General features: G+C 43.1%; 1 protein-coding gene across 1 annotated transcript; it reads left to right on the forward strand.

Moving 5' to 3' along the window:
- Nucleotides 1-55,140: 55,140 nt before the first annotated feature.
- LOC122920621 (PSME3-interacting protein-like) lies at nt 55,141-59,345 on the forward strand. Its single transcript, XM_044270270.1, has 3 exons — nt 55,141-56,072; nt 57,138-57,199; nt 58,080-59,345. The coding sequence occupies exons 1-3, from the start codon at nt 55,921-55,923 to the stop codon at nt 58,292-58,294; spliced, it is 429 nt and encodes a 142-aa protein (XP_044126205.1). The 5' UTR covers nt 55,141-55,920; the 3' UTR covers nt 58,295-59,345.
- Nucleotides 59,346-72,089: the final 12,744 nt, after the last annotated feature.

Consider the following 72,089-nt stretch of genomic DNA (forward strand, 5'->3'; position numbering starts at 1 on the left):
AAATTTATGAAAATTGACTCTTACAGTGGTGGGTGACGTGAAGCCTGATTCTCTGCTATGATATGAAGACTGATTCTCTGCTGACATGAAGCCAGATTGTCTGTTACGGGACCTTTCTCCTCTGCCTGGGTTCTGGGCCTAAATTTATGAAAATTGACTCTTACAGTGGTGGGTGACGTGAAGCCTGATTCTCTGCTATGATATGAAGACTGATTCTCTGCTGACATGAAGCCAGATTGTCTGTTACGGGACCTTTCTCCTCTGCCTGGGTTCTGGGCCTAAATTTATGAAAATTGACTCTTACAGTGGTGGGTGACGTGAAGCCTGATTCTCTGCTATGATATGAAGACTGATTCTCTGCTGACATGAAGCCAGATTGTCTGTTACGGGACCTTTCTCCTCTGCCTGGGTTCTGGGCCTAAATTTATGAAAATTGACTCTTACAGTGGTGGGTGACGTGAAGCCTGATTCTCTGCTATGATATGAAGACTGATTCTCTGCTGACATGAAGCCAGATTGTCTGTTACGGGACCTTTCTCCTCTGCCTGGGTTCTGGGCCTAAATTTATGAAAATTGACTCTTACAGTGGTGGGTGACGTGAAGCCTGATTCTCTGCTATGATATGAAGACTGATTCTCTGCTGACATGAAGCCAGATTCTCTGTTACGGGACCTCTCTCCTCTGCCTGGGTGCTGGGCCTAAATTTATGACAATGGACTGTTGCAGTGGTGGCTGACGTGAAGCCTGATTCTCTGCTATGACATGCAGACTGATTCTCTGCTGACATGAAGCCAGATTCTCTGTTACGGGACCTCTCTCCTCTGCCTGTGTGTGTGCTGGGCCTAAATATATGCCAATGGACTGTTGCAGTGGTGGCTGACGTGAAGCCTCATTCTCTGCTATGACATGCAGACTAATTCTCTGCTGACATGAAGACAGATTCTCTGTTACGGGACCTCTCTCCTCTGCCTGGGTGCCGGGGCCTAAATATCTGAGAATGGACTGTTCCAGTGGTGGGTGACGGGAAGCCAGATTCTCTGCTATGGAACCTCTCTCCAATTGATTTTGGTTAATTTTTATTTATTTAATTTTTATTTTAATTCATTTCCCTATCCACATTTGTTTGCAGGGGATTTACCTACATGTTGCTGCCTTTTGCAGCCCTCTAGCTCTTTCCTGGGCTGTTTTACAGCCTTTTTAGTGCCGAAAAGTTCGGGTCCCCATTGACTTCAATGGGGTTCGGGTTCGGGACGAAGTTCGGATCGGGTTCGGATCCCGAACCCGAACATTTCCGGGATGTTCGGCCGAACTTCTCGAACCCGAACATCCAGGTGTTCGCTCAACTCTAGAGTTGACATCATTTCCAGAATTCAGGAAGTTGCTTTGGAGGACTCATATGCATCATATGAGCTGTAGCTCATTTTTTTGTGGATCTCTTGTGCATAATGGAAGTTCCATAAGAAGAATCAACTTGTAACATATCTGCAAATTGTTCCTGCATCTGTGTAGCAGTAGAGGCGAAGCATTGTCCTCTGGTATTCATCTTTCAGATTTGCATACGTTCTAAGAATAGCAAAATATAGGCTGTGATACTAACCATCACTTACGAATTTAATCCAGAAAAAAATTCTGGATATTTTTTGTTATATTTCAGCCTCTCTGTATATATAATTTCCCTGCCCCGTTACATATGAAGGCTATGTGCACTTTTTCAATAAGCAGCTATTTAATGATAATAGGAATAGATGAGCGAATTAAAGGGGTTGTGCAGGGATTTTATATTGATGACCTATCCTCAGGAAAGCAGTAAAACATAGGTGGAAGCAGCACCACACGGTCCTTGGTCGATGTATCACACGATGCAACAGCCTCACCAGTGACCCACGATCCAGCAGGCCATGAAGATAGGCGAAAAACTAATTGGCACCGGCAGCATCTCACATCATCCGAATTTTTATTGCGACCTCAAGACATGCAGCAACGTTTCGGCTGATACTCAGCCTTTGTCAAGCCTGGTTTGACAAAGGCTGAGTATCAGCCGGAACGTTGCTGCATTTTTGTACTATGTCTTGAGGTCGCAATAAAAATTCGGATGATGTGAGATGCTGCCGGTGCCAATTTGTTTTTCGCCTATCCTCAGGAAAGGTCATCAATATCTGATCGTCATGGGTTCAACACCCGGGACCCCCACGATCAGCTGTTTGAAGAGGAAGCGGCACTCCATGCGAGCACCTACTTCCTCTTTATTACACTGCCCATCGGCTCAGAAGCGAGTGTAGTTACAAGTAATCATTCTATTCACTTGGAGCAAGTACTTTTAATTACACTACGCTGCCGCTGCAAGGGATACAACGCATAGTGTAATGAAGAGAAAGCTAGCATGAAGCGCCGCCTCCTTTTCAAACAGCTAATTGGCATGGGTCCCAGGTGTCAGACTCAATCGATCTAATACTGATGATCTATCCTGAGGATAGGTCATCAGTATAAATCCCCTTTAATTCTAAATGTATCAGATTCAACCTGAATTTTTCTTTTTATTCGAGACTGATCCGAATCCAAATTTTTGGTGATCCAATTTAGGCAAATTTTGGAGAGAGAAAGAGAAAAATTAATAAAAAATTTGAAAAACAAGAGAGTCCTAGAAGACCTCAGAGTGTCATACACATATTTTCAGGCCAATTGGAGCCTTTTTGATTCAGATAGATTCGATTCAAGCCAGAATCTAATCATTTGACACATTTGGCCAAATAAACCCAAATAGAAATTTGAGCAACTCTCTTATATATAATAATGGCTATTGATCTTCTCCTTAATTCTACTGTGTGACAATACTACAAACCATTTCTATTAAATTAAAAAGATGAAAAAAAGCAACTTTTTGTGCATACAGCTCTTGTACTGACCATTGTGTCTCCATTGAGTACAAACACGTTTTCTTTGTAGTCAGACCCGGCAACCATGTGTTGTTACAGTATATCTGCCTCCTCTTGTACTGTATGTAAGTTAACAAGAAGCCAGAGGAAGAGACACTGGAGTAATAAATGACTGCAGGATCAGACTACATGCAAGGTTCCTTGTAGTCTGTTACCATGGAGACACATAGGTATACATAAGAGTTGTATCAACCAAGCTATCATTTCTGATCAAGAATTTTTGCAAAGTTACTAACCTTAATGCCGTTATACTGAACGGAATTCAGATTGTAATGATCTACAGTATGTTTTGTTCAATGTACCAGCTGGGTATGGATATTGAGGCCATGGTATATAGTAGATCCTTAAAAGCAACCCTATTACTGTCATTTGAAACTAGCCTATATTGTATACGCTCTTTTATGACCATTTCAAAATGTAGAATGTTTGCATCTATTTGGCTCCGTTATCTATTGCAAAACTAAACTATAGGAATTTTACTTTGAATCTGTTACAAGGCAACAGAAGTAGGATGACATCAGCGAATGTAGATCAACAGCAACTCTGTCTATGGGACATTGAAAAGCAATATAAAAAGCAAATACATTTGTTTGTTTTTTTCGACCAGTCTCAGTTTTTCATGATGACTTAGAAGTTCGAAGCAATAGGTTTTTTGTCTTATTAAATATGTTAACTTCAGCTGAATTGCTATTGATTCATCATTCTCTCTAAAAGCTGTTGTTAATTTGCATGTTTTAAGCAGCAAGCAATCTGCTCAAATATTTCATTGACTTCTAAAAGGTAAGCAAATAGAAACAGATCTTCTTAATTGCTTCTAATGCAAGCTGCAAAACTCTCTATAATTGTTATTTGTAATTATCACTGGGATGGTTCTGGGTAATTGGCGTAAAGGATGAAATGCAATTACGTTGCGGAAGGATTGATGGCACAATTCTATTTACAGAATACAATAAATATTTTACATCATTTGCAAGGTGATTTGCTGGAGTGGGCAATTAACCCTTTAACTATCGCAAAGGATTTGTGCAAAAGAATGTTTGTGTCTTTACCCCTGCCCCCTTTTCACTTTCACCCCATCCTCACTCCTATATCTTTTTCCTCCCTAAAAATTATAAACCTCTTACTGATGACCCATACACTCAGCTGTTAAGGGATTTTTTTCTGCAGTGCCATAAAACACAAAGCTGCAGAACAGTGACAGGTCGGGTGCACTGCTGTCAGAGGAAGCCTGGTACCCAATGGAGACTGCTTCTTTCTCATTCTCCGCATACACAGTGTTTAATGACTCAAAGAGTCTGTGGCAGCACCCTTTGGTTCTGCTGATTGCGTGATTGGTGAGACAACATATCTACTGGGTGTATTTCAACCCTGCATAGCCATGATTTATTGTCAATGCAAACCTAGTTACAGTTGAGTTGCTTGGTCTTGTTTCCACTCAACTATACACAAATACATAGGAACTGGGGTGCAAAAAATGGCAGCAGGGGCTCTGCACAGATGAGTCAAAATATTAAATATTTGGCTGTAGCATAGGGCTGGAGAGCATTACAATAATGAGGGTCTGCAGGCAACATTGAAACATGGTCAGGGACGCATTACTTTTAAGCCCATTTCTTTGTATGTAGCAGGCACAATGATGGGGAACAGCGAGCGTGCCATCATTGAATCCCTCAGATGCCCTGTTCATAGCTGATTGTGGCATGAAGAGACACGAAGAGACCGACGGATCTGAACAAGCCTACATCCATATAAGATCTGTCACACTTCGGTGTGGGAGGGAAACGCCACACCGAGCATAGGAGGGAAGGGGTGAACAGGGAATCAGGCCTGAGAACTGAGGAAGGGAAATGGACACCTCCTAGTGAAAACCCTAACCAAAATCCTGACTATCAGTATGAACAGACCCCAAAGGTAGGTGAGTTTATACGCAGGAATACCTAGAATCCTATCCAGCCCTATAGGACCCTAGTACTAATGGAAAGGACGAGACTACCTGTTCCTCGAAAAGGAAGGACGAACAAGAGTCTCCTTCAGGTCTAATACAAACAATAGGGAAATGCAACACACAGAACTCAAACAAAATACAAAAGGGAAAGGAAAGACTTAACTTCAAAGGAGCAATGGAAGCACCAGGAACTCCGCCGAGATCCAACCACAATCTATCCAAAAGGTCCAAACAGAAGATATAAACAGCACAGCATTGTGGTAGAAGCAACTATAAATAGAGAAGGTTAAATGACCCTAGTAGCCACACCTGGGGAAAGAAGATGTAGCAAGCACCAGAAAAAAACACAGACGTCATTTGATCCAAACGGAAAACATGTCAGATCACGTGCTGCCAGTCTCACCAATCTCCTGCCACCTGTCGCAGGAACGTGTGTGACAAGATCTGTGGTTAGTTCTCCAAGATGCTTGGAACAACTTCCCTGCAGAAATCCTTCAAAATCTGTGTGCAAGTGTACTTAGATGAAGTGATAATGTTTTGAAGGCACAAAATATTGATTGGATTTAGATTTTTCTTTTGTTCATTAATTTAGCATTTTGTTAATTGATAGAAATAAACTATAAAAACACTATTTTTGAAAGCTTTCTTACTATGCAGTATTTTTTACACACCTGCCTAAAACCTTCACAGAGTACTGTACAGCAGCCCATAATACTGTGTGTAGTCTTGAGCGAAACAAAGTTAAGCAAATTGACAACAATATGAATTTCAGAAAAAAATTATTCGCTGCGAAGCCGAATTTCCTCATGCTTCATTATAACAAATCAATTTTCCCTGAAATGGCATTAACACCTCATCCATTTGCACGCGAAGAGCCATCGTGATTGAAGATATCACGAAATCACCGCGCCTGGCCTCGATGCGAGCAAATGTATAAGGTGAGTATTTATTTTTTATTATTATTTTTACCATGATTAACCCCTGAAAGGCCTAAATGGTAGCCTCAGATGCCGCAATCAGCGATGAACATCTGAGGGATTCAACGATGGCGCGATCGTCGTTCCTTGTCATTGTGCCCGCTACATACAAAGAAATGGGCTTTGTGACAAAGTAATGCATGTCTTTGTTAAATTCGGCTAAGCAGCCCAATAAAAATTTTCATAACTTTGCTCATCTCTAACGGCTGTTTCACACGAGCGGATGCCGTGCGTGGCATCCGCTCCGTGAAAGAGTGCCAAGACCCGATGCAGACTGCAGAGGCACGGAGCAGTAACATGACTGTTAATGCTCCGTGCCTCTTTGTGATCTCTTTACTACGAAATCATAGTGACAACTGTGATTTCGTAGTAAAGAGATCACAGAGAGGCACGGAGCATTAACAGTCATGTTACTGCTCCGTGCCTCTGCAGTCTGCATCCGGTCTTGGCACTCTTTCACAGAGCGGATGCCACGCACGGCATCCGCTCGTGTGAAACAGCCCTAAATGTGTGAAATATGGAACCTCACTATTGCAGGCTGCTTAGCTGTAGGGTCCCAAGTCACAAACTTGATTTTTTCCCTAAAAAAATCTGAAAAAGCTTTGTCCAATATAGAGAATCTGATTGAACATGGCACAGTTTTGTTTGGTGACTATCTCCATGTTTTTTTACTGTAACAGCATGATCCGATTGAAATGCATTAGTACCATATTCAGGATCCATGCGATGTAGAGCTCATATACAGTTTTGTGCATTAGACCATAGTAGAATTTGAAACAATCTGAATTGCTACTATGATTCTTTGCAGACCGATCCCTCTCTATAAAGCATATTTATTTGTATATCATTAATGTGTAGATAAATACGGGCAATCTAATTGGGTCATGATGAATATAGATGTTTTATAAACTTGTCAGTACCTGACATACTACATATTACTAGAGTGAAAACCGCTTGCCTAAACACATTGATTTTATAGCTCCCCGAACCGATTACATTAATATCTGTGCATAATTAGTTTACACATTACTAAATTACTGACAGATTAAACGTGAAATAGTGCAGTTCATACTCAGCCATATAACTGCCAGAAAGGAAATTAATATGGATTCAAATGGTCCTTCGAGACTTACATTGAAATAGCAGAAATCTATAAAGGCTGCTTGCATTAGGAAATTTCTATCACTGCCATGTCTGCGGTTAATACTTTGCAAACTTTGCTAATTTGATGGAGTAATACGACTGAAAAAAAAGAAGTAACTTAAGAAAACTAGGAGCTGCAAATCCACATAATGTCTAACTGGAGAAAAAATTATTGCAAATGCTTAAATGTTCTGTAAGGGATAGCTCTCTCACAAGGGTCGCAATCACAGATTTTTCCTCTGACAACGGGGCTCAAGTCCAAATGGTGCTTTATTCTGGCACTTCAGCACCATCACAAACATAAACCAAAATAAACACCTGCCCGTCTGGGCTCTAGCTAATACAGAGGTCTTCTCCCTGGCTCACCTCAACAAAACGCCGTTTACACACAGGGTCTCCGGCTCCAACCATCTCTGTAGGGTCACTTCCTCCCCCCAGTCATACACAGAGGGTTGTCTTATCCCTCCTTGATTATAGCCCAGCTGACCTCACCTGTGATCTCTTCAGCTAAAGGCAATATCTGTAGTGGACTAGGGGTGCGGACTGAGAGACTCCCACTACCAACCTGTCTCCCAGTCCAAAGAAATCCAGCCCATACAACTTTAAACAATCTCCAGCAAGCTATGCCTTGCTGAAGCAGCACTATTTCTGGATCTCACCCAGCTGAACTGAACCTTCAGGTGAAATACACACGGCCACCATACCTCTACCGTGCACTTTATCACAGTTCTCACACTTTGTGTATGTACAGTCGTGGCCAAAAGTTTTGAGAATGACACAAATATTAGTTTTCACAAAGTTTGCTGCTAAACTGCTTTTAGATCTTTGTTTCAGTTGTTTCTGTGATGTAGTGAAATATAATTATACGCACTTCATACGTTTCAAAGGCTTTTATCGACAATTACATGACATTTATGCAAAGAGTCAATATTTGCAGTGATGGCCCTTATTTTTCAGGACCTCTGCAATTCGACTGGGCATTCTCTCAATCAACTTTTGGGCCAATTCCTGACTGATAGCAACCCATTCATTTATAATCACTTCTTGGAGTTTGTCAGAATTAGTGGGTTTTTGTTTGTCCACCCGCCTGTTGAGGATTGACCACAAGTTCTCAATGGGATTAATATCTGGGGAGTTTCCAGGCCATGGACCCAAAATGTCAACGTTTTGGTCCCCGAGCCACTTAGTTATCACTTTTGCCTTATGGCACGGTGCTCCATCATGCTGGAAAATGCATTGTTCTTCACCAAACTGTTGTTGGATTGTTGGAAGAAGTTGCTGTTGGAGGGTGTTTTGGTACCATTCTCTATTCATGGCTGTGTTTTGGGGAAAAATTGTGAGTGATACCCACTCCCTTGGATGAGAAGCAACCCCACACATGAATGGTCTCAGGATGCTTTACTGTTGGCATGACACAGGACTGATGGTAGCGCTCACCTTTTCTTCTCCGGACAAGCCTTTTTCTTGATGCCCCAAACAATCGGAAAGAGGCTTCATCGGAGAATATGACTTTGCCCCAGTTCTCAGCAGTCCATTCACCATATTTTCTGCAGAAGATCAATCTGTCCCTGATGTTTTTTTGGGAGAGAAGTGGCTTCTTTGCTGCCCTTCTTGACACCAGGCCATCTTCCAAAATCCGATCCCGCAGATGAATCCTCTTTAGGAGACGATCCTGGCACTTGCTGGACTTTCTTGGACGCCCTGAAGCCTTCTTAACAAGAATTGAACCTCTTTCCTTGAAGTTCTTGATGATCCTATAAATTGTTGATTGAGGTGCAATCTTAGTAGCCACAATATCCTTGCCTGTGAAGCCATTTCTATGCAACGCAATGATGGCTGCACGCATTTCTTTGCAGGTCACCATGGTTAACAATGGAAGAACAATGATTTCAAGCATCACCCTCCTCTTAACAGGTCAAGTCTGCCATTTTAACCCAATCAGCCTGACATAATAATCTCCAGCCTTGTTCTCGTCAACATTCTCACCTGAGTTAACAAGACGATTACTGAAATGATCTCAGCAGGTCCTTTAATGACAGGAATAAAATGCAGTGGAAAGTTTTTTTTGGGATTAAGTTAATTTTCATGGCAAAGAAGGACTATGCAATTCATCTGATCACTCTTCATAACATTCTGGAGTATATGCAAATTGCTATTATAAAAACTCAAGCAGCAACTTTTCCAATTTCCAATATTTATGTAATTCTCTAAACTTTTGGCAACAACTGTACTGTATAAATGGAGCTATCTGCAAGTTCATAAAATGTCTGCATATCTGCTTCCTAAACGTTTTCTGACCCTTATTAACTCACTGGAATCAGCGACTAGATACTGAGCACAGTTTTATAAACGTTTTTCTTTTTTTTTACGTATTCAAGTACAGCTCTTGCACTTTCCTGGTTCAAGGCCCCATGCACATGAATGTATCTGTTTTGCAAATTACGGATGTGGTCCGTGTTGCATTCACTTTATTTGCAGACCCCATTTTGCAGAAAAATATAGGACACGTTCCATTTTTTTGTGATACGGACATACAGATCATCTGTGTGCGTTCTGCATCTGTATGTCCTTTCCGCAAAAAGACTATGGGGGTCATTTATTAAGCAGAAATATTCCACAATCTGCTCATGCCAGGTCTAAAAAATTGAGCATGGTGTGGCAGGGGACTGGCTGGCAGGCCCGTCTCATTTATTATGTTCTACGCCTGTTTTAGGCATAGAAAATGATCTAAATGTAAGACAGCTAGGAAGCTGTATTACATTTAGAAGCTGCGATGGATGCGCATAAGTTATGTAGAGGCTGGCGCCTCTTCATAACTTTGGCTGATCCACCATCAGTGCAGGGTTATATTAAGACTGGCATCTAAAACTTTGGTCTTAATAAATGTGCCCCTATGTCTGCAAAATGGAGATCGCAGACCCATTGAAAACAACAGGTCTACAAAGAAAAAGTGGACGGCACACGGACGACATCCATATTTTGCAGAACCGTGTCAATGGGGCTTAAAATATAAAGTATATAAAAAAAAACTTCGGCAAAAGTGACAAAAATAATAATTGTTAAAGTGCCACTAAGTTTTCTGCAACCTTTGATATGTCACAGAGACATTAGGCTTTGTTCACATCTCCAGTGGCAGATCTGTCAGGCTGTTTTGGCAGAGGGCAGCCAGACAGATTTTGCCGTATCTGGTATTGCCAGATTCTATAGTTCACTGACGGATCCCCATGGACTGTAATGAGGTCCAGCAGTGATCCTTCCGCTTTTCAGCATAAATTCTAGTATTCTGTCTGACAAAATACGTTTTTTGGTCCAGCCAGCTTCCACCATTTGTGCTGAATCAGGCAGCTGGATCAGATGTAAACAGTGGCCTAACAAAAAGTTTTGAAAGGTAGAGGTCTGAGTGTTAATACCCCCACCAATCTCGAAAACCATGAGAGAGAAGCATTCACATATTGCGGTCTCTCTCCTCACTGTAGGGGACGGAATAGAAACAGGCTCATAGAGTTTTTCTCTCCAGCGAGGAAAGAGAGCATGATATGAAGGCACTTCCCTCTCCTTGTTCTAGCGATCTGTGGGGGGTCTCAGCACTTAGACCCCACCCATCAACATTTATAGGTGACATATCAACAGTTTGCTTGAAACTCAGTGACTCTTTAAAGAGGTTGTCTGACCTCCAAAAATAAATTGTCAGGAAACTGTTTTAAAAAAAAGATCTTTTGAAAGCTGGTTCTTTCCAGCACAGAGCCTCCTGTACCCACTGGTTGTGGCATCCTGTGGACTGGAAGTGATGATATCCAATCCATGGTGATGTGTGTGAGCACCATTTAACAATATAATTTTTCTATCTTTAAAAGTAGTCACACAGTCAGGTTTCCGGATGCAGTTTTGGAAGCCAAAACCAGAATGGACTTCAAAAACAGAGGAGACGTCATATCTGTCTTTATACTTTTTCTCCTTTTATCATCCACTTCTGATTTTGGCTTCCAAACCTGCATCCAGAAACCTGACTGTGCGACGTACTCCTTTACCCTAATATCAACCAAAAAGAGAGCTGCCAATAAATATAACTGGTCAAACTGCACCAAACAGACAATATCATTAAACAAAAGGTACTAGATAACATTATTATTTTATTATGGTCTCTTGGCTCTAGTACCTTTTGCTCGGTGATGTTGTCCTGTACCTTAATTTCTTGTCTGTCACTATTTTTTATTTTATTTTTGGAAGGGGGGAGACCTTTCAGCAATCTTGACATATCTATTATACTAAATACTTGCCTTCACTATGAACTAATAATTCCAGAGCTACATGTACCTTTCTTAGACATCTGAATTGAGCAGTTTCTCTGTTATTCCCCTTGAAATATATGAATATCATGGCAACTGGACTACCATTCGATTTGCCACTATCAATTGTGTTGACAGTGCCAGATTGTGTGGGGACCTGCCCCTTTGAAATTGAGAATGATTATGCCCTATTTGATATTTCCAGGAAAAATAGCAGTCAAATGCCAGAACATATAACTGGTTTAATATGAATAAACAATAAATAAAATAAACATGAGCTTATTGATTCACAGACTAATACAGAAAGAGAAATGTCCAAAGGGTTTACAATCTACATGGTAAATATAAGAGTAGAATCTTCTAATTCGGTATTGTCCAATTGTCCAATTCTTATAGATTAAAATGAGCTTTTCTAAAGATTTTTAGATTGTTTTTGAAAGTATGGATGATGAGATAGTCTAATGTGTTGGGGAAGTGAATTCCAGATTATGGGGAATGTACAGAAGAAATCTTGCAGATGATAATTGGAGTAGAGATGAGGACATTTCCTAAGATTAGATTTGGTCTGATACGTTAGAATATCCCAAGAAATTTCATTCGGACATGAATTTATTCTACTTGAATCTATCTCTTTCTCAAAATACTCCCAAAAGGAATCTTAAGAGATTTAGATTCTAATGAATCAGAATGTTTTGGAAAATGTGGGTCGAATTTCGATTCTATAGAATCGATTTGCTCATCTCTAGAGAAAAAGGAGAGATTGAGGACAGGCTTGCAGAAAGTGGAAGGGGACCTGTTACCCTTTCTTCACAAGTCTGATTAGTAACTACTTGCATTCCCCATGTAATAACAATTCCGGAGTATGTAATCTAATGACTCTATTTTGTGCAATTCCTTTATTATTCCTGATAGAATGTATGAATAAATTACTAGCAGTCTGCAATAATGGTCCAGCTGAGTGTTACTAGTTGGCAGCATATTTCCACACAGTCTGGCATTATCCAATCAGTGCTGCCAGTATCAGAATGTGCAAGGACACCCACCCCAAGTGGTAACACCCATCTCAACTTTCATTTCAAATCGAGATGAGTGAACCAGTCGAGATTTATTTGAGGTACAAGCATTTTTTTGAAAAACTTTGTTTTGGACCTGAATCGATTCAGGCCAAACCAAAGTTGCTCCAATTGCCCTGAAAGTTGGTATATAATCTCATCTAGCCTCCTACAACTCAAAATTTTTAGCAAAATGCGTTCTCTTTTCATTTATTTTTTATTCTAGTGCTCTCCCCTAACATGTTCACTAAAATCCACTTTAGTGGATTAGTCCAAAAAGAACTTGGAAAGATTCAGGTTCGTCTACTAAACAAGCAAAGTTTGAACCAAACTCCAGATGCAGAACTGTTATTACATGTGGAATGCAAGTAGTTATTGAAAGAGACATGTCCACTAGAAATTAGCAAATTTTTAAAAAATTAAATTCGGACAGTTCACCGAATTTTACAAAAAATTTTGGTTCGATCCAAATTTATTTGTGGCGAATCGCATTCAAAAACTTCTATTTCCTGGCTGCAGAGAGCCTGTATAGTGGTGTAGAACACTGTGCCTTGCAGTAACACGCATAGGGAGTCTGCTGTGGTAGTGAAACAATACTGTCAGTCAGTATGACATGCAGATGACAGGCGTCACTCTTAGAATCACTGCACACTTCACTTATTTGGGCAGTTACGGGGCGAAAACTGACCAAATTACTCAGGTGTGAACTCAGCCTTACAGGTCAATGTTCGCGTCAAGAAGATGCGCACCCCTTTTACACAGTCGGCAGCTGATTCCACATAGATGTCTACAGAACCTGTTCTATTAAATGCTTATACAAGTAGAGCCCCCCCCCCCCGACAGAGTGGAGAGTGTGACAGCAGTAAATTTGTGTTGAAGTCACTGATAATTTTGCCCTTCCTCTGATCCGTCAGAACAATAACTCCCAAAAAATGGATCCTGTCTGTGGAGCATCCGCCTTCACTCACTCGGTCAGCATTTTGTCAGTAATCCATCAGTATTGCTAAAGCCCAAAAAAACACGAGTGGATCCAAAACAGAGAGGACACATGAATGGAATATTTGCATGTCTTCTGTGTTTTGTACCCACTCCTGCTTTTGGCTACTAAATCATAAGCCAATTCTTATGCAAAATAGGGACCATGTCATGCAGGCCTTACAGCTGTAACATAGACAGGATCCATTGTGCGTCTCATCGTCAGATCAGAAGAAGGGTCAAATAAATGATTATGTCAGCCAGGCCAAAAGGCAAAATAGTAGCCCAGTCATGAAGTGAGGAGGGTGTGAACAGCATGAGAAATCCACAGAGCTGCCCTATGACATAGTGGTGAGGTGGAAGCAGCATGAGGAGACCACAGAGTGGCCCCACATAGTCTGGAGGTAGAAGCAGCATCAGTAGTAGACCACAGAGTGGCACAATGACAGTGTGGAGGTGGAAGCAGCAGCATCAGGAGGCCACAGAGTGGCACAATGACAGAGTGTACAGGTGGCAGCAGCAGCAACGGGGGGAGGCCACAGGGTGGCACAATGACAGAGTGTGGAGGTGGCAGCAGCATCATCAGGAGGAGGCCACAGAGTGACAAGGTGACATAGTGTTGAGGTAGCAGCTGCATCAGAAGACCACAGAGTAGCAAGGTGACATAGTGTGGAGGTGTCAGCAGCATCAGGAGACCACAGAGTGGCAAGGTGACATAGTGTGGAGGTGGCAGCGGCTTTAGGAGACCACAGAGTGGCAAGGTGACATAGTGTGGAGGTGGCAGCAGCTTTAGGAGACCACAGAGTGGCAAAGTGACATAGTTTGGAGGTGGCAGCAACATTCGGAGACCACAAAGTGACCCGGTGATAGAGTGGGGAGGTGAGTGGCAATACGAATACCAGCTCAAGATGGTGGGTGAAAGAAGGAGCACTTGGTATCAGATGTGTGGCATCAGGCGGGTGGCAGCATCACAGTAGTAGCTGAGGCAGGTAGCTAGAAAAAAACGGTCTCTTTTGTCAAAGTGTTTGTGTGGCACCATGGATGATCTAGTCTGATGCATCAGGCATTGGTGGGTGAAAATCCTGGCTGACCCATGCCTGATTCATCTTGACAAAGGTCAGTCTCTCCACATTTTGGGTGGACAGGCGAATAACTATGGCCCCCGCCGCACTGCTCCACACCTGCTGTGATGCCACACTACTGGCAAGGCAGGACAGATTTTCCAGGGCAAACTCTGCCAGTTGCAGCCACAAGTCCAGTTTGGCTGCCCGGTAGTCCAGCGGATCTTCTATGTGGGGTGGCAGGATGCTGTCCAAGTATGCAACCATCTGCTGGTTCAGGTCCTGCTCCAGGTATAGCTGGTGCTGCTGCTGGTGCGTAGTTTCTTCACTAGACCGGTGAAGAAAGTTGCTCATGAGCGACTCTAGACTCAAGTTCCTGCTGATGGATCTAGTACTGCTCCTACCCCCCACCCTGCCACAGCAGCCATGGCAGAGGAACATGAGCGCAGAGGGGCCCCCCGCAAGAGGATCGCCGATGGGCAGCGGCCAACTGGCTACATAGGATTTCTCTATTGTAATTCAGTTTGTTCTCCCTCTCAGTGGGTGTAAAAAGGGCCCCCATTTTAGACCGGTAGTGAGGTTACAACAAAGTGGAGAGCCAGAAGTCATCCCTCTGCCAAATGGTGACAATTCGGCTATCACTACACAAGCAAGTGAGCATGCATTGGGCCATTTGTGCAAGTGATGCAGAGGGACTTCATGCCTCCATTTCCACTGCATACTGCAACGGTTTGTCTGGGTCCTCTGCCTTGTATTACTCGTCGCCCTGTAGCTCCTCTGGCTACTTATGCTCCTCCTCTTCTGTTGCCTATGTAAAAAAAAATACCCATTTTGCTACACATTGCTCATGCTCCAATGTCCCCCTCCTCCTCCAATTTAGCCCCCACAGGGCTCATGTGGCCGTGAGATCTAGGCACCACGTCTCCAGTCCCCTGACCAGCAAGATTTACCAGCATTAGGGTTGAGCAAACCCGAACTGTAAAGTTCAGGTTTGTACTGAACTTTAGGATTTTTGGACCCCGTGCCCGAACCCGAACATTTCAGTAAAAGTTCGGGTTCGGTGTTCGGCTATTTTATGGTGCTTTTTGAAAGTCTGCAGAGCAGCAAATCAACAAGTGTTTTATTCTGTGCCCTTAAAAGCCATCACAGCCATGCCTACTAATGGCATGGCGGTGATTAGCCAGTGCAGCATGTGACACAGCCTCTATATAAGCTGGAGTCACGTAGCGCTGCACATCACTCTGCTGTTACTAGTGTAGGGAGAGGATGCTGCTGCTGTGAGGGAGAGAATAGGAAAGAATCTTTAATCAGAAGTGCTTGTTAACTGAGCAGTTTCGTGGGTGCAGTGCACAATCTTTTTACCCTGCCCTGAGCCCAGTGACAGAGAAAAATAACTTTTATCCGTCTGTTAGTTAGTTGGGCGGCCATTTTATGCAAGATCAGTGCACCAGCACAGCATATTTGCTTTTCTGACATGAAAATCCAAGCTGGAAATACTGCAATAATAATCTAGGTTTAAAAAAACACCCATTTTGGGCAATATCCTACATCTGGGGCCTTTGCAGCATTTGTCAGTGTGCAATTTAAACTAGAAATACACCAATAATTTTCTGGGTTTTAAAAAACACCTTTTTTTGGCAAAATACTCAATTTTACAGCCCTTGCTGCATCTGTCAGTGTGAAATTCAAGCGTTATATACTGCTGTCATATTCTGTTAGTAAAAAAAAAAAACACCCATTTTGGGCAAAGTATTAATATTGCAGCCTTTGCTGCATCTGTGATTGTTAAAAGCAAGTTTGAAATACTTCTATAATTTTCTGGGTTTTAAAAAGCACCCATTTTTGGCAATACCCTCCATCTTGGTCCTCTGCCGCATTAGTCAGTGTGCAATTTAAGCTAGAAATAAAGCTATAATTTTCGGGGTTGTAAAAAGCACCCATTTTAGGCAAAAATCTTAATTTGTGGCCTTGTCTGCATCTGTACGCGTGAGATACACGCTTTAGATACTGTTCTATTCTGCTTTTAAAAAAACACCCATTTAGGGCAAAAATCTTAATTTTGCAGCCTTTGCTGCATCTTTCATTGTGAGATACACCCTTTCCAAATCTTAATTTGCGGCCTTGTCTGCATCTGTACGTGTGAGATACACGCTTTAGATACTGCTGTGCTATTCTGGTATAAAAAAAAACACCCATTATGGGCAAAAAACGTAATTTTGCAGCCTTTGCTGCATCTGTCATTGTGAGATACACGCGTTAGATACTGTTGTTCTATTCTGTTATCCAAAATTTGAGAAATATGATGAGAGCATCAAATAAGGGACGTGTCCCCGGTTGTGGTGCTGCTGGTGGAGCTCCTGTTGCAAGGAGAGGACGTGGTCTATCTGTGCCAGCTACACGCACAAGTGAAACACCTTCCTCAGGTGCGAGTCGGTGACAGAACCTTCAGCGGTATTTGGTCGGGCCTAATGCGGCTCTACGAATGGTGAGGCCAGAAAAAGTACAGGCGATAGTAGATTGGTTTGCTGACAGTGCCTCCAGTTCCTGTACATTGTCTCCCACCCAGTCTCCTGCTGGAAGATCACAGTTGGCACCGACAGCCGATGTCCATCAGTCTTTCACCTCACCTCCTTGCAAATCAGCCAAACAGTCTGAGCCCCTAGTCATGTAGCAGTCTCTTCTGCTTTTTCATGACTCTGCTAGCAGGGTTTCCCAGGGCCATCCACCTAGCCCTGCCCCAGAACCACTTATTTTTCAAGATGAGTACATGGGAGGACCATCGCAGCACGTCTCGGATGATGACAAAACACAGGTACCAACTGCTGTGGCTTTCGAAAGTGTACAGACCAACAAGGAGGGCAGGAGTGAACACTTGGTGGAAGATGATGTAGAGGACGATGAGGTCCTTGACCCCACATGGAATCAAGGTCATGCGAGTGACCTGTGTAGTTCGGAGGAAGAGGCGATGGTCACACAGAGCCACCAGCACAGCAGAAGAGGGAGCATGGTGCAAAAGCGGAGCGGTCGTCCCCTAGACAGTACGCCTGCTACTGCTTACCGCAGCAAGGGACCAAGCACACCAAAGCCAGATCCAAGGAGTTCCCTGGCATGGCAGTTCTTCAGACAATGTGCTGACGACAAGAAACGAGTGGTTTGCACGCTGTGCAATCAGAGCCTGAAGCGAGGCATAAACGTTCTCAACCTGAGTACAACCTGCATGACCAGGCATCTAAGTGCAAAGCACGAGCTGCAGTGGAGTAGACAACCTCAAAAACCAAGAAAGGTCTCTGGCTCCTCCTGCTTTCTCTTCTGCTGCAGTCTCGGCCTCTTCAACCACCTCTGGAGTGACAGTGCCACCTGCCACCCCGCAAACAGAGTATCTGCCAGCAACACCACCACCTGGTTCACCAAGCATCTCCACAATGTCCCATGGAAGCGTTCAGCTCTCCATCTCCCAAACACTGAAGCGGAAGAGGAAGTACCTCCCTACCCACACGCGATCCCTGGCCCTGAATGCCAGCATTTCAAAATTACTGTCCTTTGAAATGCTGTCATTCCGTCTGGTGGAGACGAAGAGTTTTAAAAGCCTTATGGTGGTGGCTTTCCCACAGTACGTCGTGCCCAGCCACCACTACTTTTCCAAGCGTGCCATCCCTTCCCTGCACAACCAAGTGGGGACAAAATCAGGTGTGCACTGCTCAACGCCATCTGTGGCAAGGTCCACCTAACTACGGATACGTGGACCAGTAAGCTGGTCAGGGACGTTATATCTCTATAGCACAATGGATAAATGCAGTGGCGGCCGGCTCTGAGGCGGATAGCAGTTTGGCGCATGTCCTTCCACCACCGAGGATTGCAGGGCACTTCAGTTTGCCTCCTGTTGCTTCCACCTTCTACTCCACTTCCTCATCCTCTACTGGCTCCTCATCCGATCAGCATAACACCTTCACCACCAACTTCTGCACAGCCAGGGGTAAACTATAGCAGGCAGTTTAATAATGATCTGTTCTGGGGAAAAACCCCACACCGTGCAGGAGCTGTGGACGGGCCTTGAACAACAGACCGATGAGTGGTTGGTGCCAGTGAGCCTCAAGCCCGGCCTGGTGGTGTGCAATAATGGGCGAAATCTCGTAGCAGCTCTGGGACTAGCCGGTTTGACCACATCCCTTGCCTGATGCATGTGCTGAATTTGGTGGTGCAGAGGTTCCTTAAAAATTATCCCGATATGTCAGAGCTGCTGCATAAAGTGCGGGCTATCTGTGCGCGCTTTTGGCGTTCTCACCCTGCTGCTCGCCTGTCAGCGCTGCTGCGTAACTTTGGCCTTCCCGCTCACCGTCTCATATGCGACGTGCCCACAAAGTGGAACTCCACCTTGCACATGCTGGCCAGACTGTGCAAGCAGCAACAGCAGGCAATAGTGGAGTTTCAGCTGCAGCACGCATGCTGAAAACGCGTACAGACGGCCCGCACTTTATGCAGCAGCTCTGACATATCGGGGTAATTTTGCACCACTAAATTCAGCACATGCACCAGGCAAAGGATGTGCGTCAAACCGGCTAGGCCCAGAGTTGCTACGAGATTTTTCCTGTGATCGCACACCACCAGGCTGGGCTTGAGGCTCAGTGGCACCAACCACTGATTGGGTTGTTCCATGCCCATCCACAGCTCCTGCGTGGTTTGGGGTTTTTCCCCCAAACAGATGAGTTTAAAAACAGCCTGCTGTCGTTTACCCCTGGCTATGCTGAAGTTGGCGGTGCAGGTGTTGCGCTGACCGGATGAGGAGGCCGTAGGAGGATGCAGAGTAGGAGACGCAGATGGCGTTGCAAAGTGCACACCTGATTTCATCCGCCACTTGGTCGTGCAAGGCAAAGATGGCTCGCCTGGAAAAGTAGTGGCGGCTGGGAACCACGTACGGTAGACAGCCACCACTAAAGGTTTTTAAAAGTCTCTGTCTCCACCAGACGGAGTGACAGCGCTTCAAAGGCTAGTAATTTTGAAATTCTAGAATTCAAGGCCAGGAATTGCTGGTGGGTAGGGGAGGGTACTTCCTCTTTCTCTCCAGTGTTTGGGGGATGAACAGCTAAATGCTTCTATGGGACAGTGTGGAGATGCGTGGTGACAGTGGTGGAGGTGCTAGTGTTGCTGCCACATTTTCTGTTTGCGGGGTGGCAGGTGCCACTGTCACTTCAGAGGGGGAGGAAGAGGCTGAGACTGCAGCAGAAGAAGGACCAGGAGGAGCCTGAGATCTTTTGTGGTTTTTAAGGTGTGTACTCTCGTGCTTTGCATTTAGATGCAGGTGGTGCTCAGGTTTAGAAAATGTATGCCTCGCTTCAGGCTCCTATTGCACAGGGTACGTCTTATCGTCAGCACATTGTCTGAAGAACTGCCACGCCAGGGAATTCCTTGGAGCTGGCTTTGGTGTGCTCAGTCCAGTGGTGGGGAGACGAGAGTAGAGGAAAACAGCGGCACTGCTTTAAATGAAAAGTCACCTATGCCTCCTTAAATTCCGGGACTCCTAGACCCGCGGCTCCACAGGCGGACCCAGATAACGTGGTGCTCAGCATGTAATAGACATTCAAGGTATGGACAGTAGACAAAAGATACGCGGCACTCACCAGGGTCTTAGAATATCTTCAGAGGGCTTTATTGCTTACAAGATAGCATCAGCTGCACAGACTAGGGAGCGGGACAGCCCAGGTGTGGACCGGCGGTGACGGCCGTTTCACGCAAACTCGCGCTTCCTTGGACCGCTCATGACGTACAAGTGCACGGACGTACATTTAAAGGCAGCCGCAGGTCATCACCATAGCGACCATAGACGCTCCCCAGGTGCGCGCTGTAAGAAATACAGAAAGAGAACACTGAAACATTTCATCTATATGTAAAAGAGTAAATATAGCAACATAGTATCAAAAACTGGAGGGGACAAGTTCCAAAAGCATATGGACAGGTAATAGGACGCAAAAATGATACAAATGAGGTTAATGTATGAATGATACCTCCCTATGACAGCATTGAACAGCAGGTAGCACCCCACACAAAAAAGGAGGGGGGTTCTTTGCACCCTGCAGTACCAAAAACGTGAACAAAAGGAGGGGTAGAAAAAGTATTAAGGTAACTGACGCGGACATCTAAGCAGGAACAATAAGCCATGACACAACGCATGGCGTACTATGATGGGGCAGCACAGGGACTTAGAGAAATACAGCCATGTCATTTTTGTCGTTCAGGCCGTGTGGCCCCATGGCACCCGTTCTGATGATCCATCGAGCCTCCCGCTGCAACAGGAGGCGGTGGCGATCTCCACCCCTAGGGATGGGTCCCACAGCCTCAATGCCAGCAAAGGAGAGGCTGGATGGATCACCGTTGTGGGCTGAACGAACATGGTCGATCAGGCGGGGCGAACCTCGTCCCGTACTCTCTCGAACAAGGGCCTGATAGTTTTTCCAATATAAAACCTGCTACAGGTACATAATATGACATAGACCACATGAGAGGTGCGACAGGTGATAAAATCTTTGACTCTATGTATTGTTCCCCCCAGTGACAGTATCTTCCCCTGAGAGTTTTGGGAACAAAAAGAACATGTTCCACATTTGAAGTTACCCTGAGGTCTTCAATTCTGCAGCCAACCACCACACTGTGAACCAATCTGTCTTTTAAAGTGTGACACTCTTTAAAGGTGATCAGGGGTCGCCTAGAGACCAAGTCCCCCAAAGCAGAGTCCCAGTTATTTAACACTGCTCGCCTCACGATATCTGCAGCTGGACTAAATTTAAAAACGAACGCAAACCTATCCTGGTTGTCGTTCTGAATCTTATCGCTAAGGAGACTATGTCGAGGATGAAGAGCAGCTCGATGCAAAGCATTGATCACGTCCCTTCTGGGGTAACCCCTTTCGAGCAGTCTGTAGTAACAGACATACTGGCTAGGGTACGGCCACTCTGCCTTTGCTGTACGGCTGGCTCTGTGTGACCACCACCTCTTCCTCCAAACTGCTCATGTGTCACGTCACTCGCATGACCTTGCTTCCATGTGGGGTCTAGGACCTCATCATCCTCCACATCATCTTTCACCCACTCTTCACTCCTGCCCTCCTTGCCGGTCTGCACACTGCAGAAAGCCACAGCAATTGGCACCTGTGTTTCATCATCATCAGAGATATGCTGCAGTGGTCCTCCCATGTCCACATCCTAAAACATAAGTGGTTGGGCATCAGTGCACTCAATCTCTTCCACTTCTGGGGCAAGGCTAGGTGGATGGCCCTGAGAAACCCTGTCAGCAGAGTCATCAAAAAGCATAATAGATTGCTGCATGACATGGGGCTCAGACTGCTAGGCTGATTTGCAAGGGGGTGAGGTGAAAGAGAGATGCCCATGGGCTGTAGGCACCAACTCTGTGCTTTCAGCAGGGGACTGGGTGGGAGACAATGTAAAGGAACTGGAGGCACTGTCAGCCACCCAATCTACTATCGCCTGTTCTGGCCTCACCATTCGTACACCTACAAAATAACTCTGAACATTCTGTCACCTACGTGCACCTGAGGAAGGTGTTTCATTTGGTCGTGTAGCTGGCACAGATCGACCACGTCCTCTCCCTGCAACAGGAGCTCCATAAACACCAGCAGCACCACGACCAGGGCCACGTCCCTTATTTGATGCTCTCCTTATTCTTTGAGGTCACCCACTGAACTAACAGACAGATTAACTATATTCATTTTCCTGTCACGTATGCAGTGCAGGTGTACCTCACACCAAAAATGGGTATATGTCACCCACCGATTTAATAGACAGATTAGCTATATTAATTTCCCTGTCATGGATACAGTGCAGGTGTACCTCACACCAAAAATATGTCACGCACCGAACTAACAGACAGATTAACTATGATATTTTTGTGTCAGGTGTACAAAGATGATGCATTGCACCCTCAAAAGATCACTATAGGTCGCCCTCAGAATTAACAGCCAGATTAATTATTATATTTCTGTGTCAGGGATGCAAAGATGGTGTATTGCACCCACAAAAAAAATCACTATAGGTCACGTACAGAATAAATAGCCAGATGAGATTCCTAACACTCTCCCTGACCCTAACTTCAGCTGCCTGCTTCCTGTCCCTGCACTACTCAGAGCTGTGGCAGTGCTATACGTGATCCAGCTTGTATAGAGGCTGGGTCACATGATGCACTGTCACATGATGCCCACAGCTTAAAAGATTGTTGATTGGCTGCCCTGCAGCCTTTCAACAAGCTTTATTAAATGCCCGAACACCGAACTGGAACCCAAACTTTTCCTGCAAAGTTCTCGTTCGAGTCCAGGTACAGTTCAGGTTCGCTTAAAACTATTAACCACACAACGGCAAATACTTCTTTTTGTGCCACTCAAACATGCCAAAAAGGGCTTTAGAACATATAATTGCACTGCTGATTAGCAAAAGACGCTTATTTTTTTCCACTTATACACGCCACAAAAGGCTTTAAAGTGTATAACTACACCGCTCAGCGGCAAATAATATATATGTTTTTGCCACTAATACACGCCAAAAAGGGCTTTAGAACATATAACTGCCCCGCTGAACCGCAAATAATATATAATTTTTTGCCACTAATACACAACAAAAAGGGCTTTAGAACATATAACTGCACCGCTGAACCGCAAATAATATATCATTTTTTGCCACTAATACATGTAAACATATAACTGCACCGCATAAGGGCAAATAAGACGTAGAAATATTTCCTTGTAATAAACCATGTTAATGCCTGTATCAATCAGCACTTGCACACTAATAAGAACTGTTTGCTGGAATTACAGAGCTGTATAATGGCAATTTGGATCCACAGTCAGTGCAGCAAGGGGTAATAGGATTGTTCCTCTTACCCAGGCTGTAAACTCCCATACTGAAGCCTGTTCTGCTTCAATACTTTGGAATGATTCTTCCCTATCCTTTTCCTGAACTTCTATACAGCAAAATAAAAGTTTTAAAGTATTTGATGTCACTGTCCCTAGTGCCTGCTTACGTCTCTCCCTGCACTAAATACACTGGAAAATGGCTGAATCCAAGACGGCTGAGGCTATTTATAGGGCTGTGACATCACAGGACTGGCTGCTGACTGGATTCATGCATGGCATTGTGGGTGATCCCTCATTCCCAGAGTTCCTTGCTCCACGTCCCAACTCATGTAGCAGCCTAACTCATGTAGAAGCGTGAGGAAATTCAAAATGAGTGCAAATCAAATTTTTCCTGAAATTTGGATCGAATTCCACTATGTCAACTTCTATTCGCTCATCTCTAATGTCTACATCCAGAACTGGACCTCTCATGAAGTGAGATTATCAGTCTGTATATGACATGTCTAATGTGCTGAAGTAGAGGTTCCAATTACTACTGTTCCTTGTAAGCAGTGCACAGTGAAATGGTGGACAATGTCACACAGGTAGGATATAATTGTCATTAGGCTTGGTAACCAATTTGAATATAGCTGCTTTCCAGATTGCCCAATTTATAGGAAACACTGTCATTGTCTAATATAACAAAGCAAAACTTAACCATCAAAATTAGGGATGAGCGAAGCGGGCTTCAGATGCTACATCCAAAGTCGTTTCGGTAAAAGGTTTTAATGCTGTACGGAAAACCACTTTAAAACTTGGAACTGAACTCGGCTTTGGTTCCGAGATACCAGTTGGAACCAAAGCCAAGTTCAGTTCCAAGTTTTAAAGTCGTTTTCCACTTTAAAAATCAACTACGAAAGTTATTCAATGAAGTCTCATGTGACTTTGCGAATAAATAACTTCAGCTCATCAGAGACAGTATATTTTAATGCTGTATGAAGATGGATCTTCGTACAGCATTAAAACAATGTTTTTAGCAAAGCAACTTCGGATCTAGCATCCGAAGCTCACGTTGCTCATCCCTAATCATAATCCCTAATCATAAAGTGTTTTGCATTTTCTGCTTTGCTTTTCACTTTCACTCTGAGTGTTATTTGCATACTGGCAACAGCCGACCTAAAAATGAACATTTACTAGCAAAATGGCACTAAATTTTCAAACATGATTATGTCATAGGAACAATGTATCTGACATACATAACCATCCAATATTTCTGCACCTACATTACCAACCAGTGAGATAAAGCACAAAAAGAGAACTGTACATAGATATATATATATTTATCAGATTTTCTATCCCTCCCCCATACGTACTCTTCTGAAAAATGATGATTCACACTACATATTTATCTATGAGTTCATGTGAAGAAATGCTTCATTTTGTTTGGTAATTTTTGCTACAAGTGCATTAAGAGAACCTGATCAATCTTTCGGAAGCTGATATGTTCAACTAAAGGAAGAAAATATCCAACTTCTAGACACTAAGTGAAACTCTTCTTTTTCTTTGTTTCATTTTATTATTTATGCTGTTACTTAAGAATGGTGAGAACATTTTGCAGACTTGTAAGAAAGAGATGCGGCTCTACCATTTCCCGTCTCCATAGTGGTTAATTAGTTTCTAATGACACTCGATACTTCTGTAAATGCAGAAAGGGATTTTTGGTTTTCATTTTAGTTGGATGCGTTGAACAAAGAATTAGAAATCAGGAAAATTTTAAGTGGCTTATTAAAATGTTGCATGGAAAACAAATGGGAAGACATTATCCTGTTGTAGAAAATGAAATCTAAAGCTGTTTAAAGCTTTTTACAACCAGCAAGCCTGGGAGGTCAAGTGTTGCTCTGTCTGCTTGTAAGAGGTTGACTTAAGCTTAGCATATAATTGTTACATTTTCTTCTAATGGCACATGATACTCTACTTAATGTGCTCCACAAGATTAGTTTTGGTCTGTCCTGCCCTACAATATAGTTCTTCCATGTACAAACAGTAAATAATCTTCTAAAGTGGGCCACATATTAAGATATTCAATGTGTCCTTCCTGGTTTTTAGCGGGTGTATCTTAGAGATAGGGTAAAATACTGCTTCAATTTCTACAACTTCTCTACAACCTAATTATATTGACCAGTACTTGATTGGGACCAACAAAATATGTTATAGATAATTTGACATAGTAGTTAATTATATATATATATATATATATATATATATATATATATATACACACATACTGTATATATAATTTGACATAGTAGTTAATTATATATATATATATATATATATATATATACACACATACTGTATATATATATATTGTGTCACCAGAGATGGCCTTGCAGTTTGCCCGGTGGTCGTTTCGCTGCGAACTTTGCTCGCCGGCACCATATTCTTTTGCATTGCTCTGAACTTTGACCCATGACACACATATGAGGTGGGACAGGACAGCCAATTGAGACATTTCAGCACATGGACACACCCACACCCTATAACAGAACCCGATCTGGCAGCCATTTTACATTCTGTGTTTTTCCAGCATAGGTAGAGGTTGCTTTGTGGAGCAGGGACAGACTGTTAGGGACACCAAACGCTAGCTAATAGGGCCACAAAAGTCCTTTTAAGGACTGGTATAGGTGTGCTATCGATAGGTGTGACATACTGAGGGGTGTGATATACCTATACGTTCTAACATAGAAAGTATATTATAGGGCATTTGTATTGTTCAGCAGTTGTGTACGGTTCTGCTATGATACCACAGCTATATAGAGGGACAAACGCTATTGGAATAACTAATTGAAACTGGTGTGATATACCTGTTGCCCCCCCAAAAATATACTGATTGAGGGGTGTGATATGCCTATAAAAAACTTTCTAACGTACAAAAGTATATAGCGCTTTTGTATTGTGCAGCAGTTGTGTGCAGTTCTGCTACGATACCGCAGGTATTAGGAGGGACAAGTGCTATTGGAGCAACTATTTGCAATGGGTGTGATATACCTGTTTCCCCCCCCAAAAAAAAATTATTGAGGGGTCTAATATACCTGCTTCCAAAAAATACTGATTAAGGCGTTTGATATACCTGCTTCCACAAAATACTGATTGAGGGGTGCGATATACCTGCTTCCACCAAATATTGATTGAGGCCTGCAATATACCTGCTTCAACAAAATACTGATTGAGGGGTGCAATATACCTGCTTTCACTAAATATTGATTAAGGGGTTCTATATACCTGCTTCCACAAAATACAGATTGAGTGGTGCAATATACCTGCTTTCACAAAATATTGATTAAGGGTTTTTTATATACCTGCTTTCACAAAATACTGATTGAGGGGTGCGATATACCTGTGTCCACCAAAAATTGATTAAGGGGTTCTATATACCTGTTTCCACAAAATACAAATTTAGGGCTTGATATGCCTGCTTCCATAAAATACAGATTGAGGGTTGAGATATATCTGCTACCACCAAATATTTATTAGGGGTTCTATATACCTGCTTCCACAAAATACTGACTGAGGGGTGCGATTTACCTGCTTTCACCAAATATTGATTAAGGGGTTGTATATACCTGCTTCAACAAAATACTTATTAAGGGGATTGATATGCCTGCTTCCACCAAATATTGATTGAGGCCTGTGATACACCTACTGCCACAAAATACTGATTAAGGGGATTGATATACCTGCATCCACCAAATATTGATTGAGGCCTACGATATACCTGCTTCCACCAAATATTGATTAAGGGGTTCTATATACCTGCTTCCACAAAATACTGATTAAGGGGTTTGACATACCTGCTTCCACAAAATACTGATTAAGAAGTGCAACATACCTGCTTCCAACAAATATAGATTAAGTGGTTCTATATACCTGCTTACACAAAATACTGATTAAGGGGTTTGATATACTTGCTTCCATCAAATACTGATTGAGGCCTGCGAGATACCTACTTCCACAAAATACTGATTAAGGGGATTGATATACCTGTTTTCACAAAATACTGATTAAGGGGATTGATTATACCTGCTTCCACAAAATATTGGTTGAGGCCTGCAATACACCTGCTTCCACAAAATACTGATTAAGGGGTTTGATATACCTACTTCCACCAAATACTGATTGAGTCCTGCGAGATATCTACTTCCACAAAATACTGATTAAGAGGATTGATATACCTGCTTCCACAAAATATTGGTTGAGGCCTGTGATACACCTGCTTCCACAAAATACTGATTAAGGGGTTTGATATACCTACTTCCACCTAATAGTTATTGAGGCCTACGATACACCTGCCTCCACAAAATACTGATCGAGGGATGCGATATACCATTTTCCACCAAATATTAATTGAGGCCTGCAATATGCCTGCTTCCAAAAAATACTAATTAAGGGTATTGATATACCTGCTTTCAATAAATATTGATTGAGGCCTGCGATACACCTGCTTCCACAAAATACTCATTAAGGGGATTAATATACCAGTTTCCACCAAATACTGATTGAGGCCTACAATACAACTGCTTCCACAAAATACTGATTGGGGGGTGCAATATATCTGCTTCCACCAAATATTGATTGAGGCCTGCGATACACCTGCTTCAACAAAATACTGATTAAGGGGATTTATATACATGCTTCCACCAAATATTGATTGAGGCCTGCGATACACCTGCTTCCACAAAATACTGATTAAGGGGTTTGATATACCAGCTTCCACCAAATACTGATTGAGGCCTGAGATATACCTGCTTCGACAAATACTGCTCTTTTCTATGGGCTTTGGCACAGGGTCATTTTGAAAATGACAGACAGAGGAAGAGGCAGGCCGTTCAGCAGGGGTGGTAGGGGTCGGGCAGGTGCTCCAGGCCGGAGCCTAAGTGGAAAGTTGCGTGCGATTACGTCAAAGTCGCAACAGAGTTGGTTGAGTGGCTCACTTAGCCTTCCGCTTATGCACCCTCCACTCCAGTCAAATTATTTTCCCATCCATTCCCAGACCTTACGGATGCGCAGCTATTCTTGGCATCGGATGATGAAGATGAGGTAGCAACGACCGCCACCCAACGGTCTGACGACAGTACCCACATCAGCCCAAGGAGGATGGTTCCCGCTGTTGCTGCCTACTCCGAGATCTCTAATGTCAGTGGTGGTGAAAGTGTTGATGATGATGTGTCAATGGACGTCAAGTGGGTGCCCACAAGAGAGGAAGAGGAGGGGAGTTCAGAGGGAGAGACAGAGCAGCAGATAGGGAGGAGAAGGAGGAGAAGCAGGCAGAACTCGCAGTGCACAGGAGGCAAAAATCAGACTGCAAATGTATCAAATGTTGCTATCTGCATCCTGTGCTGTCAAGGCATAAGTTGCGATAAGTCCAACACTCACCTAGGGATGACGGCCTTAAGTAGGCACCTGGCCTCCCATCACGAGCCCAGTGGGAGCAACGCCATCAGAACCCACAAAGCCACACTCCCGGCGGTCCACGTCCTGCCTTCTCCTCCCTCCTCCCATTTGTCCTCCACCTTCCACCATGCGTCATTGCGTTTATCTGGCAGAAGGTAGACTTCCGTGGCCCAAATGTTTGAGCATAAAAAGTTGATGATGTCTTGCCCAACAGCTGACCGCTGGATTGTCGGAACTGCTAGCCCGCCAACTTCTGCCATATAAACTGGTGGACTCGGAGGCCTTCAGAAAATTTGTGGCCATTGGCAGACCACAATGGAAAGTCCCCGGAAGGAGATATTTCTCCCAGAACGGCTTCCAGAGCTATATGGCCACGTTCAGTGGCAAGTGAATATATCTCTGGCACACAGTGTCGGTGCCGAGATACATCTGCCCACAGACACGTGGTTTAGCAAACACGGGCAGGGAAGGTACATAACTTTTACTTCCCACTGGGTGAACCTTCTGATGGCCGTCAAGCATGCAACCCGTGGCACCCGTGTGGATTTGGTGTTACTGCCATGGATTGCATGCAGGCCTGCCTCTTCTTCTCCTCCTCCTACTCTATCCTCCGTCTCCTCCTCGGCTGACTCCTCCTTTTCCGCTGCACCCTCCAAGCTCCCTAGAACCTATTCGACGTGCCAGGTGAGACGTTGCCATGCTGTGCTGCAGCTGTTGTGCCTGGAAGCCAAGAGCCGCACCGGTCCTGCACTGCTTTCAGCTGTGCGGTGACAGGCCGATCAGTGGCTAACCCCGCTCAATTTGACAGTTGGTAAAGTGGTGTGCGACAACGGTGCCAATCTGCTGAGCGCACTGAAACAGGGCAAAATGACACACGTGCAGTGCATGCACACGACAAGAACTTTGCCAAATACCCCGGGGTCCAGGACGTATTGCAGCAGGCCAGGAAAATTGGTGCCATTTTAGAAGATCTTACATGGCCATGGCTCGCCCTGCTGACGTTCAGTGGGGACACCACCTGCCCGTCAGATGTCTGAGTTGTGATAGCCCGACGCGCTGGAACTCCACCTTATATATGCTTGATAGGATGCTCCAGTAGCAACGTGCCGTTAACAACTACCTGTACGAACTCTGCAGCAGGACAGATTCTGGGGAGCTTGGTTTCTTTTCACTGCACCAGGGGCTGCTCATGCACGATGCATGCAAACTTCTGCAGCCATCAGTGACATTGTACCTTACACCTTCTTTCTGTAGCGTGCATTGTGTCGTGTCATTGATCAAGCAGTCGAGGAGCAGGAGCTGGAAGATGAGGAAGTCGCAATGCTGAATGAATTCCTAAGGGAGGATACTCCATCTGAGACAAGTCAGCAGGAGTCTAAAGAGGAGTCAGAGGAGGATGGTGGCTGGGGGGAGGAGGAGCAAGAAGAGCAGGGTTTAAGGGGGAATTTAAACTTTCAGACCATCATCAAATCCCCCCTAACCTCCCTTAACCTCAGATCAGACCCCCCAACATCCATTCGCCTCAGATCAGACCCAATTAGCCTCAGATCAGACACTCCAGCCCCAATCAGTCTCAGATCGACTGCTAATGAAAGAGGTCATTAGCATTTGGACTATAAGACGCACTGACACTTTTCACTCATTTTGGTGAAGGAAAATTTTTACTCATACTCCAAAAAATATGGCATGCTCTAGCAGGGGGACAGGGGACTGGGGACCATATGAAATAATCCTGCGACCGTATGTGGCCTGTGGGCCAGAGGTTCCCCATCCTTGATGTAGAGATAGTTAATACAAGCCACTTACTAATGTATTGTTATTACCCATATTGCTTCCTTTGCTGGCTTGATTAATTTCAATTACATTATACACCACTGGTTTCTATAATTACAACCACGCTGAAATCTATCAGTGGTGGTCATGCTTTAACACTATAGGAAAAAGTGTTGGCCTCTCTGGTGGCTGGGGTCGTGGAAGTACACATAGGCTAGTGCTTTTTCCTATAGTGTGCAAGCATGACCACCACTGCTGGATTGCAGGATGGTCATAACCATGGAAACCAGCCGTGTATAATGTGGTGGAACAATTAATCCAGCCAGCAAAGGAAGCTATATGGATAACAATAAATTAGTAAATGTTTTGTACTAACTTTTCTAAAGATCTAAAGATCTAACGTCGGTTCGTCCCCCAACTTCGTTTTAATGCTGTACGAAATGTATGTGCTGAGCGGAGGTAAAATTTGTTAAGTCCAAAGTCTCACAAGACTTCTAAGTTTCTTTATTTAATGACCCTTAGAGTGTAAAACAAAAACTAAATTTAAATAAAAAACACAACAAAAAGAGACTGCATCCAGAGGACATAGGTCAGGTCCAGATGAACTACTCATTAGACAGGATAGGCATCTAAACAGGGAGTCTTTAATGGGTAGAGATGAGTAAATTCTTTGAAATTCGTTTTATTCCTGATTCAGCAATTTTTTTTATCTTTAATTGATAATGGTCTAAATCGAATCTACCCAAATTGAAAGTGTTCCAATTGGCCTGAAAATTGTTATATGACACTCTTTGGTCTCATAGAACTCATGTTTTTTTGTTTTTTTTCTCTCTTGTCTTTCTTTTTTTAATTTCTATCTATGGTTAAATTTGTGGTTAACGGTGTTAACAAACTAAAAACTTTGCAAAAATTGTCCATTAGCATTTAAACACACACTGTGTTATCGGAAAGTCAGAAAAAAGCAGAGGCTTGGTGTGGATGTGGAAAGGGTAAGGTCAGGTCTAAGGCAGGCATGTCCGAACTGCGGCCCTCCAGCTGTTGCAAAACTACAACTCCCAGCATGCCTGGATAGCTTACAGCTATTAGGGCATGCTGGAAGTTGTAGTTTTGCAGCAGCTGGAGGGCCGCAGTTTGGACATGCCTGGTCTAAGGTGTGAAGGGGTAAGACTGGCATGTAATAACTATAGCTGTCATGATGGGGAGTGGGGGAAGCCTCCCATCGTACAATGTGGGGGTTATAGGGAAACAGCTAGGCCTGGAAACAGGGAAAAAAGAGCTGGAAACCAACTAAGCATCCCTAAATCCTATTCCAGACCTCCTGACTGTATGAGTCACCCTCAATGGCTCATACTCTCGAATCTGGGCCATACTGACCCTAATGGTCCCTGCAATATGGCGTCAGAAGGTGGAGACAACCGATTCAACCGTGGCAGAAAACACCACTGCCAACAGGACCAACATGGAAACCTACCTGACACAGCTGCAACAGGTACTCGAGCCCTCCACGCCGCTACCACAGGATCCTGGTAATGCGCATAGGCCCAAAAAAACACACACCAGGTAGGAAACAGCACGAACACCAAACACAGAATTTAGTAGAAACAACCTGAACCACCATTCGGCATGAACCATGGTGGCACCAGGCTGCGCTGCTCATAGTTCCCCCTCCCGGGAACTCAAGGGACCCCCTTTCAGAGGTAAAGGACATACAAAAGATATGTCTGGCATACATTCTGACCTGAAACACCAAACAGGCCAGACATGAAACACCAAACCAGACATAACAACAACCCCAAACATAAACCTACACAAAACATACAACTAATGAGGTAGGGAAACAGCAACAGACACAAAGGGGTGACATAAGAAGAAATCAGGTGACATTGATGTCCCATAAGGTGGCCCTCAAAGACTGGGCAGATAGAATAGCACCAGCTCCTCAAGACACAGAAGACAATCTGACTTCAGGCTCACAACTCCAGAACATAAGAGCCATGAAGCCACACCCAGCTCCACCTTACATACAACTTAACCCCGAACACACCAGATGGGAAGGAACACAAAACTTAAAGGGGAAGTGTCAAAACATGCAAAAACAACATGTTGCCAAAGGCAACAAGCTTGCATGGCAAAAGTGTCATGGTCCACTACACCAGACCATGACACAGCCATGACAATAGCAGCTTCAGCAGTAGCAGCACAGCATGGAACCGACTAGCCAGTAAATATGTGCATCTATGTAGGCTTAATAATAGCATTAGTAGTGGTGGGTGTGTAGGGCTAATGATATTGGCAGTAGGGGAGTAGCAGATGTGATGGTGGTGGCTAGAGATGAGCAAATTTCTTCAAAATTCGATTTAGCTGATTCACTGAATTTCATTTAAAAAAATCGCTTTCTGACAAATTACTTTGCCACGAAGTGCATTTTTTTGTAAGTAGCGGGTGCAATGACAGGGAGCTGCGATGGCGCTGCCCCCATCATTTTACCCCTCAGATGCCGTGTTCATACATGATCGCGGCATCTGAGTGTACAGTCATGGCCAAAAGTTTTGAGAATTACATAAATATTAGAAATTGGAAAAGTTGCATATACAGAATGTTATGAAGAGTGATTAGATGAATTGCATAGTCCTTCTTTGCCATGAAAATTAACTTAATCCCCAAAAAACCTTTCTACTGCATTTAATTGCTGTCATTAAAGGACCTGCTGAGATCATTTCAGTAATCTGTCACGGCTGAGGATGGGGAAAACCCTTAGCCGTGCGATGCCAGAAGATGGATGGTCGATGCAAGGCCAGGACAGGAATCAGGGAGCAGGTCACCTCCTATCAATCCCTAATTCTGACCCTGTTTCCTAGCCGTATGAGCCGACCCTGATGGTAAGAGGGCTCATACTCCGGAACCTGATATTACTGCTAGCCCTTAGGGTGGCTCTGGACTAGGACCTGGGAAAGACTACCTGTTCCTCCTAGATACGGACGAACAGGAGTCTCACTGGCCAAGCTATATAAAGAAAGGGGAAACATAAACAGACATATGGCAATGGCAGGTAAGTGAAACGAGTACAACACCTACCTGCCACAGACACACAACCTGGAACCCATGTACAAGTGCTGCTGTCCAAAACAACACAAAGGAGACAGCACACACCACACATCACACGGGAACCCAGGAAACCATAAGCTGCAATAAATAAAGAGACCAAAGCACAACATCTTCACAACACCATACATGAACCTATGACCACAAGGGTGGCCCCCACTGGCAGATGGTATAACACAGGAGGATGACTCCAGCTAGCCATGGCTGAAGTACCGCTCAGACTACTGATCTTAACTGAGGCTTTATAGCCCATGTAGCCACACCCACACACAGACACACCCAGTGCACACACACTAGGAAGGAAGTTAACCCTTCCAACACAAGGCAAGGGAAGACGGCCACTTAAAGGGGAAGTACACACATAAACACACACTTCACCTGTTGCCGCGGGCAACGGAATGCGTAGCAACCATGTCCTGGGGATCAGACAGAAGGCCGAGACACTGCCACCACATGCAAACAACACCAAACGTAGTCACGAGCAACCAAGTAAAGGAAAATGTCACTACGCACACCATAGGCCGTGACATAATCGTCTTGTTAACTCAGGTGAGAATGTTGACGAGAACAAGGCTGGAGATCATTATGTCAGGCTGATTGGGTTAAAATGGCAGACTTGACCTGTTAAAAGGAGGGTGATGATTGAAATCATTGTTCTTGCATTGTTAACCATGGTGACCTGCAAAGAAATGCGTGCAGCCATCATTGCTTTGCATAAAAATGGCTTCACAGGCAAGGATATTGTGGCTACAAGGATTGCACCTCAATCAACAATTTATAGGCTCATCAAGAACTTCAAGGAAAGAGGTTAAATTCTTGTTAAGAAGGCTTCAGGGCGTCCACGAAAGTCCAGCAAGCACCAGGATCGTTTACTAAAGAGGATTCAGCTGCGGGATCGGAGTGCCACCAGTGCAGAGCTTGCTCAGGAATGGCAGCAGGCAGGTGTGAACGCATCTGCACGCACAGTGAGGCAAAGACTTTTGGAAGATGGCCTGGTGTCAAGAAGGGCAGCAAAGAAGCCACTTCCCTCCAAAAAAAACATCAGGGACAGATTGAGGTCCTGCAGAAAATATGGTGAATGGACTGCTGAGGACTGGGGCAAAGTCATATTCTCCGATGAAGCCTCTTTTCGTTTGTTTGGGGCATCAGGAAAAAGGCTTGTCCGGAGAAGAAAAGGTGAGCGCTACCCTCAGTCCTGTGTCATGCCAACAGTAAAACATCCTGAGACCATTCATGTGTGGGGTTGCTTAACATCCAAGGGAGTGGGCTCACTGACAATTTTGCCCAAAAACACAGCCATGAATAAAGAATGGTACCAAAACACCCTCCAACAGCAACTTCTTCCAACAATCAAACAGTTTGGTGAAGAACAATGCATTTTCCAGCACGATGGAGCACCGTGCCATAAGGCAAAAGTGATAACTAAGTGGCTTGGGGACCAAAACGTTTCCATGGCCTGGAAACTCCCCAGATCTTAATCCCATTGAGAACGTGTGGTCAATCCTCAAGAGGCGGGTGGACAAACAAAAACCCACTAATTCTGACAAACTCCAAGAAGTGATTATGAAAGAATGGGTTGCTATCAGTCAGGAACTGACCCAGAAGTTGATTGAGAGCATGCCCAGTCGAATTGCAGAGGTCCTGAAAAAGAAGGGCCAACACTGCAAATACTGACTCTTTGCATAAATGTCATGTAATTGTCGATAAAAGCCTTTGAAACGTATGAAGTGCGTGTAATTATATTTCACTACATCACAGAAACAACTGAAACAAAGATATAAAAGCAGTTTAGCAGCAAACTTTGTGAAAACTAATATTTGTGTCATTCTCAGAACTTTTGGCCACGACTGTACAAACAGTCTGAAATTAACATAAAAACCATTACATCAAACTTACTGCGTCCATTTGCGCGCGACGGGTTGGCCGCTGCCATCTTGCTTGAAGATCTTGGCCGAAATCCTGTGTGCCGCGAGATTACGTCATCACGTGGCCCGGCGTGATGATGTAATCTCGGGCCACACGGGATTTCGGCCGAGATCTTCAAGCAAGATGGAGGCTGGTGGCCCTTCGCGTGCTAATGGGGGCGGTAAGTTTGAATTTCAGAATTAATCGATTCGCTGAAACAAAGCACGAGGAAATTCGGCTTTTAGTCAAATCAAATAATTCCGGAAATTCGGATCGAATTCCACTTCGTGGGATTCGATTCGCTCATCTCTAGTGGGGGCAGCAGCAGCAGCATCCATACAGTACGGAACATGGTAGGCAAGCAGACAGTGGCAGTGGCATCATGGGGCCAGAGATAAATAGCGACCATATAAAATAGCAGTTTGATTCATCTACCTCAGCTGGGGGTCCTCACAGATCCAGGCCTTATCCATGCCACTAAAGCGAGATGAGACTAAACTATAACCACCAGCTGGCTAGGGAACAACGCAACAGGTATTGCAACGCATGGGAGCTATGAAAACAGAGTATCACAACAAATTATGCTGTTTCTCTAACTCGTAAAAAGCATTGCTTGCTGTGCTATGCTGTTTTTGTAGCTCCTATGTCCTGCAACTGGATCTACTAAAACAGCATAACAATAGTCTTCTGTGCTGTTTTCTGGGCTAGCTGGTGGTCAAGGTTAAGTCTCATCTTGTCTTAGTAACAACGAGATGAGTTAACCAATGACAAAGTTAGAGGTAGGTGGAGCATCCTTAAAAATGATTTTAGGGATTTAGGTCAAAAGCTTAGGGCAAGGACCTCAAAGGTAGTGTTTTCCGAAATACTACCTGTACCACAAGCAACACAAGAAAGGCAGCGGGAGATTAGGGAAGTTAACAAGTGGCTCAATAACTGGTGTAGGAAGGAGGGGTTGGGGAAGAACTGGGCTGACTTCTCTGTCGGCTACCTACTCTATCGTAGGAATGGGCTGCACCTCAATGGGGAAGGGGCAGCTGTGTTGAGGGAGAAGATGGCTAGAAGATTGGGGGAGTGTTTAAACTAGGGACTGGTAGGGAGGATAATTATGTTATAGGATGGGAAGATAGTGCAGATAGAGACCGAGGGCAAGGTAATGGGACTGGGGGAGTAATTGAAGGAGGGTCTAGAACAGTTCAGAAGGAAAGGTGTAGGGTAAAAAAAATATACATAAACCTCTTAATTGTATGTATACTAATGCCAGAAGCCTGACTAATAAAACTGGGGAACTGGAATTAGTGATGTGTTAGGAGGACTATGACATAGTGGGAATAACTGAGACATGGCTGGACGATAGCTATGACTGGGCAGTTAATGTACAGGGTTACAGTCTGTTTAGAAAGGTTTGCAAAAACTGGAGAGGGGGAGGGGTCTGCCTTTATGTAAAGTCCTGTCTAAAGCCCATAGTCCGAGAAGATATAAGTGAGGGACATGAACATGTTGAGTCAATGTGGGTAGAAATACATGGAGGCAAAAACAATAATAAAATGCTAATAGCTTATTATAAATTACCTAATATACCACAGTCCACAGAAAATCTGCTACTAAACGAGATAGACGAGGCGGCAGATTATAATGAGGTCGTTATTATGGGGGACTTTAACTACCCAGATATAGACTGGGAAACTGAAACCTGTACATCTCATAAAGGAAACAGGTTCTTGGCAATAACCAAAGACAATTACCTTTCCCAACTGGTTCAGGACCCGACTAGAGAGACTGCCATACTGGACTTAGTACTAACCAAAAGACCTGACAGAACAACAGAGGTGCAGGTCGGGGGACACCTGGGAAATAGTGACCATAAAGTAATAACCTTCGAATTGTCATTCAAAGAGTGTTTTCTCAGGAAGGAACAAAAATACCAAACTTCAAAAAAGCTAAATTTAGCCAACTAAGAGAGGCCATAGGCATAACTAACTGGGACAATGTCCTCAAAAATAAAAATACAGCCACAAAATGGGATATTTTTAAAAGCATCCTAAAATCTAATTGTTAGAGGTACATACCTTAAAGGAATAAAAGTTTAAGGAACAAGAAAAAAAACTATGTGGATAAATAGAAATGTAAATGAAGCAATAAATTACAAAAAGAAAGCCTTTAAATCACTAAAACAGGAGGGCAGCGAGGAAGCACTGAAAAATTATAAGGAAAAAAATATAAAAAGGAAAAAACTAATAAAAGCGGCCAAACTAGAGACCGAGAGATTAATTGCCAAAGAGAGCAAAACTAACCCTAAAATGTTCTTCAATTATATAGATGGTAAAAAGTATAAATCTGAAGGTGTCGGCCCTTTACAGAGTAATGAGGGGGGAGTTGCAGAGAGCGACGAGCAGAAAGCAAAGCTATTAAATATATTTTTCTCTACTGTATTCACTGAAGAAAATAAACTGATGAAATGCAGATGAAATGCAGAATGTAAAAGTAAATTTGCATTAAAAGTGCTCTGTCTGACCCAGGTAGAAGTACAACAGCGTCTTAAAAGGATTAAAATAAACAAATCGCCAGGACTGTATCCTAAGAGAATTAAGTAATGTCATAACCAGACCCTTATTTCTGATATTTAAGGACTCTATACTGTCAGGGAGTGTTCCACAGGATTGCGCATAGCAAATGTGGTGCCAATATTCAAAAAGGGTCCAAAACAGAGCCTGGAAACTATAGGCCGGTAATTTTAACATCTGTCGTAGGTAAACAGTTTGAAGGTTTTATAAGAGATGCTATCTTGGAGTACCTCAATGAAAATAGGCAAATAACGCCATATCAGCATGGCTTCATGAGGGATTGGTCATGTCAAACAAATTTAATCAGATTCTGTGAGGAGGTAATTTCTAGACTTGACAGCGGCGAATCAATGGATGACATATATATGGACTGTTCCAAAGCATTTGACACTGTACCACATAAAAGGTTAGTATATAAAATGAGAATGCTTGGACTAGGAGAAAATGTCTGTATGTGGGTAAGTAACTGGCTCAGTGATAGAAAACAGAGGGTGGTTATTAATGTTACACACTCAGATTGGGTCACTGTCACTAGTGGGGTACCTCAGGGGTCAGTACTGGGCCCAATACTCTTCAATATATTTAATAATGATCTTGGAGAAGGCTTACACGGTAACATATACATTTTTGCAGATGACACTAAACTGTGTAAAGTAATTGACACGGAAGAGGACAGTATACTGCTATAGATGGATCTGGATAGATTGAAGGCTTGCACAGAGAAGTGGCAGATGAGGTTTAACACTGACAAATGTAAGGTTATGCACATGGGAATGAATAATGCAAATCACCCGTACATACTAAATGGTAAAACACTGGGTAACACTGACATGGAAAAGGACCTAGGAATTTTGGTGAACAGAAAACTAAGCTGTAGAAACCAGTGTCAGGCAGCTGCTGCAAAGGCCAATAGGATAATGAGTTACATCAAAAGGGGCATAGATGCCCGTGATGAGAACATAATGCTGCCACTTTACAAATCATTATTTAGACCACATATAGAGTACTGTGTACAGTTCTGGGCTCCTGTGAACAAGGCAGACATAGCAGAGCTGGAGCAGTTTCAGAGGAAGGCAACTAAAGTAATAACTGGAATGGGTGGACAACAGTACTCTGAAAGATTATCAACATTAGGGTTAATTACTTTAGAAAAAAAACAACTGAGGGGAGATATAATAATTATGTCTAAATATATCAGGGGTCAGTACAGAGATCTCTCCCATCATCTATCTATCCCCAGGACTGTGACTATGATGAGGGGACATCCTCTGTGTCTGGGGGAAAGAAGGTTTGTACACAAACATAAAAGAGGATTCTTTACTGTAAGAGCAGTGAGACTATGGAACTCTCTTCCTGAGGAGGTGGTGATGGTGAGTTCACTAAAAGAGTTCAAGAGGGGCCCGTATTTCTGGAGTGTAATAATATTACAGGCTATATCTACTAAACATGGGTCGTTGATCCAGGGAGTTATTCTGATTGCCTGACTGGAGTTGGGAAGGAATTTTTTTTCCCCTTAAGTGGGGAAAATTGGCTTCTACCTCACAGTTTTTTTTTGCCTTCCTCTGGATCAACTTGCAAGATAACAGGCCGAACTGGATGGACAGATGTCTTTTTTTCGGCCTTATAAACTATGTTACTATTTGTTTTTTAAATGGACAACTGGCTGGAAGTATGGTTATCATATAGCAGAATAAAATTTTGGTGAAGGCGTGGAAATGCACCACATTTCCATGGTGCCCAGACAATTTATATGGACACCTGGCAAAAAGTCCAGCTGATAGCATATGGTAAAAAGTACGGCTGAGGTTATGGAGAAGAATTACATCTTGGTGAAGGCACAGAAGTGTGCTACATTTTCATAATGACAAGACAATTTTGTACATAACTAACAATGCCTGCTAAATACATTTTTGGAGAAGGTGTGGAATTACGCCACAATTACCACAACTAAGTGGTACAGCAGTAACTGCACTGCCAGCAAGTTGACCAGGTGGGAGTTAAGCTTGCACACAAGTTAACTACTGGGGTTACTGGGGCTACAGGGAGGATGAGCTGGAAGAATGTCATTGTGACCTCTAGCATGGTGTCAAGCTCAGAGATGACATTGACATTATCCCACTGTGACAGAATAGTCATGAGACACCCAGTCCACAATGTCATCCTTTTTGTACTCAATAATAATGTGATGCCTAACAGAAGCCAGGAAGAGCTTTGGCCTGCTGCTACTATTAGTACTACTACTAGTAATAGCCAGATTCTGGTGCTGCTACTTCTGTTTGGCTCCATGGTTATTTCCCCTTTTAAAAACACACTGCACACTGGTATTGCCAGGTTACAATGGTAATACAATGTGTTGAATACGACTGCTTAAACTGCTTATACTGTAGCTATTGCAATACAATGCATTCACTAAAATTACACAATATCTTTACCCAATACAGTGACTACACAAAGCCTTGACTTGAATCCCATTGAAACTCTGTGGAGTGAACTGAAGAAGAAGGTTTGTGCTAGGATGCCATCAAATATGAGATATTTGGCAAAGAAAAATGGGCTGGAATTCTTTAGGAGATGTGTTAGAGACATCTTAAAAAATAAGCAAATGACATGACTGTTATTCAGCAAAAAGGATACACAATTGTTTATTAGCATCAGGGGGACTCATTTTAACCATGGTAGTTTTAGTTTTTTTTCATTTCTGTGGGCAAAGTAAAATGATGTAACCATTCATAATAAAACTCTGATGTTTGAAAAAGCTGTGTTAAAAGTTCTTTGCCCTACTTAACAGCACTTCGGATATACATTTAAAACAATGAATTTGTCAAAAAGGAGCCATGCCACGGAGCCTTGGCCCTGTCACTGCCCGCCTTTCTATCCCCCTGACACCGGATGTTTTCATCCTAGCACTGGGAGAAGCAGCGGCGGCCATGCATGGATCAGGAGTGGTGCAGGCAGCGGGGAGCCAGGTACAGTTGTGTTCAAAATAATAGCAGTCAGACATCAATAACCTGATAAATCACTGTTTTGGGTGTAGTAGAGTAATAGAAATCGAGCAGACCCAACAGTCATGACATGCATGCTGCTGATTCTGTGTAATTAAATCATTAATTTAAAGAGGCATGTTCAAAATAATAGCAGTGTGAAGTTCAATGAGTGAGGTCATTCATTCTTTGAAAAACAGGTGGTAATTATTGCCCTTATTTAAGGAAGGAAGGCAGCAAATGTTGTACATGCTGGTTACAGTGCATTTCTCTCACAGACATTGTTGAGAAGAACAGCGTACCTTGATTAAAAAGTTGATCGGAGAGGGGAAAACATATAAAGAAGTGCAGAAAATGATAGGCTGCTCAGCTAAAATGATCGCAAATGCTTTAAAATGGCAACCAAAACCTGAAAGACGTGGAAGTAAGCGAAAACCTACCAAGATAGAAGATCAGCCAAAATGGCAAGGACTCAGCCAACAATCAGCTCCAGGAAGATCAAAGAAAGTCTAAAGTTACCTGTGAGTAGTGTTACAATTAGAAGATGCCTATGTGAAGCCAAGCTATCTGCAAGAAGCCCCCGCAAAGTCCCACTGTTGAAAAATAGACATGTGCTGAAGAGGTTACAATTTGTCAAAGAGCACATTGACGGCCTAAAGAGACATTTTGTGGACTGATGTAAGATTGTTCTTTTTGGGTTTAGTGGCCAGAGACAGTTTGTCAGACGACCCCCAAACACTGAATTCAGCCACAGTACACTGTGAAGACAGTGAAGCATGGTGGCGCAAGCATCATGATATGGGGATGTTTCTCATACTACGGTGTTGGGCCTATTTATCGCAGACCAGGGATCATGGATCAGTGTGAATACATCAGAATACTTGGAGAGGTCATGCTGCCTTATGCTGAAGAGGAAATGCCCTTGAAATGGATGTTCCAACAAGACAACGACACAAACACACCATTAAACGTACAAGTACAATGAATATTTAATTGTCCAACTCCATATTTTGTATCGCAAAAGCCTGGTAGACCAAAGTCACGAAAAAAAAAGTCTGTCACACCCAGCATAAACGATGTCCAGTTACACAGCAAGCAGCTATAATACTGACCATTTGTATGCAAGGTCTTATTTCCATACAGCATTTCTTTGGTAGATCCTGAGAGCCTCATTTTTACATTAATGTCGAGGTGCACGTGTTCCACAATACGTTTACATGGCTTCATGGGATATGTTAAGGGTCAATACAAATGTGAACAGAGTTTATGTTGCAAAGACATCATCCACATGGCAATTATAGAGCTTGCTTGTTTCATCCCCACAGTTTTCACCTTTCTGGCTGTAATTCTGGAGCACCAAGAAATACCAAAGTCAGTGTTCAAGGATTAGCGCGAGTATAAAAGCAAGTGAAGGTATGCTTATTAAATTGCTCTTGCCACAGGTGAGGCCTTGTTTCACTGGGAGGTTCATGTAGCACTGTGTTAATTCTATACCGCTGTGTCCATGTCTATAGAGGATGCAGGTGGAAAGTAAGTCTTTTCACAAAATATATGAATGTTTTGCAGTCAATAAAATGTACTTATTGTATATAAGAAATACTTGTTTTTCATAGTAATTTTTTTATTGTGTACAAGTTTAAATGCATACCTGATAACTGATAACCTACATAATATTGTTCTATAAGTTAATTGGACACCTTCACAAATCAATCAACCCAAAAAAGAATAAAAAATAAAACAAGTCTCATAAAAAAAATATCAAAATGCCACTAATGACATAGACTGGATTAAATTCAGAGAAACATAGCTAAAATGGGCACAGGATGGTAGTAGCTCCATCATTATAATTACTGGAAAGCCATCCCCTACTGTTGGTAACAGAGGAGGGCATTTATTATCCCGTTTTCCATAGTTGTGCAAATGCTGTGACTTTTTGGGGGTTTAGAGTCCCACTCGCCACTTTACAAACAAAAATGTGTGCAGCAGGCTTAGCTGGCCCATCATATTTGTTTTAATTTATGGCAGGAAACTTGCAAAAATGTTGATGTAGATAGCTGTTTTGGTGCATGAACCTTCTCAGATGCGCAACAATAAATAGGAAGCATGCGCCTCTTAATATTTGTGGTGGGCGGAGGATGACACACATTTTGCTATTGAATTGCTTCATCAGGAGGTCATTGTGTAACAAATTAGCATATTTATGATCTGAGGTCTAAGAAGGAATGGGGGTCTGATGAGGGTCTGATACAGAGGTCTGATGGAGCTTTGGGGTCTGATTTGTTTTCTTATTTTCCTCGGTGCATCTTATAGAGCAAAAAATGCAGTACTTTCTCTCCTATGATTCACTTCTGATGTTGGCTTCCAAAACTGCATTAGGAAACCTGAACATATAGCCGTCCCCAGATAGTACTGCATAAGAGCTATTGATATAAGAAAATAAGATAAAACTATTTATTGCAATTTCTTTATATTTTATATACAAAAGTGTATATTAAGGGTCATTTATATGATATAATGAAATAGACATTGATGTAACACAACGACCTCCTGACGAAGCAATTCACTGGCTTCCTGTTGTGTAAGAAGGGCTTGTGCAAACGAATGTGTGCCACCTATGCCACGCATCGGGGACCGCAGATTGTTCTGGGCAGCTCTGCAAGTGGAGGAAACTTATCCTCACATTCTAGGACAAGCCACCCCAGTAATATGTCATTAGCTTTTTTTTCTTATTTTTAAATATAGATTTTTAGAGATTTTATTCACATGTGATATAGTCAATCAAGTATATATATATATATATATATATATATATATATATATTCATATTCAGTATATCGCAGATTTACACAAAGTTACAACAAAAGAAGCTGATCAAGTAATAATGTAAGAGCTACCCCACAAGCTAATGGTTTTACTGGTAATCCTTTGTGAAACTAAGAAATGAATATTCAATATTTTCCATTTCAGGCTCTTGACACTTTATTGATTAACTTTATTTTCCCAACAATTTTCTGACGGCTTAGTCGCTGTGGATTACATTTTTGTTTGATATCTATCTGGAGATTGGCTTTGAAAATCATGTAGAAAACCTTTGAAGATTTTTTTTGTCAATTGCTTCGGATAAAAAGAGTCTTTTGTAATTTTTTTTTTGAAATGTAATGGCAGCTTCACATCTTTTGAGTTAAAATGATTTGATGTCTTTACTGTAAATCCTCCTGGCAGGATAAGTCGTAGCACTGGAGGGAACTTTTCTGATATTGTGAGAAAATAATAGAACCATGTTTCATCAGCAATGATGAAAAGGAAAATGCATGTCCTAGTATTATTTCTGATTTGTTTTTCCCTGTCTTTAAGCATATATTTAGTAAGGGCTAGTGATGAGCGGCAGGGGTCATATTCGAATTAGTGATATTTCGCAAATATTTTGTAGAATATTTGTCATATATTCGCAAATTCGTAAATTCGTTATATTCTACATTATTATTTTTTACGTGAAAATCGGCAAAGTAATGATCGCGGAATATTAAAATATTACGCGCTCAATACAGGCGTGGGTCAAAAACGAATATATAGCACTATAGAATATAGTGCTATATATTTGTTTTTACAAATATTCATAATTTTTTTCCATCTGAACACATGATTCCTCCCTGCTTCTTGCTTGTGGGCCAATGACTCAATGGCCACAAGCAACTTCATCATTACTTCAGATGGAAAAAAATGACGAATATTCTAAAAAACAAATATATAGCACTATATTCAATATAGTGCTATATATTAGTTTTTTAGAATATTTGTCATTTTTTTCCATCTAAAGTGAACACATGATTCCTACCTGCTTCTTGCTTGTGGGCCAATGACGTCATTGGCCCACAAGCAAGAAGCAGGGAGGAATCATGTGTTCAGATGTAAAAAATTACGAATATTCGTAAAAACGAATATATAATTTGTTATTCGAATATTCGCGCTCAACACTAGTAAGGGCCGGTTCACACAAGGTTTTTTTTGCAGCGTGAAAAAACATGGTTTCATGTGTTTTTTGACACATTTTTCATGTTTGTTTTTTACTGAGCTGGGTGCTGCTGGTCACACATGCTCAGTCACTCCTCACAGCCAGGTTTCCGAACAGTGATTTCCTGTTCACTGCAGGACAGCTAATAAATAAAAAAAATCTTCATGTAAAGGAGGGAAATGGAGGCATTTGTATTAGAGAATCCCTCTGCAGAGAACATAGGGCAGAAGGACAAATAGTTTCTTTCAGTTGCTGACTGTGTGGAGAGTGACCAGCAGCAGCCAGATCAGTAGTTTTTGATTTATAAAATAGCATGTAATAGTGGAAAAGCCCCTTTAAGTGTTCACTGAATTGCAATTTGCATTTGTTATAGCACATTGTACAGATGTACTGACAAAGAAGACTCAAATTTAATATATGATCTCAACATGCAACTGGTTAACCTCTATTAATAGGTAGAGATGAGCGACTGGTAAACCTCTCTCAATATGGAGACATGAGTGAATTGATTATAAAATTTGGAAATTTGACACAAATTTTGTAAAAAAAAAATCAGAATCTAAAGAATCAGAAGTTTTTTTTTTTTCAAGCAGAACTACAGTACAGACCAAAAGTTTGGACACACCTTCTCATTCAAAGAGTTTTCTTTATTTTCATGACTATGCAAATTGTAGATTCACACTGAAGGCATCAAAACTATGAATTAACACATGTGGAATTATATACTTATCAAAAAAGTATGAAACAACTGAAAATATGTCATATTCTAGGTTCTTCAAAGTAGCCACCTTTTGCTTTGATTACTGCTTTGCACACTCCTGGCATTCTCTTGATGAGCTTCAAGAGGTAGTCACCTGAAATGGTTTTCACTTCACAGGTGTGCCCTGTCAGGTTTAATAAGTGGGATTTCTTGCCTTATAAATGGGGTTGGGACCATCAGTTGCGTTGTGCAGAAGTCAGGTGGATACACAGCTGATAGTCCTACTGAATAGACTGTTAGAATTTGTATTATGGCAAGAAAAAAGCAGCTAAGTAAAGAAAAACGAGTGGCCATTATTACTTTAAGAAATTAAGTCCGAAAAATTGGGAAAACTTTGAAAGTGTCCCCAAGTGCAGTCACAAAAACCATCAAGCGCTACAAAGAAACTGGCTCACATGCGGACCGCCCCAGGAAAGGAAGACCAAGAGTCACCTCTGCTGCGGAGGATAAGTTCATCCGAGTCACCAGCCTCAGAAATCGCAGGTTAACAGCAGCTCAGTTTAGAGACCAGGTCAATGCCACACAGAGTTCTAGCAGCAGACACATCTCTAGAACAACTGTTAAGAGGAGACTGTGTGAATCAGGCCTTCATGGTAGAATATCTGCTAGGAAACCACTGCTAAGGACAGGCAACAAGCAGAAGAGACATGTTTGGGCTAAAGAATACAAGGAATGGGCATTAGACCAGTGGAAATATGTGCTTTGGTCTGATGAGTCCAAATTTGAGATCTTTGGTTCCAACCACCGTGTCTTTGTGTGACGCAGAAAAGGTGAACGGATGGAATCTACATGCCTGGTTCCCACCGTGAGGCATGGAGGAGGAGGTGTGATGGTGTGGGGGTGCTTTGCTGGTGACACTGTTGGGAATATATTCAAAATTTAAGGCATACTGAACCAGCATGGCTACCACAGCATCTTGCAGCGGCATGCTATTCCATCCGGTTTGCGTTTAGTTGGACCATCATTTATTTTTCAACAGGACAATGACCCCAAACACACCTCCAGGCTGGGTAAGGGCTATTTGACCATGAAGGAGAGTGATGGGGTGCTGCGCCAGATGACCTGGCCTCCACAGTCACCGGACCTGAACCCAATCGAGATAGTTTGGGTGAGCTGGACCGCAGAGTGAAGGCAAAAGGGCCAACAAGTGCTAAGCATCTCTGGGAACTCCTTCAAGACTGTTGGAAGACCATTTCAGGTGACTACCTCTTGAAGCTCATCAAGAGAATGCCAAGAGTGTGCAAAGCAGTAATCAAAGCAAAAGGTGGCTACTTTGAAGAACCTAGAATATGACATATTTTCAGTTGTTTCACACGTTTTTGTTATGTATATAATTCCACGTGTGTTAATTCATAGTTTTGATGCCTTCAGTGTGAATCTACAATTTTCATAGTCTTGAAAATAAACTCTTTGAATGAGAAGGTGTGTCCAAACTTTTGGTCTGTACTGTATGTAAAGTGATTAACACAAAAGAGTATACTGCTAAAGATGGATCTGGATAGGTTGTAGACTGGGGCAGAGCAGTGGCAGATGAGGTTTAACACTGACAAATGTAAGGTTATGCACATGGAAAGGAATAATGCAAGTCACCTGTACATACTAAATAGTAAAACACTGAGTAACACTGTCATGGAAAAGTACTGTTAGTGGACAGTAAACTAAGCTGTAGAAACCAGTGCCAAACAGCTGCTGCCAAGGCCAATAAGATCATGGAGTGCATAAAAAAGAGCAGAGATGAGAACATAGTCCTGCCACTTTACAAATCACTAGTCAGAACACACATGGAGTACTGTGTAAAGTTCTGGGCTCCTGTGAACAAGGCAGATATAGCAGAGCTGTAGAGGGTTCAGAGGAGGGCAACTAAAGTAATAACTGGAATGGGTGGACTACAGTACCCTGTATTGGATCTAATAACTATGTATAAATAGCCTGATTGCTCTTTTTGTGACTTTTTAAAAAGCGGAGAAATCTGACAAGCACCTAATTAACCGCCTCCGGACCGCCTAACGCAGGATCGTGGTCCGGAGGCGGCTGTCCCAGGCACAGTGACGCATATACGCATCATCCCGCGAGACGCGAGATTTCCTGTGAACGCGCGCACACAGGCGCGCGCGTTCACAGGAACTGCAGGTAAGCGAGCTGATCTACAGCCTGCCAGCGGCGATCGTTCGCTGGCAGGCTGTAGATACGATTTTTTTAACCCCTAACAGGTATATTAGACGCTGTTTTGATAACAGCTTCTAATATACCTGCTACCTGGTCCTCTGGTGGTCCCTTTTGCTTGGATCGACCACCAGAGGACACAGGCAGCTCAGTAAAGTAGCATCAAGCACCACACTACACTACACCCCCCCCTGTCACTTATTATCACCCCATATACACTCCCTGATCACCCCCCTGTCATTGATCACCCCCCTGTCATTGATCACCTCCCTGTAGGGCTCCATTCAGACGTCCGTATGTGTTTTACGGATCCACGCATCCATGGATCGGATCCGCAAAACACATACGGACGTCTGAATGGAGCCTTACAGGGGGGTGATCAATAACAGGGGGGTGATCACCCCATATACACTCCCTGATCACCCCCCTGCCATTGATCACCCCCCTGTAAGGCTCCATTCAGACGTCCGTATGTGTTTTACGGATCCACGCATCCATGGATCGGATCCGCAAAACACATACGGACGTCAGAATGGAGCCTTACAGGGGGGTGATCAATGACAGGGGGTGATCACCACATATAGACTCCCTGATCACCCCCCTGTAATTGATCACCCCCTTGTCATTGATCACCCCCCTGTAAGGCTCCATTTAGAAAAAAAATTGGCACAAGTTAGCGGAAATTGATTTTTTTAGTTTTTTTGTTTTTTCTTACAAAGTCTCATATTCCACTAACTTGTGTCAAAAAATAAAATGTCACATGAACTCACCATACCCCTCACGGAATCCAAATGCGTAAATTTTTTTTGACATTTATATTCCAGACTTCTTCTCACGCTTTAGGGCCCCTAAAATTCCAGGGCAGGATAAATACCCCACAGGTGACCCCATTTCGGAAAGAAGACACCCCAAGGTATTCGCTGAGGGGAATATTGAGTCCATAAAAGATTTAACTTTTTGTCCCAAGTTAGCGGAAAGGGAGACTTTGTGCGAAAAAACAAAAAAATATCATTTTCCGCTAACTTGTGCCCAAAAAAATAATCTTCTATAAACTCGCCATGCCCCTCATTGAATACCTTGGGGTGTCTTCTTTCCAAAATAGGGTCACATGTGGGATATTTATACTGCCCTGGCATTTTAGAGGGGCCCTAAAGCGTGAGAAGAAGTCTGGAATCCAAATGTCTGAAAATGCCCTCCAAAAAGGAATTTGGGCCCCTTTGCGCATGTAGGCTGCAAAAAAGTGTCACACATGTGGTATCGACGTACTCAGGAGAAGTTGGGCAATGTGTTTTGGGGTGTATTTTTACATATACCCATGCTGGGTGAGATAAATATCTTGGTCAAATGACAACTTTGTATAAAAAAAATGGGAAAAGTTGTCTTTTGCCGAGATATTTATCTCACCCAGCATGGGTATATGTTAAATGACACCCCAAAACACATTTCCCACCTTCTCCTGAGTACGGAGATACCACATGTGACACTTTTTTGCAGCCAAGGTGGGCAAAGGGGCCCACATTCCAAAGAGCACCTTTAGGATTTCACAGGGCTTTTTTTTACACATTTTGATTTCAAACTACTTCTCACGCATTAGGGCCCCTAAAATGCCAGGGCAGTATAACTACCCCACAAGTGACCACATTTTGGAAAGAAGACACCCCAAGGTATTCCATGATGGGCATAGCGAGTTCCTGGAATTTTTATTTTTTTTGTCACAAGTTAGCGGAAAATGATGATTTTTATTTTTTTCTTAGAAAGTCTCATATTCCACTAACTTTTGACAAAAAATAAAAAATTCTAGGAACTCGCCATGCCCCTCACGGAATACCTTGGGGTGTCTTCTTTCCAAAATGGGGTCACTTGTGGGGTAGTTATACTGCCCTGGCTTTTTAGGGGCCCAAATGCGTGAGAAGTAGTTTGAAATCAAAATGTGTAAAAAAAAGCCCTGTGAAATCCTAAAGGTGCTCTTTGGAATGTGGGCCCCTTTGCCCACCTAGGCTGCAAAAAAGTGTCACACATCTGGTATCGCCGTACTCAGGAGAAGTTGGGCAATGTGTTTTGGGGTGTCATTTTACATATACCCATGCTGGGTGAGATAAATATCTCGGCAAAAGACAACTTTTCCCATTTTTTTATACAAAGTTGGCATTTGACCAATATATTTATCTCACCCAGCATGGGTATATGTAAAAAGACACCCCAAAACACATTGCCCAACTTCTCCTGAGTACGTCGATACCACATGTGTGACACTTTTTTGCAGCCAAGGTGGGCAAAGGGGCCCACATTCCAAAGAGCAGCTTTAGGATTTCACAGGGCATTTTTTACACATTTTGATTTTAAACTACTTCTCACGCTTTAGGGCCCCTAAAAAGCCAGGGCAGTATAACTACCCCACAAGTGACCCCATTTTGGAAAGAAGACACCCCGAGGTATTTCGTGATGGGCATATTGAGTTCATGGAAGTTTTTATTTTTTGTCACAAGTTAGTGGAATATGAGACTTTGTAAGGAAAAAAAAAATCATCATTTTCGGCTAACTTGTGACAAAAAATAAAAAGTTCTATGAACTCACTATGCCCATCAGCGAATACCTTAGGGTGTCTACTTTCTGAAATGGGGTCATTTGTGGGGGTTTTCTACTGTCTGGGCATTGTAGAACCTCAGGAAACATGACAGGTGCTCAGAAAGTCAGAGCTGCTTCAAAAAGCGGAAATTCACATTTTTGTACCACAGTTTGTGAACGCTATAACTTTTACCCAAACCATTTTTTTTTACCCAAACATTTTTTTTTATCAAAGACATGTAGAACAATAAATTTAGAGAAAAATTTATATATAGATGTCGTTTTATTAAAAAAAATTACAACTGAAAGTGAAAAATGTCATTTGTTTGCAAAAATTTCGTTAAATTTTGATTAATAACAAAAAAAGTAAAAATGGCAGCAGCAATGAAATACCACCAAATGAAAGCTCTATTAGTGAGAAGAAAAGGAGGTAAAATTCATTTGGGTGGTAAGTTGCATGACTGAGCAATAAACGGTGAAAGTAGTGTAGTGCAGAATTGTAAAAAGTGGTCTGGTCATTAAGAGTGTTTAAGCTAGGGGGGCTGAGGTGGTTATCATAGCTAACCACACCTACTTTTCCAAATTGCCAAGAGCACAGTAACATCACAGAAAGTTGTTAATTTTTTGCAAAGGAAATTATAAATTCCCTGCCATCTATAAGTGTACTTGGACATGAACCACAGACTATACTAAAATTAGTTTCTTGATATGTGGAAGAGATTGAAAGTACATTTTTTTTGTCATGAACCTCACTGCTTTAGCCATTAGATGACACATATGTTGGAGCAATATTGTTTTGGGATGTTTTACAAGTAATAATAATAATATTAATATTATTATTAATAAATGATACATTCATTTAATCAAACAGTACAATGAATGATCAAGAACTCCAGCTATCACATGGTCTGGTAACTTTTATCAGTATTTCACATATTAAGATTTTAAAATCCTATATTCAAGATCACGTTGGCGGCATCAAATACTTATTAGAGTGCAAAAGTATCAGAAAAACAGACAGGTCATAAAAGTAAGTTAATGATATCACTTCTCTAACCCCCACTATTACAAAGAACAAATAAATTCAAATTTCTGTCCTTGGAATGGGTGCATCGGAAAAAACAAATCAAGTGGATACCTCTTGTTATCTGCATCCTGAGGTGAGTCTCCCACCTAAGTTACTTTTGTGACCATAAATAATAGTTTCTTAATTATCCAGGGCCATTAATGTACTAATAACTACTGTAAACAAAAATGTGCTTTTTGTTACATACAGCTTTTTTTTTTTACAGTAAATAGTACTTAATGCGGACCCATTCAAGTGCTGTTTGTGGGCTGCAATATGGGCCTGGCCAGCACATGTTCATGTGCTTCAGCCCTTAGTGTCAGACCTCATAAATGCTCTTCTGGATAAAGGTGCAAAAGTTTCTACAGATACACTCCAAAATCTTGTAGAAAGCTTTTCCAGAAGAGTAGAAGCTTTTTTTGCTGCAAAGGAGGATCATCTCCATATTAATGCCTATGGATTTAGAATGGGATGTCTTAAACGTTTCTGTAGGTGTAACGTGTACGTGTCCCAAATACTCAGTATCTTAGTATCATGACCCTTTAAAAATGAAAGACCTTTATTGTCACATTATGCTCAACTGAAATGGAGCCTTGTCTAGTCACTTTAGCTAGTTCATTATTGAGTGTATTTTATCTCTTTCTGATCTTGGAGACCTCACAGAAAGCAATGAAAAGGCAGGTAGCATTTTACACTTCTTATGAAATATTGATATCTTCACTTATATATAAGTAATTCATCACATTCGGTTTCTGGGGCAGCATTTCTAATTAAATTGCTGTAAACTGGCTTTCAGTTTCACAGACGTGACAGATAGCACTTCAGAATGTTTCACTTTGTCTGTGAAATGCTTTGCAAATATGTTCTCTGGAACGGAGCTGTGAAAGGGAGATTTTTTTTTTTTACACTCCATATATCATTAAAACCAAAGTTATGTCAAATCTTTATTAGTTATATCTGAATTCAGATGGGTAGTAATCTCTAAGTGCAAGTTCCTTCAGTTTGTTAAGAAGACCATGCACCAATATTACATGGAAAACATGTAGCCAATGATAAAACCGTGAATACATGACGAAAGAGTTTTTTTTCCTCTATTAAAATAAAATCACCAGTGAATATATGTCCTTTTCGTGAAATTTTCTGTTCTTTATATTCTTAGATATAGCTATGGTAGGTCTCCTTTCTCCCTCTCTGTATCTTCTCTCAATTTTCCTAAATAAAATCACACAAAATTCCAGTTTTTTCTATTAGATTGTGGGACGCCGACCCTGGACGCGTGCACCGCGTATGAATCAGAAAGGAGTGCCGGCTGTTTTTCTTTGTACAAAACTCCAGTATGTCAGAATCAGATTTTTTTAAAAAAAATTTGGTTGAGACCCCAAATTTTTGAATTACTTTGCTCATCCCTGGTGTCAACCCTCATGACCATACCAACAGCTCTCACAAGGGTTCTTGCTTTCTAGACTCCTGAATAGTGTTGAGTGTGAATATTCGTAAAACATTTTTTTATCGCGAATTTCAGCACTTCAATAATTAGCGAATATTTAGAATATAGTGCTATATATTTGTAATGACGAATATTCATTTTTTAGTTTATTTTTTAACATAGTACACATCAGGTGATCATCCCTCCCTTCTTCTAGCTTGTAGGCCAATGAGAAGGCTTTTTTCACAGTTTAGTAACATCCCTAGCAACCAATAGAAAAGTTGACTACCCCTTCACTATATAAATTAAGACACTCTCTAACGGACATTTTGTGGAGTTTTATGTGTGAGAGAGAGGAGCTTGAATACTGCGCTGTGCTTTTTCAAATTACATTCCAAATAACATTAAAAAAATCCTGATAATGTTCGATAGTAATATGGAATTGTGCAGCTGAATAGCTGATGCAGGGTGTAGTGTAAGTTATAGAGATGGTTCACTGAAATATACAGTCAGGTCCATAAATATTGGGACATCGACACAATTCTAAGATTTTTGTCTCTATACACCACCACAATGGATTTGAAATGAAACTAACTAGATGTGTTTAACTGCAGACTGTCAGCTTTAATTTGAGGGTATTTACATCCAAATCAGGTGAACGGTGTAGGAATTACAAGAGTTTGCATATGTTCCTCCCACTTGTTAAGGGACGAAAAGTAATGGGACAGAATAATAATCCTAAATCAAACTTTCACTTTTTAATAGTTGGTTGCAAATCCTTTGCAGTCAATTACAGCCTGAAGTCTGGAACGCATAAACATCACCAGATGCTGGGTTTCATCCCTGGTGATGCCCTGCCAGACCTCTACTGCAACTGTCTTCAGTTCCTGCTTGTTCTTGGGGCATTTTCCCTTCAGTTTTGTCTTCAGCAAGTGAAATGCATGCTAAATCGGATTCAGGTCAGGTGATTGACTTGGCCATTGCATAACATTCCACTTCTTTCCCTTAAAAAACTCTTTGGTTGCTTTTGCGGTATGCTTTGGGTCATTGTCCATCTGCACTGTGAAGCACCGTCCAATGAGTTCTGAAGCATTTGGCTGAATATGAGCAGATAATGTTGCCCGAAACACTTCAGAATTCATCCTGCTGCTTTTGTCAGCAGTCACATCATCAATAAATACAAGAGAACCAGTTCCATTGGCAGCCATACATGCCCATGCCATGACACTACCACCACCATGCTTCACTGATGAGGTGGTATGCTTAGGATTATGAGCAGTTCCTTTCTTTCTCCGTACTCTTCTCTTCCCATCACTCTGGTACAAGTTGATCTTGGTCTCATCTGTCCATAGGATGCTGTTCCAGAACTGAGAAGGCATTTTTAGATGTCGTTTGGCAAACTCAAATCTGGCCTTCCTGTTTCTGAGGCTCACCAATGGTTTACATCTTGTGGTGAACCCTCTGTATTCACTCTGGTGAAGTCTTCTCTTGATTGTTGACTTTGACACACATACACCTACCTCCTGGAGAGTGTTCTTGATCTGGCCAACTGTTGTGAAGGGTGTTTTCTTCACCAGGGAAAGAATTCTTCAGTCATCCACCACAGTTGTTTTCCGTGGTCTTCCGGCTCCTTTGGTGTTGCTGAGCTCACCGGTGCGTTCCTTCTTATTAAGGATGTTCCAAACAGTTGTTTTGGCCACTCCTAATGTTTTTGCTATCTCTCTGATGGGTTTGTGTTGTTTTTTCAGCCTAATGATGGCTTGCTTCACTGATAGTGACAGCTCTTTGGATCTCATCTTGAGAGTTGACAGCAACAGATTCCAAATGCAAATAGCAGACTGGAAATGAACTCTGGACCTTTTATCTGCTCATTGTAATTGGGATAATGAGGGAAACTCACACACCTGGCCATGGAACAGCCGAGAAACCAATTGTCCCATTACTTTTGGTCCCTTAACAAGTGGGAGGCACATGTGCAAACTGTTGTAATTCCTGCACCGTTCACCTGATTTGGATGTAAATACCCTCAAATTAAATCTGACAGTCTGCAGTTAAATCACATCTTGTTCGTTTAATTTCAAATCCATTGTGGTGGTGTATAGAGCAATGTTAGAATCGTGTCCATGTCCCAATATTTATGGACCTGACTGTATGTACCAGTTATAAGTCCCCTTCATACCACAAGGCTTTAAATGGGTTGTCCCAAGATACTGTATACATTGGTGGCATATTACTAGAACTTTAAATGGGTTGTCTACCTTTTATTTAAAGGGGTTTTCCCATCTCGGACATTGATGACCTATCACTAGGATGTGCCATCATTGTCAGATAGGCGCAGGTCCCACCTCTGGAAGCCTCTCCTGTCTCCAGAATAGGATGCACTACGGAGTGCTCTCCATTCACTGCTATGGGAGTTCTGAAAATAGCTGAGCTCTGCTATTTTCGGAACTCCCATAGTGTTAAATCGAGAACGCACCACACACGCACAGCCACCTCTCCTTTTACTGCTTTGGGACTGTCTAAAATAGACGAACCGCAACTCAGCTGATTTCGGGTCCCGTTCTGAAGATAGGAGGGGGTCCTAGACATGCCAGGACCCACACCTATCTGACATTGATGGCATATCCTAGCGATATGCCATCAAAACGGAATACTCCTTTTTAGTGATGGCGTATCCTCAAGATAGGGCAGCACTTGCTGATCGTCAGGGGTCTGACACCCTGCACCCCCGCTCCTCAGCAATAGCTCTGGCATTAGAAGCAGACAGCACCGTCTACTTTGTAGTGGACTGTGCTCATCACTGCAGCGCTGCTCCCATTGACTACACTGGTACGAGAAGAGAAATGAACATTGCACAGTAAATATATTCTGTCACATGCACCATTTTCTAACTTCTTAGGAAACTATTGATAAATTTGCTCCATTTAACTCCCAAAGTGTTGTATCCTTGATGGTCTTAGTCCACAATGCACAGACAATAGCTGCCACATCCACAGAGCATAAGAAGAAGGATGTCGAGAAGAAGCCGCTGACAAAACCCCTGGACAACAAGAATAAGTTTTCTCAGTCAAAGTTACTGGCGGGGGCCGTTCGGCACAAGAGGTTTGTACAGGATATTTTCACCCCCTTTAAGACATGTTTCTGAGCTAATTACAAACTGGTAATGAGAAATACATTGCATCCAACAATCCAGCAAGGGGTTATCCGACTCTTTGTAACTGATGACCTATCCTCTAGATAGGTGATCGGCATCTGATTGGGATGACCTGTCTAGAGGATAGGTGATCCTGTGAGTTGGGCATGCTCTCATTTCTATGGGAGTTCTGGAGACAGCCTAGTAAAGCGCTCTGCTATCTCCGGAACTCCCATAGGAAAGAATGGAGCGGCTGCGAGCCTGCCAACAGCTACTCTGTTCATTTCACGCGGTACAGGGCACCTGTTCTTGTGAACGTGGGGGTCCCACACGGTAGCGGGCCCACCGATCTAATAGGTGGCAAGTCAGAGGGGAAATCTGCCTCGCTTTTTGCAGCGTAAACTCCTCGTACTCATGAATGTATTTTACCCTTCCCCATTGACTTCAACGTTAGATAATCTTCAAAGAAGGAACATGCCACTTCTGAAGCATTTTTTGATTGTAAAAAAATAAATCATTGAAATCAATGGGAAGCTGTTTGGTAGCTGTTTGAATACATACAGTAATACACAGCATACAATCCCCTTTTGCACAACCAAACACATAGCGTCTTTTGGCAAATGAACATTCCCTACAGGTGTCACCTGTGGGACCCACTCCTGTCTCAAGAACGGGGTCTCGTTGCACACCCCAGTGAATGAAGAGAAGGCCACACGTGCCATGTACATTGCTCAGTCATCTCCAGCAGTCCTATAGAGTTATATGGAGTGGCAGCATGAGTCTCCACAGCTCTGGGTACTCTGGATGGACCCTCATTCTTTTGATTGGTGAGGGTCCCATCAGTCAGACCCCCACCGATGAGACACTTATCCCCTTTAAAGGGACATTCCCATATGATAGGGACGGGTCCCGTTTATGGGAGACTCTCCTATCTGGAGAATGGGGGTCCCATCGTCCCCCTTTAGTTGCTCGGTGATATGTCTGTTTGTATCGGTTATTCCTCTTATTTATGTGTAATATATATTTTTTTTCAGTAATTCTGAAGGCCCTGGAGCAAAGAAATTAAAGCTTGATCAGGAACATGAGAAGTTAATAGGTACGTCTTATTGGTGTTCTCTCACAAAACGTGACGTCAGGTGTGGTGTCCAGATGTGTGTGTGGCTATATGTGCCATGGGGAAAGAGTTATTAAGACCAGCGCTTTCTGCGCTGTCGGAGGATGCGCCTAATTTATGATGAGATGCAGGCCTCGTCAGAAATTAGGTGCATCCTCCGGCAACCTGTGCACCTAAACAGAAATCTACGATGGCTCACAGTTCCCGTAGCTTTGTCTTCCTTTTGGAAAAGTGGCGAGGGCGGCGTAAAAGAGGCACTTGGGACTAAGCCTGGCACAACAATGATGCTAAATTTCCTCCATTATGTCCAGCATTTAGTAGTTTACCTGTAAGGCTACTTTCACACTGGCGTTTTGAATTCCTTTTGTGAGATCCGTTTCAGGGATTTCGCAAACGGTTCAAAACGGATCAGTTCAGCCCCAATGCATTCTGAATGAATAAGGATCCGTTCAGAATGCATCAGTTTGGCTCCGTTCAGTCTCCATTCCGCTCTGGAGGCGGACACCAAACTGCTGCTTGCAGCGTTTTGGTGTCCGCCTGACGATGCAGAGCCAATGTACAATGTAAGTCAATGGGGACGGATCCATTTTCATTGACACAATATGGTGCCGTTGAAAACGGATAATGTCCCCAATTGACAATGTAAGTCAGGACGGATCCATTTTGACATAGACTTTTTTTTAAAAGAATAATGCAAACGGATCCGTTCTGAACGGATACAAGCGTTTGCATTATAGGTGCGGATCCGTCTGTGCAGATACCAGATGCATCAGCACCTAACGCAGGTGTCAAAGTAGCCTAAGGCGTTCCTTGTATAGTTCTATGGTGCCCGGTCCAGTCTCACATCTTGATCTGTTTTCAGAGACCCATTCTAGCTCTGTTGGGAGCTCCTATACCGCCGGTTCCCGAGTCCATTGTCCTCCAGCCTCCGTCTGTATTGGAATCTTACCGGGCCTAGGCGCCTATTCAGGAAGCAGTGACTCCGAGTCCAGCTCCGACAGCGAAGCCACTATCAACAACATGGGAAAGATTGTCTCCTCCGTTTTCCGCTCAGGCACTTTCCTTGATGCACCTTAAAGCAGGAAAACATTGGTCTCCGTAATCCCAGCAGTGAGATGTAGAACATGGACACATTCTCAGTGCACAAGCTGCGTAGTGCTCAGACATCATGCATTTTTAAGTTTAAAAGAGTTGTCCCAACTTGAAATGTTATTTAAATATAATTCAGCATGAAAACGAATTATTTTAGTAATTTACTTTCTGTTACTAAAATGCTCTAGTTGCAAAATATTCCCTTTACTTCATTATAATAGTGCCCCCTAGTGTTCAGTCTGTATAATAACGTGCACATTCACCTATTGAGCTGGATGAGCATGGTTGCACATGTTCAGTTCCATCCTTCGACTGCCACCAGCCAGATCTACTGCTAGTAGTGGGGCAATTTCAGGAAGAAAGGACACGCCCCTGAGGTGCAGCAGAAAAGAGAATCTGGCTGAGCAAGGCAGGTGTCAGTTTTTTTTGTTTGTTTTTTCTTTCTTTCTAGCACTCTGGAGCTTTCTGCTTGGCGCTGCATTGTTGTTTTTTGTTTTTTTTTGTTGCAGCTTTTTTTAAGAGGGGGAAAAAAAAAAAATGCCACTTCCGGATGTTACATGCATGGAAGTCTATGGGAAATTTATATATATTTTTTCCATAGTTGCATTTTTTGACATGACATGCGTTTTTTGGGGGTCTGTGCCGTGTTTTTTTTTTATGTTTTCTAGCGTTTTTGTTCCATAGTCATGAATTGAATTTAAAAAAAAAAATAATTTTGTGTGCGTCTATGTTTTTGCAACAGCATATGTTTCCCATCCTGCAGGTTATTTTGGGAAAAAAAAAAAAATGCAAAAGTCAGGCATTTTTGGATGCACTTTTTGGCTGACCACCAATCCCTCTGCAACGCCCCCCCCCCCCCCCCCTACCCTTTTCCCTGTCAAAAACTGTGTGGCTGCACCCCAACTGCAAACAAAGAGATCACGGGACCCATGTGAGGTACAGGGCTGGTTCTAGCTTTGTTAGGAAGAGATTGTCATGTGCTATATGATGTCTGATCTTCATTTAACAGCTTATTAAATAATTTAAAGTTGGTTAACCATAGTGTGTGCTCACGTCATGTCAGCGACAGGTACTAGGCATTAATTCTGCAGACGTAATCTCCTCCAGTGGTTATATACAGTAGAGAAGATAATGTTGAGCTTTTCCTCCAAGATTATTTTTCCCTTCACCCATGACAGCACCATGAGAGAGAGGATCCGCCGCCCCCAGAGACAGGAAACCTGCAGAAAATAAAAGGGCGGACACTCTCCTCCCAATTCAGTGTGGTCTCCTGTCTCTGGGGAAGCCTGCCATTTGTTCTTTTTCAGGTCCTTCCCTCTGGTGGTGCTCTCTTCATACCTGCGGTCCCGGAGTAAGTAAGGCGGCATCAGTTGGTGCGCACGGGGACAAGCAGAGGCACAGCTGAACTCCGGAGGGGGTGATAGTGTGCTGGAGGTACGGTCGCCGAACCCCAGGGGGAGGAGGAGTAGTAAAAGCTTCCAGTCACGTGATTTGCGCATTGCGTCGTGAGTGACGTCATTCAGGTGTGCCTATGAGAAGAGCGCACTTTGTTTGCCTGGCGTCCCAAGTAAAAGCTTACTGAGGAGTCTACAGTCCCTCCAGTCTCGGTACCTCTGAGGGGGTGAGTGCCTGGGTCTCTTTATTATGCTTCCTTATACTGATGTATTTATGTTAATTAATTTTCAGACAAGACCTAAAAAAGTGTTTTCTAAAAAGAAGAATAAAGAATGTGCCATATGTAAAACCGTGTTGTCCTCAGATTGGGAGAAGATGTGTCAATCTTGTATAGATAGAACAGTAGCTGAAGAGTCTCCATCTTTTTATAAATGTCTCCAGACCTTGGTTAAATCCGAGGTCAACTCTACACTATCCAAGAAGGGCCTGGGGGAGAAGGACCCTAGAGCAAAGCGCCGGGAGTCTGTACAGGAGTATATATCCTCTGACCCTGAGGAGGAGGAGATACACTCCTCTCTGTTTGAATACTCTGAAAATTCTTCACAGTCCTCCTCTGGGGATGGGGAGGTTAGTGGAAGACCCTGTTTTACTTTAAAGGACACAGAGAAACTCCTGAAAGAGATTCGCTCAACCATGGGCATTGAGGAGACGAGAGAGTCCCGATTTATTCAGGACATCATTTTTGGGGGCCTAGAATCCAAACACCATAACACGTTTCTAGTCCACAGAAATGTTTCAGCCTTAATCAAGGGAGAATGGAAAAAGCCTAACAGGAGAGTGTTCGTATCAAAAAATCTAAAGCGTAAATACCCATTCAAAGAGGAAGATTCCACTACATGGGATAAAGCTCCAAAGATAGACGTAGCTATCTCTAAAGTCTCTACGAAAGCAGCCCTTCCATTCGACAATATGGGAATATTAAAAGATCTTTTAGATAAAAAGGCTGATATCTTTTTAAAGGGAGCTTGGGAGGCACCAACTTCCTCCTTTAGGCCAAGTATAGACTCTACCTGTACGGCCCGGTCCCTTATAGTATGGATTTCGGAGTTAGAAAACCAACTTAAAAATAGATGACCCAGGGAAGAAATTATAGCTTCCCTTAAAACAATAAGGAAAGCAGCGGACTTCCTAGCTGATGCTTCCGCTGATTCAGTCAGACTGGTGGCCAAATCTGCAGCATTATCAAACTCGGCACGAAGAGCGCTATGGTTAAAGAATTGGGGTCGCGATCTCCCGTCTAAAAATAAACTTTGTGGTGTCCCATGCGAAGAAGAACACCTGTTCGGTCCCACTTTAGACGATCTATTAGATAAGGCGGCCGATAAAAAAAGGGAGGTTTCCGGGGTTCCAGAATTTTTCTTTTTCTGGAAATAGGTTTAACCGGTCCTTTCGTAATTTGAGAGGAAATCGAGACTCAGATAAAAAAAAATCCAGAGATGACAAATTTAGGAACCAGGGGAAGGGTAGAAACTACTTCTTCAACAAGTCCTTTGGGGATAAAAATAAGCAAAACCAACAATGACGCCAGATATCCAGTGGCCGGCAGACTAAAAAAAAAAATTCATAGCTGGGATTAATTTTGTATTCGTCCCTCCAGAGATGTTTTTTGCCAGGGGAAAAAGTGAGTCTCATCCCGGAAAAAAAAAACTGTCATTTCAATAAGAAAGGGGATATCTATCCTGGGGTCTCTCACATCTTGTATTCCAGCAGTACGATGGGCACAACTCCATTCAAGGGCACTCCAATGGAAGATCTTGTCCCAATGGAAAGAAAGCAACTCACTAGAGGTGAAGATAATAATATCAAACCAGACCCTCCAGAACTTGACATGGCGGCTGGAAAGAGAAAATCTAATCCAGGGTATTCCATGGAAAATGGAAGAACTGATTAGTAGTCTGACCACGGACGCAAGCCCATGGGGAGCTCATATTCAGGAGGTCTCCCTTCAGGGCCTTTGGGGAAGTGTCCAAGGAAAAGGGTCCTCCAACCTGAAGGAGCTGACGGCCGTACGCCTAGCAATGAACTCTCTTTCCCAGGGTAAGGGGAAAAAATGTAAGAAGTCTAACGGACAACAAGACTGTAGTATCATACTTGAACAAACAAGGAGGCACAAAGTTCAGCACTCTAATGCAAGAAGCCTACAGAATCCTAAATCTAGCAGAGAGTATGTACTTCGATCTCGGCAGTCCATATCAAGGGCATCGAAAACAAACAGGCGGACTTTCTAAGTCGTCAGGTCCTTTCTCAAACCGAGTGGTCTCTCGACCAATCCATTTTTAAAAAGATAACAGACCTCTGGGGTAAACCAGACATAGATTTATTTGCGACGCACCAGAACAGGAAAGTTCAGAAATGTTTCTCCCTTGATCAGACCGGATCCCCTTATGGGATAGATGCCTTGATTTAGAAGTCGGATTTTAACCTGGCCTACGCCTTACCTCCCCTTCCTTTTAATTCCCTGTGTGTTGTTAAAAAACAGGGAAGAAAGGGCAAGAGTGATCCTCATTGCCCCCTTTTGGCCGAGAAGATATTGGTTCACGTGGCTCCGGATTCTGTCAGTCTCGGACCCATGGGTGCTTCCGGAGATCCGGGGCCTGTTGAGCCAGGGACCAGTGTTGCATCCTCGTATAAAGAACATCCACTTAACTGCTTGGAACTTGAGAGGTACATGCTAAGGAAGAGGGGGTTTTCCGAGGCCCTGATTTCGACCCTTCTTAAGAGTAGGAAGAAGGTTACTGTTGCCATTTATACTAGGGTATGGCACAAATTTTTAGTTTTTGCACAAAGCCAGATTAATGATATTCCACCCTCTGCTCCCATAAACTTGGTATTATAATTCCTCCAGAAAGGGTTAGACCTGGGTCTAGCAGGTAGTACCTTGAAAGTACATGTCTCGGCCTTGTCAGCTCTGTTCAATCAGAAGATTGCAGCATGTCCATGGCTATCTAGGTTTTTTTAAAGCAGTTGACAGGTCTTTCTTGGTGTCATCAGTCAGGCCTCCTCCTTGGGATTTGGACATAGTCTTAAAAGCCTTAACTTGTCCCCCATTTGAACCTATAGAGTCCATTTCCATAAAATGTCTCACTCTGAAATTATGTATCCTAGTGTCCTTAACATCTGCCACAGAATAAATTAAATTCAGGCTATTTCCATGAACCCTCCACATACCATGATTTTAGAGGACAAGGTTGTGATTCGTCCTGACCCGGCTTTTCTACCAAAAAGTCACTTCCAAATTTCATAGATCACAAGAGATTACTCTTCCTACCCTTTTTAAAAAGTCCCTTCACTGCCTGGATGTCAGAAGGGCTTTGATTAACTATATTTCCCGTACAGAAGAATGGCGCAAATCTTCACTCTTTATTCTATTCCAAGGCGTGAGTAAGGGCGGCGCAGCTTCAAGAAGCTCTATTGCCAGGTGGATTGTTTTGGCTATTTCTTTCTTACCTGTCTTCGGGTTTATCTCCGCCAGTGGGTCTCAGAGCAGACTCTACCAGGGCAGTGGCTACCTCTTAGGCAGAAAGATCCTCGGTTCCCATTGAGGATATTTGCAAAGCTGCCACCTGGTCTTCTCCTTCAACCTTTTATAGGCACTACTGTTTGGACCTAAATTCTCCTTCGGGGTCTTCCTTTGGTTAAAAGGTACTTCTTTCTACTCTCCCACCCTGAGTTGTTCCTCTGTTAAGTCCCTCGTGGTGCTGTCATGGGTGAAGGGGAAAAATGATGATTACTTATCGGTAATTTGATTTTCCAGAGCCCATTACAGCACCCTTATATTCCCTCCCCTTGGCATTTATGGTTCTCCTATGTTCACTTGGGTGTAGCAGCAAAAAATAAATAAAAATAATGTAAATAAAAATAAAATGTGTCTCTAACGTACCGTATATTGGCGGCCTTCCTCCGATGCTTGGATATCACACTGAATTGGGAGGAGAGTGTCCGCCCTTTTATTTTCTGCGGGTTTCATGTCTCTGGGGTGGATCCTCTCTCTCATGGTGCTGTCATGGGCTCTGGAAAATCCAACTACCAGTAAGTAATCATCATTTTCAATGATATATAATAATTTTTACAGAATCTCTGGTATGGCACTGGATTGAAGCTGCTTTCACACACAGGTTTTTGCAGTTCTTTTTCCTCACTTTCGTATTTTTAGTGTTGTTGTTTTCACCTGAGTTTTTTTTTTTGTGGTAGACGGACGTATAAGGGAAATATCAAACGCAGCATGCTGATGCTATTGCTATTTTTGTCTGCTGTTTTTTCATCTTCTCCTTGAGGCCTCTTGCACACAACCGGTCTTTATGTGGAACCATTCACTTCAATGGGTCCGCAAAAACAACAGAAGGTACTCCGTATGCATTCCGATCCCGTATTTCCGTTCAGAGATGGAACAAGTCCTATTATTGCCCGCAAATCACATTTCGTGGCTCCATTCAAGTCAATGGTTCCGCAAAAAAAAACTGAATGCATCCGTATGTCTTCCGTATCCAATCCGTTTTTGCGGAACCATCTATTGAAAATGTTATGCCCAGCCCAATTTTTTTTGTGTACTTACTGTTTAAACATTATTGTATACTTCCGTTTCCGTTTGCAATCCGCAAAAAACTAATCACAAATGGAAAAACGGCAAAACGGAACAGAAACACTACTGAAACGGAAAAACTGATCTGTTTAAAATGGACCGCAAAACCATATGGTCGTGTGCAGGAGGCCTGACAGGGGGAAAAAAAACTGCAGAAGAAGACATGGTTCAAAAAAATCATTAAAAAACACATGCGGTACAGAAAAAATAAACGCAAGCAGGCTGTAAAAGTAAGCAGAAACTTTTAAGGTTTCATGCCTTCCATCTGAAATCGACAGTGACCTGTGGTATCTGTTCTTTTAAAGCAGCTATTTTGTCTGCAGGCAAACACAAAAATTCCATTTTATGTAGGAATATGGTTTTTGGACAACACAACATCATAAAAAAAATGTAGGTTTTGGACAGAACTGCCATTTATTTTATACAGTACTGACCCTGGTAACATCTGCTCTTTAGGTGATATTGAAGCATAGACAACAAGCTAACTGTTACAAAGCAACAGCCACATTATATTCCGTATGTCACCCCTGAGAATGTGTAAGCACGCCAGGACTTGTACCAGCACAACAGGTGGAGCAGAGGAGGTATCGTATCTCCATAGCTGTGCTTTTAGGCAGTGCTACAATTTAAAAGGGCTGTCCAACCCTTTACAAGTGATGGGGGGTCTGACCACCTGCACCCACGCCAATCAGCTGTTCTACAGCAACATCAGCACTGGAAGTTAGCGCCAGACCTACACAGCTCCGCCCATTGTGTATTTGATGGAGCTGGTTACTGCAGCACTGCTCTAACTCACTTAAGTAACCGGCTCTCCACTGCACAATGGATTGAACTGTTTAGATCAGGCAGTACTGCAGAACAGCTAGTCGGTGGCTGTGTGGGTTGTTGGACCCTGCAGATCAGATAGTAATGGTTTATCCTGAGTATACGCCATCACTTGTAAAGGGTTAGGCAACCCCTTTTAACTGTGTTTTCCAGGATCTAAAAAAGCACTGACACAACCCTTTTTAATTCTTTGACCTGTTAGAAAGGTACATTATGTAAAGTGTAGTGAAGGTAATCTTCTTTTGCGGGTCCGCAACACACCACGGACGTGTGAATGGAGCCTAAATATGAGCAGATAATATTGCCCGAAACACTTCAGAATCCATCCTGCTGCTTTTGTCAGCAGTCACATCATCAATAAATACAAGAGAAGCAGTTCCATTGGCAGCCATACATGCCTACGCCATGACACTACCACCACCATGCTTCACTGATGAGGTGGTATGCTTAGGATCATGAGCAGTTCCTTTCCTTCTCCATACTCCACTGTTCCCATCACTTTGGTACAAGTTGATCTTGGTCTCATCTGTCCATAGGATGTTGTTCCAAAACTGTGAAGGCTTTTTTAGATGTTGTTTGGCAAACTCTAATCTGGCCTTCCTGTTTCTGAGGCTCACCAATGGTTTACATCTTGTGGTGAACCCTCTGTATTCACTCTGGTGAATTCTTCTCTTGATTGTTGACTTTGACACACATACACCTACCTCCTGGAGAGTGTTCTTGATCTGGCCAACTGTTGTGAAGGGTGTTTTCTTCACCAGGGAAAGAATTCTTCGGTCATCCACCACAGTTGTTTTCAGTGGTCTTCCAGGTCTTTTGTTGTTGCTGAGCTCACCGGTGCGTTCCTTCTTTTTAAGAATGTTCCAAACAGTTGTTTTGGCCCCGCCTAATGTTTTTGCTATCTCTCTGATGGGTTTGTTTTGTTTTTTCAGCCTAATGATGGCTTGCTTCACTGATAGTGACAGCTCTTTGGATCCCATCTTGAGAGGGAATAACACACACCTGGCCATGGAACAGCTGAGAAGCCAAGTGACCCATTACTTTTGGTCCCTTAACAAGTGGGAGGAACATATGCAAACTGTTGTAATTCCTACACGTTAATCTGATTTGAATGTAAATACTCTCAAATTAAAGCTGACAGTCTGCAGGTAAAGCACATCTAGTTTGTTTTATTTCAAATCCATTGTGGTGGTGTATAGAGCCAAAAATGTTAGAATTGTGTTGGTGTCCCAATATTTATGGACCTGACTGTATAGTTAGTGTTAGATAGTATAGGTTATAGTGTGTGGAAGGAAAATAAATGTGCAATGTGCATGTGAGAGAGATTTCTCTGCTGTCCATAGTTACATGCTACAGAAATAGTGCTGTGATGTCGCAGCAATACTAAGTTCAACAATCAGTATTATGTTGTCAGACCTGATTAAAGGTGAAGTTGTATGTATTGCGCTAAAATATTTGAATCAATAATGGCGATTTGCGCGATCTCGAATACTTTGAAAAACAATATCTCCATATAAAGCTATTGTTATGATATGCATGGAATTTAAATCTAAAACAATGCTGTAATGTACAATTACTTACCGTGATCAGGAGTTCTTCCTCACTATCTCGAAAGATGCTGCCAACCATTTTCATCACTTAGATAGCTAATAGTGCGTGCGTGCGCATAATAGCGCAATCGGGAAGAATTTCACGAATATCACGAAAATTTGTTGAATATTAGCCTAAATATTCATTATATATTGCAAATTCGAATATTGCCCATGCCGCTCATCACTACTCCTGAATTGAATGTCTACATACTGTAGTTATCTAAGTTTTTTTTGTATGTCATTGTTTGACCTTTTTCCGACTGCCTGTTGACTATACATGTCCCACGGTTGTCTTTCTTCTCTGCACAGCCATTTTAAAACATCTTGCAGAGTTTGCAGCTGCAAGCTAATCGTACAGCTACATCGTACATCAAGTCATCTATCAGTGACAACTGTGCTCGCCATAGAGAAGGCAGGGATGCTTTTTCACCATCCCTGCCCTCTCCATCTCTCTATGCACAGATAAGGAAGCAGCAATTCTGCTTCCTGCTTTGGTCCCAGTGGTCATATGATTGCCAGTGACCTGGAGTCTACACTAGCTTATGGGTCTTATCAGGCCCAAATCTGCTCTGCAGTGAGGTTGTACAGCCTTGTAGAACCTCTCTGGGACTGCATTCTCTCTGTAACTGAGGATATTTTGTAAGTGTAAATAATAATAATAATAATAATTGGTGTTGAGCGAATCAAAGCATCCCAAGTGGAATTTGATCCAAAGTTTAGGAAAAATTTGATTTGCCGCTAAGCCAAATTTCCTTTGTGAACCAATTTTTCCTAAAATTGTGGATGAAAATAAATAATGAAAAACACTGCGTAACGCTGACATGGAAAAGGACTTTGGAATTTTATTGGACAACAAACTAAATGTTAGCTCAGCGGTCCGTGCAGGCGCTGCTGCCCCTAACCGTGGGCAATGGCGCAGGGACCTCTCTTTCCCTGCCGCTAGGCGCCATGCTGACAATCGCGGGCAGCAGATAGCTTAACTATGGTATTTACAGTATGTTCCATGACAGAGTTTCCTTCCTGCTGGAGACTTGTACTGATGTTTGAGCTTGCATTGGTGTGTCTCTCTTCACCTATGAAGCAGCACATACAAGTAGAGTTGAGCGAACACCTGGATGTTCGGGTTCGAGAAGTTCGGCCGAACATCCCGGAAATGTTCGGGTTCGGGATCCGAACCCGATCCGAACTTCGTCCCGAACCCGAACCCCATTGAAGTCAATGGGGACCCGAACTTTTCGGCACTAAAACGGCTGTAAAACAGCCCAGGAAAGGGCTAGAGGGATGCAAAAGGCAGCAACATGTAGGTAAATCCCCTGCAAACAAATGTGGATAGGGAAATTAATTAAAATAAAAATTAAATAAATAAAAATTAACCAAAATCAATTGGAGAGAGGTTCCATAGCAGAGAATCTGGCTTCCCGTCACCCACCACTGGAACAGTCCATTCTCAGATATTTAGGCCCCGGCACCCAGGCAGAGGAGAGAGGTCCCGTAACAGACAATCTGGCTTCATGTCAGCAGAGAATCAGTCTTCATGTCATAGCAGAGAATCAGGCTTCACGTCACCCACCACTGTAAGAGTCCATTTTCATAAATTTAGGCCCAGCACCCAGGCAGAGGAGAGAGGTCCCGTAACAGAGGATCTGGCTTCATGTCAGCAGAGAATCAGTCTGCATGTCATAGCAGAGAATCAGGCTTCACGTCAGCCACCACTGCAACAGTCCATTGTCATAAATTTAGGCCCAGCACCCAGGCAGAGGAGAGAGGTCCCGTAACAGAGGATCTGGCTTCATGTCAGCAGAGAATCAGTCTGCATGTCATAGCAGAGAATCAGGCTTCACGTCAGCCACCACTGCAACAGTCCATTGTCATAAATTTAGGCCCAGCACCCAGGCAGAGGAGAGAGGTCCCGTAACAGACAATCTGGCTTCATGTCAGCAGAGAATTAGTCTGCATGTCATAGCAGAGAATGAGGCTTCACGTCAGCCACCACTGCAACAGTCCATTGGCATATATTTAGGCCTAGCACACAGGCAGAGGAGAGAGGTCCCGTAACAGACAATCTGGCTTCATGTCAGCAGAGAATCAGTCTGCATGTCATAGCAGAGAATGAGGCTTCACGTCACCCACCACTGCAACAGTCCATTGGCATATATTTAGGCCTAGCACACAGGCAGAGCAGAGAGGTCCCGTAACAGACAATCTGGCTTCATGACAGCAGAGAATCAGTCTGCATGTCATAGCAGAGAATGAGGCTTCACGTCACCCACCACTGCAACAGTCCATTGGCATATATTTAGGCCTAGCACACAGGCAGAGCAGAGAGGTCCCGTAACAGACAATCTGGCTTCATGTCAGCAGAGAATCAGTCTGCATGTCATAGCAGAGAATGAGGCTTCACGTCACCCACCACTGCAACAGTCCATTGGCATATATTTAGGCCTAGCACACAGGCAGAGCAGAGAGGTCCCGTAACAGACAATCTGGCTTCATGTCAGCAGAGAATCAGTCTGCATGTCATAGCAGAGAATGAGGCTTCACGTCACCCACCACTGCAACAGTCCATTGGCATATATTTAGGCCTAGCACACAGGCAGAGCAGAGAGGTCCCGTAACAGACGATCTGGCTTCATGTCAGCAGAGAATCAGTCTGCATGTCATAGCAGAGAATGAGGCTTCACGTCACCCACCACTGCAACAGTCCATTGGCATATATTTAGGCCTAGCACACAGGCAGAGCAGAGAGGTCCCGTAACAGACAATCTGGCTTCATAACAGCAGAGAATCAGTCTGCATGTCATAGCAGAGAATGAGGCTTCACGTCACCCACCACTGCAACAGTCCATTGGCATATATTTAGGCCTAGCACACAGGCAGAGCAGAGAGGTCCCGTAACAGACAATCTGGCTTCATGTCAGCAGAGAATCAGTCTGCATGTCATAGCAGAGAATGAGGCTTCACGTCACCCACCACTGCAACAGTCCATTGGCATATATTTAGGCCTAGCACACAGGCAGAGCAGAGAGGTCCCGTAACAGACGATCTGGCTTCATGTCAGCAGAGAATCAGTCTGCATGTCATAGCAGAGAATGAGGCTTCACGTCACCCACCACTGCAACAGTCCATTGGCATATATTTAGGCCTAGCACACAGGCAGAGCAGAGAGGTCCCGTAACAGACAATCTGGCTTCATGTCAGCAGAGAATCAGTCTGCATGTCATAGCAGAGAATGAGGCTTCACGTCACCCACCACTGCAACAGTCCATTGGCATATATTTAGGCCTAGCACACAGGCAGAGCAGAGAGGTCCCGTAACAGACAATCTGGCTTCATGTCAGCAGAGAATCAGTCTGCATGTCATAGCAGAGAATGAGGCTTCACGTCACCCACCACTGCAACAGTCCATTGGCATATATTTAGGCCTAGCACACAGGCAGAGCAGAGAGGTCCCGTAACAGACAATCTGGCTTCATAACAGCAGAGAATCAGTCTGCATGTCATAGCAGAGAATGAGGCTTCACGTCACCCACCACTGCAACAGTCCATTGGCATATATTTAGGCCTAGCACACAGGCAGAGCAGAGAGGTCCCGTAACAGACAATCTGGCTTCATGTCAGCAGAGAATCAGTCTGCATGTCATAGCAGAGAATGAGGCTTCACGTCACCCACCACTGCAACAGTCCATTGGCATATATTTAGGCCTAGCACACAGGCAGAGCAGAGAGGTCCCGTAACAGACGATCTGGCTTCATGTCAGCAGAGAATCAGTCTGCATGTCATAGCAGAGAATGAGGCTTCACGTCACCCACCACTGCAACAGTCCATTGGCATATATTTAGGCCTAGCACACAGGCAGAGCAGAGAGGTCCCGTAACAGACAATCTGGCTTCATGTCAGCAGAGAATCAGTCTGCATGTCATAGCAGAGAATGAGGCTTCACGTCACCCACCACTGCAACAGTCCATTGGCATATATTTAGGCCTAGCACACAGGCAGAGCAGAGAGGTCCCGTAACAGACAATCTGGCTTCATGTCAGCAGAGAATCAGTCTGCATTTCATAGCAGAGAATCAGGCTTCACGTCAGCCACCACTGCAACAGTCCATTGTCATAAATTTAGGCCCAGCACCCAGGCAGAGGAGAGAGGTCCCGTAACAGACAATCTGGCTTCATGTCAGCAGAGAATTAGTCTGCATGTCATAGCAGAGAATCAGGCTTCATGTCAGCCACCACTGCAACAGTCCATTGGCATATATTTAGGCCTAGCACACAGGCAGAGGAGAGGTTCATTCAACTTTGGGTAGCCTCGCAATATAATGGTAAAATGAAAATAAAAATAGGATTGAATGAGGAAGTGCCCTGGAGTCCAATAATATATGGTTATGGGGAGGTAGTTAATGTCTAATCTGGACAAGGGACGGACAGGTCCTGTGGGATCCATGCCTGGTTCATTTTTATGAACGTCAGCTTGTCCACATTGGCTGTAGACAGGCGGCTGCGTTTGTCTGTAATGACGCCCCCTGCCGTGCTGAATACACGTTCAGACAAAACGCTGGCTGCCGGGCAGGCCAGCACCTCCAAGGCATAAAAGGCTAGCTCTGGCCACGTGGACAATTTAGAGACCTAGAAGTTGAATGGGGCCGAACCATCAGTCAGTACGTGGAGGGGTGTGCACACGTACTGTTCCACCATGTTAGTGAAATGTTGCCTCCTGCTAACACGTTGCGTATCAGGTGGTGGTGCAGTTAGCTGTGGCGTGTTGACAAAACTTTTCCACATCTCTGCCATGCTAACCCTGCCCTCAGAGGAGCTGTCCGTGACACAGCTGCCTTGGCGACCTCTTGCTCCTCCTCTGCCTTGGCCTTGGGCTTCCACTTGTTCCCCTGTGACATTTGGGAATGCTCTCAGTAGCGCGTCTACCAACGTGCGCTTGTACTCGCGCATCTTCCTATCACGCTCCAGTGCAGGAAGTAAGGTGGGCACATTGTCTTTGTAGCGTGGATCCAGCAGGGTGGCAACCCAGTAGTCCGCACAGGTTAAAATGTGGGCAACTCTGCTGTCGTTGCGCAGGCACTGCAGCATGTAGTCGCTCATGTGTGCCAGGCTGCCCAGGGGTAAGGACAAGCTGTCCTCTGTGGGAGGCGTATCGTCATCGTCCTGCCTTTCCCCCCAGCCACGCACCAGTGATGGACCCGAGCTGCGTTGGGTGCCACCCCGCTGTGACCATGCTTCATCCTCATCCTCCTCCACCTCCTCCTCATCCTCGTCCTCCTCGTCCTCCAGTAGTGGGCCCTGGCTGGCCACATTTGTACCTGGCCTCTGCTGTTGC

This window comes from Bufo gargarizans, chromosome 10 (assembly GCF_014858855.1).
Source record: "Bufo gargarizans isolate SCDJY-AF-19 chromosome 10, ASM1485885v1, whole genome shotgun sequence".
In the NCBI taxonomy this organism is placed as follows: domain Eukaryota; kingdom Metazoa; phylum Chordata; class Amphibia; order Anura; family Bufonidae; genus Bufo; species Bufo gargarizans.

Bases quoted from the DNA above. Each gene is read 5' to 3' on its own strand.
- LOC122920621 (XM_044270270.1), top strand. From the start codon at position 55,921: ATGGTCTTAGTCCACAATGCACAGACAATAGCTGCCACATCCACAGAG. The intron at 56,073-57,137 runs GTTTGTACAGGA...ATTTTTTTTCAG, and splicing joins GGGGCCGTTCGGCACAAGAG to TAATTCTGAAGGCCCTGGAG. The intron at 57,200-58,079 runs GTACGTCTTATT...ATCTGTTTTCAG, and splicing joins GGAACATGAGAAGTTAATAG to AGACCCATTCTAGCTCTGTT.